The sequence below is a fragment of the Nelumbo lutea genome, chromosome 3, assembly GCF_056320005.1.
Source record: "Nelumbo lutea isolate HS-2025 chromosome 3, American lotus-T2T, whole genome shotgun sequence".
Lineage (NCBI taxonomy): Eukaryota > Viridiplantae > Streptophyta > Magnoliopsida > Proteales > Nelumbonaceae > Nelumbo > Nelumbo lutea.
Window position 1 is genome coordinate 28303915 of NC_142686.1, and position 60948 is coordinate 28364862.

The 60948-nt window shown below is 37.1% G+C and overlaps 3 protein-coding genes and 1 pseudogene across 3 annotated transcripts; 3 read left to right on the top strand and 1 right to left on the bottom strand.

The window, feature by feature from the left end:
• Nucleotides 1-2731: 2731 nt before the first annotated feature.
• LOC148863875 (uncharacterized protein At4g22758-like) lies at nt 2732-4420 on the top strand. Its single transcript, XM_088975393.1, has 2 exons — nt 2732-3881; nt 3983-4420. Exons 1-2 carry the CDS (start codon nt 3641-3643, stop codon nt 4153-4155), a joined length of 414 nt encoding a protein of 137 aa, XP_088831519.1. The 5' UTR covers nt 2732-3640; the 3' UTR covers nt 4156-4420.
• A 14834-nt stretch (nt 4421-19254) lies between these two features.
• LOC148863876 (uncharacterized protein At4g22758-like) lies at nt 19255-20378 on the top strand. Its single transcript, XM_088974559.1, has 2 exons — nt 19255-19619; nt 19950-20378. The coding sequence occupies exons 1-2, from the start codon at nt 19382-19384 to the stop codon at nt 20138-20140; spliced, it is 429 nt and encodes a 142-aa protein (XP_088830685.1). The 5' UTR covers nt 19255-19381; the 3' UTR covers nt 20141-20378.
• A 4382-nt stretch (nt 20379-24760) lies between these two features.
• LOC148863877 (uncharacterized) lies at nt 24761-25722 on the top strand (annotated as a pseudogene).
• Nucleotides 25723-44684: 18962 nt separating this feature from the next.
• On the bottom strand, nt 44685-47405 carry LOC148863878 (DELLA protein GAI1-like). The gene has a single exon (XM_088979281.1). The coding sequence runs from the start codon at nt 46941-46943 to the stop codon at nt 45090-45092; it is 1854 nt and encodes a 617-aa protein (XP_088835407.1). The 5' UTR covers nt 46944-47405; the 3' UTR covers nt 44685-45089.
• Between the last annotated feature and the right edge of the window lie 13543 nt (nt 47406-60948).

The following is a 60948-nucleotide window of genomic DNA, read 5'->3' on the forward strand; positions in this document are numbered from 1 at the left end:
AGCACTTTTATAAAAGTATTTCACAAAAGTACTTTCTTAAAAGTGCTTTTAAAGGATATATTTTAAAAATTTGAAAGAAAACGAAGGACACAATACTTACAAATTCTTATTTAACTGCTTATTAAAGAAAAAAAATACCAAACATCCAATATCTTGTTTTAAAAAATAAGCGCTTGGAAAAATTGGGTGCCAAATGCAAATAAGTGCCTATTCAAACAAGCATTTGTTTTTAAGTACTTATTTTTAACTTAAGCACTCCTGACCAAACATAGCCTTAATTATGTCATTTCTGGTTCTATGGTTTTGTCCTGATCAATAATTGGGCCAGGACAAATTCTTGCTGTTTTCAACCAATTCAGACTTGTACTGGTTATATAACTAATAATCTATAAGTGCCTCCTGGTTTTCTTATAATTTTTGTTTTATTTCATGTACAAAGGAATGAATTTTATATATTGCATATAAGATAGTTTTGGTTAAAAACACTTCTTTTATCAACATATGGTCTAATTAGGTCAGACCCATTTATTTCGATTGATGGACGGTTCTAGGTCTTGTTATATGGAACCCATTAAATGACCAATTTGGGACAAATATTGCTCATCTTGAACCACATTTGACCCATTGACTGCTCTAACCAAATTGTCTTTGCCTTGAAGTAGATGGCAATTTGACCAGTTCCTGTGGGGCTCTGTCTCAATTGGTGTGGGTTTCGGGGAAATTCAAAACTTTGGGGAGGGGGGACGGGGCAGGGATGGTATTTGTCCACCTCGACTCATTCCTGTCTCTATCCTAGAACTCGTCCTGTCCCTAGTTGTGTATATAACTTTTAATATATATATTATATTATATTATATAGTTCTAGGTAGATTTAAAAAAAATATATATAAAAAGAAAATTTCAAGTAGGAATGATTGGGGTGGGTAGGGAAAATTCGGGGATCTCCGGCCATTCCCCATGGGACCAGGGTTGGGGTTGGGATTTCTAGCCCCACTAAGGTATGGACCAAGGACAGGGCGAGGTATATGGGACGCACAAAAACCCAACCCCATCACCGCCCCGTTCCCATTCTTACAATTATATATATATTTTTTTTCTTTTTTAACGAAACCATCTTGAAGTGCATATATCACATTCTTTGCATCAGAATGAACTTCTATAGACCTCCATCCATTAGCTAATTTCAAAATGGTTCCCAATTCTAGCTAGTTGATGGGTTTAAAAGTTAGGGTAAGTCGGTTAAATTTGATAGAATTAATTGAAAAGACTTTTTTGCCCTTCAAAAATGTTTAAAAAGAACTAGAGAGAAAATACTTAATTGGATGGTTTAGGATGTCATGCTAGTTGATTGTGAGAGCCTATATATGATTCTTTCTTCAAATAAAATAGGATTTTTTCTTTTTTCTTTTTAAATTTAAATGGGTCACGTGAGATCACATGTTAACAGTTATTAACATGTTAGTGACGTATGAATGTATGATATATTTAAGTCCACCGAATGTTTAAGTCAAACTAGATTTTTTTTTTTCTTTTCTTTGTGACGACTGACGAAGAAGCGTTTTTGAGGGAATAACCTTTTCTTGCCCTTTTCTAAGTGGAGGTAGTGCTACTGCTGGGTTGTGAATTTGTGATATGAGAAGTGACAGCTGACTCGTAATGTTAATTTGGTCAGGATTTCGGTTCACTACTTTATATGACACAAAACAATAACACATTTGATAGTGGAGTCAAGAATAAAAGTACAATTGCCAAACTTAAATCCTGCATGGGAGATATTCCCAACGTGCGACTAAGATTCAACGGATTGTGTGCAGCTTTTGCTTTCAGTAATCCGGTTCAAAGTCCAAACAACATTGCTGAATTCTAATATCAGGGACCTAACGGAATTTGGTCCTTGGAAAATCTAGGTGGGTGTTTTGAATTAATGCTCTTTTTAGAGGTATTTTACTATTTTTTGAAAATAGTACTGCATTGACATGCTGTTTTCTCAAAAATTGTTTTTTTTATTTGGTACTATTGTTGTTGCATTTATATATAGAATTGGGATCTGTATAACAACCTTACAGGCACATTGGGAATATCTCCCTTAAATAAAAACATTTAAGTATAGGAAATGTTCCCAATGCAGGGTGGGATGTACCAATGAGATGGTGTGAGGCACCATGTGTGAGGACTGAGGAGAAGATCAAGTCTCTCTTATATAGGCGTTTTTCAATGCCATGTCAAGATATTGTTAATAACAAAAAGACAAATAAACACCAAGAATGATGCTTTTTCATACCACACCTTTCTCAACTTCCAAGGCATGATCTAAGAAAATGTTTTTCCCATAAACACAAAACCCAACATCAAGTATTGTCTGAAATTGGTTCCAAATACCGGCTAAGTTAAAACTTCCAAATTTTATGTATGTGTCATTGTTTTTTGAGAAGAAGCTAAGGTGTTAAAACCACTTGGTTGGAAACTTCCATTCTTTTTTTGTTGATCAGCAATCCAAAAATGTGTTGATATAATTAAATTGAATTCAGATTATTCGAATACAACGTACATAGTACCTGCCCTTACACAATTACACTTATTTATATATTTTGAAGCCACATCCCTTGCTCCGGTTAGATGTAATTAGATCAAATTCCAATACGAGCTGATTAGATTTGATCCATAACGTTAATACACACGTGTGAGATGATCTAAATGTCCTTTATTTCTCTTTAATAAAATTATATTATAGATCATTTTTTTTTTAATTTTATAAAGGTATAATTTGATTTAATTGATCAAATTATATTCGAATGTAAATATATTTGAATATTGAGTCAATTCGAATTTGAAATTTGAATATGAGCTGATTTGCTTTGATTTTACTCCGTCTATACCCCATTATGATTTTTGTGATGTAACGGATTGGTTGAACCGAGCCGATTTAGAATGATCCGAGTCACTGGATCAGTGATCCAAGTGGTTGGACCAATGAAAGATTGAAAACACTGGTCCAAGTATAACAAAAGCTCATCGTCAATTCTGATCTGACATCCCTTTCCCACAAATTCTAGTTGCCTCCGTATTCCGTACGGGTGATTAGCTAGTTGAAATCCTAACCAACAACGGAAACAAATTTATATGAAGGCGCAGGCTGAAGAGAGCGGCACCAGCCTTCTTCCTTCCTCCTCCTCCTCTTATTTTTCTTCTTATTCTTTCTTCTGCCTTCTTCTTCTTCTCTCTTGAGCTCGTAACTTTGTAAATCGATCTGCTCCGAAACAACTCAGTCCCTGGCGATTGTGAATGGTAGAAACAATAAGTAATTTAATGCTTTTCTCTTCCTCTGCGAGGGCAACCGCGCGAACCCAATCCGCGCAGTTATCCTCCTCGAGCGACTCCATCCTCTGCTTCCTTCACCTTCACCACCTCCTCTCTTTCTCCTTTGGCTCCTGCAAGGAAGGCTGGTACTACCGCTGCCTCGGCGTGGATCCCTGAACCAATAACTTTCCTCCTTTTTCCTTCCTCACCGCCTTCTCTCATCCTACCCATCTCTTTCTTTTTTATTCTTTCGATTGAAATCAATTTCTTCGCTTTGATCCTCCTGTTCTCTTGGTTGGTTTTCATCTTTCGACGAGAGGAATCATTGAAAGGCAATTAAAAAATGCAGATGTTGCTCCATAAGCAGAAGAAGAATCCTCACAGCAGCAAAGGCAACCGCCTCCTGATTACCGTCAATGTCTTGGGCAGCGCCGGACCGCTCCGGTTCCTCGTCAATGAGGATGAGCTTGTCGCGGCGGTTATCGACACCACTCTTAAGTCCTACGCTCGCGAGGGTCGTCTCCCCGTTCTTGGCTCCGATCTCAACAACTTCCGCCTCTACTCCGCTAATGCCGGAACCGATGGTAATAGACCATTCCCAATCAAAATCCCATTTTTTTTCCCAATTGAATTACATTTGGGTTTTCTTTTTTCTTTGTTTTGAATGTGGATTTCTGTGTTGCAGCTTTAAGTCATTGGGAAACCATTGGATCTCGCGGCGGAAGGAATTTCGTGCTTTTCAAGAAGCCGCAGCGGCAGCTGGAGGCGACGAAAGGAAACATAATTGCAAGGAAGGGGAGTAGCAGATGGAAGGCATGGCTTCACAGGTCCTTGAACCTGAAAATATCGTCTCATTGAAATTTGAATTGAATTGAACTAAATTGGTCCCTAGGAATAACCATGGAGAATGAGCAACAATTCATTGTTTAGAGAGGTCTTAGTCTCTCTGTTCCTGGATTTCCATTGAGTTATGGTTGACTGCTAGATTGAGTTGTAAATACCCTTTTAATTGCTTTACCTGGTTTGGTTTCTTTGGTCCAAGAGAATGACAATCTCCTCCATGTAATAAAGATGTATCCTTATTGGAATTGGAGATCAATTGGTTCTGCAAATCTTTTATCAACTCTCCCTTTCTGTCATTTGATCTCTTCTTTTGAATTGGTTGAGAAGTTCATGCCAAGGAATATGACTTTATGGGAAGGCAAGATTGTGGATGAAGAAATATGATCTAGTCAAATTAAGGACTTTATTTTATTTGGTTTGATTGATGGGTTTGCTTATGTAAGGAGATGCCATGAGCCCATGATCACAAAGGTCAAATAAATTAACATTCTGAGAATTTAACAACTCCATACTGAGTCAACTCATGGAGGGAATTAACTATTCACCTTACTGTTGCAGCTTTAAGTATTCATGGCTGCTAGATGTGCAAGCTGGACCAGGGAATTCCAATATCCAACCCAACAGTAGGTGGGGTTGTGCTAGACTGCTAGGTTGAGGCCTTCCAACCAGATAGAATTGAAGCCCAAACGATTGTGGTGGATGACTATTCTTTTAACAATTTATTTCGTAAAGCATTGGTTTCTACAGGTGTTGTTAGATTCTTGTTTTCTTGTGTTAGTTTGATTCATGGCCAAATAACTCTACCTTAGTCTGTCTGACCCAAGATGAGGCATCAGTTGACCTGTGCAGATCAGGTTAAATTGGATTAGATTGCATCTATTGCCCAGTAAGAAACCCACTTTAATTGTAACCCTACTTAGCTTGATTTATTTGTCTCTGTTTTCTGAACCTTACTTAGCCTGAAGAGATTAGAAAAAAGAAAGAAAGAAAAGTAAAGAAGTCACTAATTTTAATCTTTCTGGCGGTAAGAAGCTAAGACAGGTCCCAGGCAAGGTAAAATGTATCCATGTGGGTCTGGCCCAATTGTGAACGTTGATACTCTCTTCAGAACAAGCTTTGAAATCTTCATTTTCCTTCATTTTTTTTTTCTGTTGTTTTAACCTTAGCTTGCATTGGGAGACTAGAAAAACAAGGAAATAAAAGAAGTCCGCTAATTTAATCCCCCTGGTGGTCTAACAACAGAATTATCAACCCAAAGGATACAATGGATTGGGTTTAGCCACAAATTGGTATATTAGCTCTCTGAATTACGCCCTTTTATTATTAAAGAATGAAAAAAAGAAAAGAAAATATGTAGACTGTAGACAAGAATACCAACCTACAATGTCAAACAAAATGTTGGTTTCTAATTGGTATATGACATTCTCCATGCTGAACCTCTTTACCTTGGATATTGCCCTCCTCCTACTTGCTACTTGATTTATTTCTCTGAAAGGCAAAAAATTTATTACGCTGAAATATTTGAGCTATATTAATCTCTATTACTAGAAGTAATAGAAAGTTAGAAACTTTGTTCTTGGCCATTCACATCCAAAAAGGCTAAAAGAGAATAGAAGGGGTAGGAAAAAAAGTTTTCACTGTGACAGGAGTAGAAATGATGACAAATATTTCAGCTTGAAACATTTTACAGAAAAAAATAAATGTAGCCAATCATTATTATTATTATTCCTACTGTTCATGAAATAGCTTATATTCTTAACCTATTTTCTAGACCACCACGGTCCATTGGGACCAACCTATTTCTTTAATCCAGACTAGTTTGTAGCTGCTAATCCGTATCCTCTTTTCCAGAAGTCCTGTCCTGATGGTTACTGGCCAACATTTGGATTAAAGGATTGTAGTTCAATGTGCATTGCTTCCCACATCCACACTAATTAAAGCATCGGATCCTATGCTATATTCTTCTTTATAAAAAGATCGAAACAAATGTTCCCACTTCCCACTAATTGCACTCAAAAGAAAGGAAATTGATAAAGGCCTTGTGAAGCTAAAAATTTGCAAGCCTACATTCTTGGCCAAGCCAAATCTGCCTCTTTTGTTTTTTAAACGATCTGGGTACTGTTGGATTTTAATCTCATAAGAGATTAAATCCAATGGGTTTGATTGGTCAATTACATGAGAAATTGCACTTACACACTTGGTTGAAAAATCAGTTTTTCTTTTACAAAAAAAAAAAAAAAAAAACCAGTTTTGAATTTGTCCCACATTGGATAATTACAAGGTTTGTTTAAAGTATTTCAATAGGAGCTGATTTGCATTCCTTAGAATTAGTAGAGGAGAGTATGGAGATTCGATACCACGCAACGCGCGTGTGTGGCGCAATGAGGCGCTTTAGAGGCGCACTTTGCTCGCACCCGCGTGGCTCGTGATGGGCGGCTTTGGTTTTGGTGTATTGATGACCGTTGATGACCGTTGATGAGATCAACGGTCACGATTCGATTGGGTGTGATCAAGAGGCCTTCTCTAAACCAGCACCTACGTTTTCCTCATACCTCTTCATAAATTATTTAAGGAGCATGAATCAGACTCCAAAACACACAATTTCGAAATTTACTATCTCTATCTCTCTCATTTTGGTCTGCTACAGTCTCAACTTTGTTGGTTGCAGATTCTCGCCCAAGGCTCCATTGTATCCTGGGAACGAATTTGCCTGTAACCCAACAGCAAACTCAGTAAAACTGAGTGGGGACAAATAACGTTTTAAACACAGTGTCTTCAGACGCGCCTCAGAGCTTCTCCTCCTAAGTTATAATGACTCCATCTTCCCCAACAGGTACTCCATGGTTAATTTTTCTTTAGCTCTGTTAATTCACCCTCTCCCTTTAATTTTGGAGGCCAATAACCATGGTTAGGCATCAGAGTTTCCCCACTTCTCCAATCATGTCACGTGTTTTATTCTAGAGGATTGAAAGTTTGAGCCCCACCGACTACCACATCGCATGTCAGATAAAATTGGGAGTAAATAAAATAATGAAAAAATAGAGACAGGCATAATGTAGATTTCTGAATTTTACTTTGAATTATAAACATTTTAAATGTCAAACCCCCCCCCCCTTTATACATCAATTCTCGCCGATAAATTTGCATCAATTCCGATCTAACACCGTGCTAGGTTAGGCCGGGAGAGGAGATGGTATCTGATACTACTGGCGTTTTAAATTTCAATGTTTGTATTTGATTTTAGCATTGGAAATCGGAAAAGTAAAATACTTTGGAACATAGCATAATACACCCTTTTTTTATTGTGATTTCAAAGACTCTAGGCGCCACTAAGTGACACGAATACCACGTGAGACAACCTAAAATTAAAATACCGTTTTGGCATTTCGTCAAACACCCTATGCATATTGTCGGATGTAAGAGGTAGTACGAACATTTGTACTTGAATCTATTCAATCAAACTTTATTGGATGAGAAAGTCAAAATGCCTGCATGGCATTTACATGGAGGCTCAAGGCTAAATGGAAAAAACAACACCGCAGAACCATGCATGCATAGTCTAATTTTTCTTTGGGTAACTTAGTGACTGCCACCCTGTACTTAGGGTTGGTTACATTTGTGCCCTCTGCTCAACTTTGTTTTGCAACAAATCCCCTTTGAACATCACTTTTCCCTACTTTCTTAACAAAATAAAAGTGAGTTACAAAATATTCCGTAGACTTAAATTAAAAGGGTAAATTTCTTAAATTATTCTTACTATTTATCTAATTGACAAATGTATTTTTATTGTCGAACTATCGTATTAAAGTACCCTCAAGTTTTCTCATAATTGACCAAGTACTCTCCTACAATTAAGATTCCATCACAATCTGTCACAAATTGGTCACATGCCACATTACATGACTATTATATTTTGGGGAAATGGCAATAATACCCTTTTGTATGGAGAACGGAGAAACAACTATCTCAGACAAACAAGAACAAACTCTTTCCAACATACCAGGCTCCTTGCTGAGGAAGATCTCCGATGTTTCCAACCTATCGCAACCTGACTTCTTGATGAGGGAGATCTCCATTGTTTCCAACCTACCACAACTTGATTCCACTGCAACCTTCAAACAAATTTATGAAGGTCTTTTGTACCTTGTCTATAGGTCATTCTTCTTGTTGTTGTCGATTTCGGCTGAGACTGCCTGGTGACAGGGACATGTGCTTGGAGCGGGGACCATTGGTATCTTTTCTTGGTGTCGGTGTAGTATTCATGGGGACCATTTGAATCATCGTTAGAGCTAGGACTAGAAGAACGATTCAGATCAGCAAGTGTATAGATGCCACCGGCGTGACTATTGGAGGGCTTCGATCATTTCTTGTCCCGGGAAGACATGGGTAACCTAAATTAAAAATCGGTGGCAACCAATGGCAAGGGAGAAGGGGATCTTTGAAAAATCAACAATAATCGATGTGAACCAACAACAATTATGAAATGCTTATGAAAAAGGGTTCAGCAACTCCATTGTCCACCGACTTCAGTTTGATAGTGGAGTTGCAGTGATTAATGGGGTAGTTGATGTTATCGAAGCTGTTGATAGGGGAGGATTCGAACCGAGCTGAGTTGAATAGTACGAGGCTCGAGCTTGGTTCGAGCCAGAACCTTGAGCTCGAGCTTGGTTTGAGTAAAAAATTCACAAGCTTGAGCTCGAGTGAAAAATTCATAAGCTTGAGCTTGGCTCGGCTTAAGCTTGATTTTGGGAAAAATGTTTTATAAAAATAAAAAAATTATATATAAAAATATTTTTACTTGATATTTAAAAAATTAAGAATTATAATATTTTATTATATATATTATTTTCTATATATATATATATATATGAGCCGATTCGCGAGCCTCACGAGCCGAGCTCCAATAGGCTCAAGCTTGGCTCGTTTCATAATCGAGCCAGTGAATTGGGCTCGAGCTCAGCTAGAAGCTCGGTAGAAACTGAGCTGGCCCGAGCTTTTCACGAGCTGAGCTCAAGCAGCTTGTGAAAATCTCGGCTCGTTGCCACCCCTAGCTGTTGCTGTTGTTGTTGGTGGTGGTCTCTAAGTAAGTAGAGACTATCTATCTTAGGCATCTCGAAATGGTTGATTGCCATGACGGACAAGAAACAAGAAAGGGGGAGTACAATTCGAGAGAGAGGTTTTCTCATAACATAGGTTTTCTACCGCAATTATTCCATCTCCAAATCACTTCAACTGTTTGTCATTTTGTTACTGTTCACAACCACCAGTTCTTCTCTCCCTACATTTCTCTAAAAATTTCTTCCTCTTCTTCACGACCACTGGTTTTGTTACTACTCCATATCTATGAATTCCAATTGTGGCTTTCTAGGAAGAAGAGAGCCTCATCCCTCAAACTCGATGTGGTCCCAATAAACATTTGCCCCAATTGTTTTCTCTCTCTCTCTATGTGGAAGATCTCCAATGAGAAACCTTCCATATTCTTCTCAGTTCCAACTCCTACTGGATCTACAACTTAATCACTGTTTCACTTGCTTCACCCATGGATAATTGGCCTATAAAAACCTAAGAATGAACTAGAGGAAGATCCCCTGTTTTGCTAAAACTTCCATGTCTCCTTTGTCTCGAAAATCGGTCGGTCATCAGTTGGGTTTTATTTAGAAAATTCGAGAAATAATTGAGGGTAAATTTGATATTTTTCTTTTTTCATCAATATTTAACGGTGATGACAATTGTCAAAAAACTTGAGAGGGTACTTTAAGACAATAGTTAAATAGTAGAGCTATAGTTTGGCAATTAGCTAAACAGTAGGGGTAGTTTAAGAAATTTGCCCAATTAAAAACTATCAAAATGATGAAAATGGGCATATTACCATTGATATTTCTTTTGGATATGGTTACTGTCAAGGATAAAAGTATCGATATTTAGTATTGTATCAGACATCTTAGATACAAATAAGAATATTGATACATTTTAGAAATGCGTGGATACAAATGAAGGATATGAAAATATTTTTTGTTTCCACTTGGATACATTAGGGAAATGCATACAAATTACATAAATACATTAACAAAACTAAACCTAAAGCTAAATTATCTATGGATAAGGTATAGATGCATGAGAAATGCACACTTTAATAGTTTTTATTTGAAGAAAAACATTACAATCAACAATGCTAGGACTCTAGAATATGTATATATCATACAATAATTACCACTCTATTTCAACTTTTATTAAAAATTTTGAAAAAATTTTATTTAGTATTTTTATAAAAACAATAACTTTATTTTTTCAAGTAATAAATATACTCTCATTTTTAATATATTATTGTAAAATAAAACATATAAATCATTTAAGGTAGATCAAATAGATGATTTTATAGTTTTTATTTTTATTAAATTTAGGGGGAAATTAAATATTGAATTATTAATTTCAGTTTTTATAATTATAATTTTCTATTTTCTATTAATTTTGTTGGAAAAAATTATTTATTTAGTAACTTTATTTTTTAAATAATGAATATATTTTCATTTTTTAAAATATATGTATGTGTAAAATAAAACATATAAGTCATTTAAGGTAGATTAATTTTTAATTTTCATTACATTATTGAAAAAATTAAATCTTAAAATCATGTATTTCAGTTTTTATAATTTTTATTAAAGTTAAAAAAACAATTTAGAATCAGACAATATACAGTTTCATCAAACTATCAACAACTTAGATTCTGAGGACCGGCTACTCTGATTGGCCTCGAACAGTGGAGACTTTACAGTAAAGTCAGCCTACACGGTTTTCCTATAAGGACCCAACCGAAGTCAAATGGATGAAGATTTGGTCAAACAAAGCTCCTTTTCTTTATCAATTATTTATGTGGAAATTTCTACATAATGCCATAAAACCTAAATCGAAGACCTGGAACTCTATCAAGAGCAATGAAATCCAATGTTCCTTCTGTGGAGACGGGGTTGAAACTCAAACCCACAAGAGCAGTCTGGTTACAAGCCCAAATTGGTTTCAACCCAGAAGCCTTTCTAGAATCGAGCTCCAATGATATACTAAACTGGGAAGGAAGTAGGGTAAGAACACCAAAAAGTGTTTTTGGCCCATATCATGGCCATATTTCGAGCAATCTGAGATACCAGAAATGCCATAATCTTTAAAAATGAGAATCCAGTCCCATCAGCTGTTCTTAGATGAGCCAATACATATTACAAACTACAGATATTGAGTCCACATAACCGGCAAGTCCCAGTTCAAGAGTCTCTTGGATCTCTTTATGCTGGACAATATGCAAGATGTCATAATATGAGTGGATGGATCATGGGATCCGTGCACCAAGTATGCCTCAGCAGGATTTTTCTTTGAATCTCACACTCTAAATCACTCTTTTGGCCACTTCCCCATTGTTAGAGGATTCAAATGCCTGCAGAAATTAGGTCTTACAAAAGCAACTCTCCTTTCACATGCAAAAGCTGCTCTTTTGACTTTAAAATAACTCGAAGGAAACATTAGTGGGGATATTCAAGTTACTCAAACACAAGCTTTTAATGCTCCCTTTTTCTTCATGTAAAAAGGGGAGAATCATGTACCCTTAATGTTTTTTGTGGTTCGTTCAAAAAAAAAAAAAAAAAAAAAAACACTATCAACAGATCAATTTGAAAAAGGTATATCCACCTTGAAAATTGCACAATGATGTGACTCGAGACTGGCAACGGAGCAAGTGATATGAAAACGATCTGTTCATCATCCCTCAAAGCTGAAAGGCAATATGTCTTTCAAAAAAAAAAGGCAATATGCTTTTTATTATTTATTATTTCACAGTCACTGCTCTCTCTTTTGTGGGTCATACACATACATTAATACATACTCAATTACTCATACGTCGTACCTACCCCCACCCCACCTCCCAATTTTCCTTCCTTGGGCCATAAACTAATATTAAATGATTGTACCATCAAAACAAAAGCTTCTTTCTATAGTTTCGTCAGCATGGGGTATGATATGACACGTGTTTCAAGTATGCCAGAGTCTGGAGCACAATTCACAAAGTAATGGTTTTGTGCTGACATATGGGCTCTCTTGCTGGGTTGGCCTCGTGTAAACCTTTCAAAATTGGCCCATAATAAAACACATACATTACAGAATTGATGTGTTTTGTCGTCTGATATACCAATTTTTATTTATTTGATTTAAGCACATCAATGTGTGTGGTTGAGCCAGTGCATACATACCCTTTGTGCTGAGATTGAGACTCGGGTTACCCAAATTCCCAAAATATGAACCACTTCCATGCTTGTGATTTGTCAATGAATTTGTAATCAGTTTTTGTTGGTTCAGATTTTCTTTTCTTTCTTTTTATTTTTATTCTTTTACAAAAAATGTTTAAAGTTCTTGTCTAAACCCCGCACGAAAGGAGAAGAGAAATAGAGGGGGTGTGATTGTAGTCTCTTAATTTCCAATCCAAAGAAGTATGGGGCAGATGTCTCTTCTTTCTCTTTATTTTTTAGGCTTTCGAACAAAAAATAATCATGTTCAATGAATCAAGAGATTTTGACACTACAATATATAAAGCGTCATTGCTTGTATGAGAATTGTGACCAAAGAAGACTACAATGAAACTGGATCAGCTGAATAAATTCAGTGCTTTGTCTTTTAATCAATAAGTCAGCAAAGTAGGTTGTGACTGTGAGTTCCATAATGGCTATGATGCTGTTCGAGTCGAGGTATACGAGTAGTAGATAAATTTTGTGTAAGTTGGACGAGTTGTACTGGATGCGATGACCCCTACACAAATTAACAGTCAGAGATTCTGAGGTGGTTCCCTAGGGAGGAGCACTTTAATACGATATACAGCAAAAAAATTCAGAAAGCTAAAGAGCAAGAATGCTAGAATAACATGCTATTCAATATAGCCACTTAGCTATCATCAAATGGGCCCTTAGTTTAGTTAAAGCCCAATGACGCGACTAAAGTATCACAAAATACGATACTCTTTCGTTTAATATGTATTTGATTTTTGAACAAAGTGATTCTATACATATACTAAATACGTTTATTGGTTTTAAGTAATAGTAGGTGTGCAGTAACGGTGAACAAGATGAATTTGGATGAAAATTAAAACTGATTTTAATGCTAAGACCCGGGTTAAATAGGAATGACAACAGGATGAAATCGGAGCGGGGACCATATTTCCCACCTCCGACCTTGGCTTTGAAACAATCAAACAAATCCCCATTCCCCATCCCAATCTCAAAATAAAGAATTTCATATCTCAAATTTCTATATTACAAGTCAGCGTAGATCCCAATTAACTGTCCAACCTGTTATACAGTGTTGGACCGGCCGGGGCCCAAACTCATCGTATGGCACTGGGCCCGAAGCCTGAACGTAGAATCTGCGTTTACGCCTGTATAGACTTATGGGCCATACACTAAGGGTCGTGTCGTGTTTAGTGTTCCAAAATTCTCTTAGAGCCTTTCAATAAATCTTCCTTCAATTCTCATAGTTGTCTGAGATTCCGGATGCCTCAAGCTGGGTCAATCAGTGGAAGAAACCTAGAGAATTGGGGTAGGGGGCATCTGTTGCTGACTTGCTGCGCTTATAATATGATTTTCAGGGGGGATTGAGTATTTGAGTTGGAATTTTCTACCAACAAAATACGTTTCAATACCCTATCAACATGATCTCGTACCGCATATCTTACCATGAGATTGAGGCCCATTATAAAAGTGGGATCCAGTACCATATATGAGATGTGTGATGTCAAATAATGTTGACAGATGTTGGAACGTACTTTATTGGCAGGAGATCCGAACTCGTTTGAGTTGGATCTAAAGTATTTTGGTTGCAATATTAAGATTTGAATCTCAGTGATTTTTTATAAAATTTAGCTTGTATTTGTATGTCTGATTTGTGGGGACGTGCTACCCTCTCGTCTTGTATAGCCCTTTTTTCTTTTTATAAAAAAGTAGATTTGAATCTCGGGCCTAGATAGCCTAACCCTCGGACTAAGACATTGAGCCATGGCCCATCCCAATAGGTCAAAGCCTGAGTTGGCTAGAACAAAGTGAACCCAACAACTCAAGTTGGGTCGAAGACCTATGTGGGATTGGGTAAGCTTAGGAGGTTTTTTTTTTTTTTTTTTGTTTTTTGGTATTGCTAGGAGGGGTATTTAGGTCATAAGATTTTCGTGCTTACATTTGCATTTTCATCTTTCTTTTGAGTTTTAAGGACCAAATTAAAAGTAAAATAAGAGAAACTACTTATATGTCATTAATTTTGCAGAAATAATACATGTCTACATAACATTCATAATACATATATATCAGTATATGATTGATCATATACATAATCGTAAATATACTCTTTTTTTTAGTAGAAAAATTGAAAATATATATCAGTATAAATATATGATTTGCACATATTTAAATTGCATAAATACACAATGTATTCAGGATAGATATATTTTAGAACTAGAAGTTGTATGAGAGCTTAAATAATCTCGTGTTTGAAAATTATATTTCTTTTTTAATTAAAAAAACCCACAAAAATCTAAAAAATGTTGGAAAGCAAAGGAAAAAAGAGAATAAGCTGACGGGGACAAATGCGTTTTAATTATATAGATGGATGTTCTGTGAACTTAAGTTTAACTAATTAGGATCAGATTGGATTTGGTTGGACCCGGTCCAAAGAATGGGCTTCTTATGGATTTTAACCAAAGAAAAATGCACTCATTGGCTGCTGGTTCCCATGAATCGACTTTGTTCATTTTGCAAAGAAAATGAAGACCCGGCCACATAATCTATTTTTCATCAGGGGTTTCAATCGATCCACAATGCTGGTCCAAGCAACAATACACAACACCATTGAGGCCTGGATTAACGCTCTTAAACAATCACCTAACAAACAGGACCTGATCAAACTCTTAGGTAAAGGATGCATTAATTATCCTTTTATCTTATGTGTGGGAGGGAAAGCTATACAACCAACACACAGACAGAGCACCAAGTAACTAACTGTTAACATTAACCGATCGAGGTGATCATGTACAAATTCAAAATTGATGGTTCATATGTATGATCCAATTACAGGTAGAGCAGGATGATCATTCATCCTCCAATGTTCCAACAGCAGCACTCTCAGTTATGATCGATGCAGAAACACTAGCACTGATCTCAGGATTGGAGGCAGTTCATTTACGTAAAGCTATAGTATTCACTATTCAGTGACTCTCTACAGCTTATATACCATATGAATAGTGCAGCTCCATGGGAAGCCTTGAGGTAGCTGTTCATACTCTTGCTAACGTAGCATGTAAAGGCAATATAGCCATATCCTATGATATGTACAAAGCACCTCATGTAGACATAGGGGTGAGTGTGGTGCCAATTTGGTCCAATCCGATCCAGTCCAATGTGAATCCATTACAGTTAAATGGATCAGGTCCAATCCAATCCAATGAATATTTTATACTATTTTGGATGGATCCAATTCAATGTTTGGACTGTCCAATCTATTCAAAGTTGTTTTAATTTAGAATTTATTCTAATCCAAACTTGGCCCATTGACATCTATATTCATATCTTCTATCAATGGATTAGATATTGGCTCAATCAAACTCAAGCTAATATAAATTCATTATGGATATGATGGGCCAAGTCCAATCCAATCTAATTAATACTTTGGACCATTAAATCTGGACTGGTCCAATTTAATATGTTTTATTGGTTGGTCCAATTTGTTCAAATTAAATTTGGTTTGGACAGGGTCCAATCTACAACCGGTCCATTGACACACAAGCTTAGACAGTATCTATATCCTTCTTTTGGGCCTCCAGATAAAAAAAATTTGATGTCGGGTCTGAATTGCAGCGGCTTCTGATTTTCCGAGTAGGCCTTACATGGATAGCCTATTCTTTGGTGAAAAATCTGAAGAGATCGAATCGGCTTTGAGTCAGTCATTTGAGGGGTTGTATTCATCTTCTTAGAATAATTTATCCTCTTTAAAGCAGCTGATTGAACCTACTTAGATGAATCTTCGGCTTAACTCTCCCAAAAACATTACTTTAACCACACTATATAGAGTTATTTAGATCCGAAGGTATATTCTCAGGGCGGTATGGTTCTGAGTTCCAGCGCATCACCACCTAAGCTTATTTCGGGCCGGTATGGTTCTGTGAACTATAAAAACCCCTAAAACAAAAGATAATGACTATGGAAGGTATGGTTTGTCTGCATCTCTCATTTCTTTTATTCTTTAACTTTCTCTTGTTAAAAAAAAAGCAACATCGACGCTTTTGAGTTTACGTTAATTTCATGATGTCTCTGTGTAGTAGCTATAGTTGAAAATGAGTCAGCAGGTTCCTTATACATGGGGATTGAGGAGTTGAGACATCAGGCAATAAGTCATATATGAGGCTTGTCTTGTGAAATGGAATGCTTTTATATATGTTTCGGATGCAAATCGAATACCTGATTTCGGGGTTTACACAATGGGGTAATCATCCCCATTCCCTTAAACCCCTCAACCCTGGTGGCAGTGGGATTTCATCTCAGGTCTCTGCTACAAGTCAGAGATCTTATCAAAGAAACCATCATCAATAGGGTGATTTGAACAATTGACTGACTTTTTTTTTTTTTTTTTTATGTTAGAAAAGGCGGAATTTACGCCCTGGTGATATAGGGTTTCTAGAGAGACATACATTCAACCATGGTGTGATCGCCAACTGATTGTGGCTTAATTGGTAAGGTCTTTTGGCTACTTATAGTGAAGACTTGGGGGTCAAATGCTAGTGCCACCAAAGTTGGGATAAGAATATTTTTAAATTAATAGAGGAATGTTGTAAGTGCATCTAGGCAAAGAAAGAGATTGTTGGTGGGTGTTATCCATTTGGATTGGGTGCATCCCTTTATCATTTAGGTTGTGTTTGGTACTATTGCCATTTTTACATGAAACATTTTGGGTTGATTGATACAAATCGATGAATAATATCAGATAATGGCTAGTTACCTGAAACATTTTTACTTGAAATCAACGTTTTAAAAAACAATCTGGAAAAGGAACCGTTCTGGTCACCGGTTTCTGGGTCGACGATCCGACTGTCCAGTTCAAATGGATGACCCAATTTTGACAAAAAAATTAAAAACGACCATAAACCGTTGAGTGGGTCGACGGTTTAATCGCCTAGGTCAACATGTTGTTGACTTTTATAATGGTTTTTTGCTAAAGACCGGGTCTGGGGTAAAATGGAAACGGTTGCGTGGATGGTTCCCGAGTTGAACGGTCCAACCATCTGGGTCAACGGTGGTTCGAAAATCATCCCTGAAACATTACCTCCTTCATGTACATGCATTTTTAATTAAAACATTTCAGATAGCAACAACAATGTATAGTGATGATGGGTGTTTTGGCAGTTCCTGGTTGGCTAGTGACTCAGATGCCTGGCTAAATAATCCCTACCTTGAAAGTGGCTTAGACGCCTAGCTGATTGGTGACGAGTAGGAGAGGTTGCTTTGATGCCTAGCTTAATGGTGACTAGCAGGAGAGGTGGCTCTGATGCTATGCCTAGCTGAATGGTGATGAGCTGGGGAGGTGGTTCTAATGCCTAACTGAGTGGTGACGAGCTGGAGAGGTGGCTCTGATGCTTAGCTGAATGATGACGAGCTAGAAAGGTGGCTTTGATGCGACTTTCAAGGAAACAGTGAGAGAGCTGGAGAACTGCGAGAACTAAAAATTGTGCATATACCTAGGTCTCAGGGGCTGATCTCCTTGTATAGTTGGACTGCCGTGGGTCTCGCGAAATGCTCCCGAAATCTTCGGCCCTCGATATAGGGGTTCGTTTTGCTTTGGAAGGAGGATAACGTGCCAGTTAATAAGGCTTATCGTTTACCTCCGATTCAGACGGGATGAGGATAAAGCCTACAGTTACATGGCATGATCCTGAAAAGTTTGGAGATAATTGGTAAGCTTCTAGAGAGGTGGGTTGCTAGGTCGGTGACAGAGGCAGGTCACCAGGTTGGCGGCAGAGGTAGGTCGCCAGGTTGGCGATAGAAGTAGGTCACCAGGTCGACGGTAGAGGCAGGTCTCCAGGTCGGCGATAGAAGTAGATCTCCAGGTCGGCGGTAGAAATAGGTCACCAGATCGGCGGTAGAAATAGGTCACCAGATCGGTAGAAGAGGTAGGTCGTCAGGTTGGTAATAGATGTAAATCCCCAGGTCGCCAGCTGGGACCCGTTTTGACTAAGGCAAGTTGTCACCTAGGTGATACTGGGATGTAGTCCAGCTGTTCTAATATGCCATATGTCATGATGTCGGTAGAGGGCCAAATCTGCCCTCATCATATAGTACTAAATACAACCTTAAAAATCTACCCACATTAGATCAAAACAATGTCTACATCAAGATGGGTTTGTCACTAGAAGTTGGTTCATCCACTCACCTCACTCTCAGTACACAACTCTCAGTGTTCCTTTCTTTTTAGGGTGATGATTAAACAGTCAAACTGTGGTGAAAACCCCATGTGTTCATCATTCGATGGCCCGAAACTAAATGCATCAAATTTTGGTCCATTGACTGACTGACACTGCGAGTCTCACACAGTTTAATTTGTCCATCGTGATCGCACCCGCCCTGATCTCTCATCTCACTCTCTCTTTTATACAAACAGGAAAAGCCCAAGCTATAATAGTGGATGTGTGGGCCTTGAGAAAGCAGAATGGCCAGCCAAATAGGGTTCATGTGATTGTGGTTCATCCCATATAGTTGGGGTGAGGATTTTTTTTCTTCAATTTTAAATTGAGATTGCACTGTGACAATGTCAATCACATTTAATTTTGAATATGGCTAAGAAAGCTAGCAATGAAAATTCATCTGGAATGCATGCACTTGTCCACTCAAGTTAGTAAACAATTGAGCTAACAAACAAGTGCTCTTGCACTAGGAACCCTCATCCCCAACCATACAGAACTTAAGTGCAACACTAATGAACAATGAAGTTTTTTTAGTCTCATTATGCTCACAGTACTTTAATTGTAACTGTGACAAATACCTAACAGAACCCTAGAATAAAATACTACAAAACCAGTAGTATATAAGTTAGAGATGAGTTGAGCTCCTCACATTCTGTTTTTGGAGTTATTTGGTTGGTCCATGGTCTGAACCAACCCATCACCACCTCTTCTTTTCCCTTTGTGTTCCTCAACAATACTGCTAAGAAGGGATAAATTTAAGGCACAGAAAAAACAATGTTGATGCAGAAGCTGAAGAAGAATCATCGGAATGACAAGTCTAACCGTCTCTTGATCACAGTCAATGTCCTCGGTGAAACTGGACCGCTCCGGTTCGTCGTCAAAGAGGAAGAGCTTGTCTCTGCAGTCATTGCCATTGTCCTTAAGGCCTATGCTCGCGAGGGTCGTCTCCCAATTCTTGGCACTGATCTTAATAATGTCCTTCTCTTCTGTGTCAATAATGCAGGAACTGATGGTAAGAGAGATATAAAAAGATGTTATTAATGACAGAATTGAATTAAACCTGCTATTTATTTTGGGGGTAATATTAATGTAATGCAAATTTAGGAGGAAAAATCAATCATAATACTATTAATTAAATAGGATGTTAACAAAAATGTTAAACAAACTTATTTAATTAGAGGAAAAATTATTCAAATAGAAAAACTAATATGATAATCAAGACGAAGCTATATATTAGTCTCATTGCACCGTTCATTTGAGGAGCATAGAATGCATAGTTTCCTTTATTTCTGTCCAATTGAGTTGGAGTTGAACTGAGGTTGTTTGGTGTTATTTACTGCAGCTTTAAGTCCATGTGAAACCATTGGATCTTGTGGTGGAAGGAATTTTGTGCTATGTAAGAAAGAGCAGTTACAGCTAGAGACAACAAAAGCGGACTGCGGATTGGCAAAGACAAAGATGATTCCTCTGAAGTCATGTGGAAGTTGGAAGGAATGGCTTAAAAAGCTTCTGACCTTCAAGATATCTGCTTGAACCAGTGGTAGTAATCTGTCGTTAGTTGGTTGCAACACTGTCGAACGGATTAGGCCTTCCACAATTAACCAGCAAATAGAACTTTAAGTCTAATGTTCTCTCTCTCTCTCTCTCTCTCTCTCTTAAGTCTATTATTCTATTCTCATGTGTAGCACATGTGTATATATAATATGCAGGATTGTCTATGGTTAGGATTTGAATACTGTTCAGTGAATAAAGCATTAGTTTCTGGCTGCAATTCTTTGTCTTGATAAAATTAACCTCGCACTGGAGTGACGCACCAGCACAAATATTTAAAGGTTCATCCAAAAAAAAAAAAAAGAATAGCATGGGGGAGAGAAAGCCTACAAAAATTTTTAGTAGGTTTAGTTTTATTAATCATTTGTAGTAATTCTAATAATAATTATTATTTTCATTATTTTTAAATGAAATTTTGGTTGACTTTAAATAAATAAAAAAAATAAAAGCTAATATTTTTATTAGTTTCACTAATAATTAATAATTATATAGGAATGGCAATGGGGTGGGGCTCCCCATTCCTATCCCCACCCTATAGTTAAGACACTCTACCCCATCCCTTCCCCGCCCCTAGTGTTAGGCAGGTTCAAGGCAAGGCACCCACTCCTCGTTAGGAGAAGGAAACCCTCGAATTTCCCCACCTCATCCTCGATGTCAAGCAAGTTCAGGGCAAGACACCCATTCCTCACCAAGGATGGGGAATCCTTGAATTTTCCCCACCCTGTCCCTAGTGTCAGGCGAGTTCAAGGCTAGACACCCACTCCTAATTAACCCAATATTCAATTTGATGACAAAAATTGTCAAAAAGATATCTTAGTATCAACCACATAGTACATTTCTAAAAGTACACCAAATTATCTTTAATTTAAAAAAAATGTAGTGAAAATTTTGGCAAATTTATTACATTTGTGTAATTATGAAAAATTATTTTTTGTAAATATTTACTTATAGAATTACACTAATTTATCTTGTATTTTCTAATATAAATTAATCAATAATTTCTTTTTTCTAATATTATACTAATTTATCTTATATTTTCTAATATAAACTAATCAGTAATTTCCTTTTTCCAATATTATACTAATTTATGTTAATAATTTGTGTAATTATTGGTTCAAATTATAGTTTTCCCTTTGCCATACTCATTTATCTTTAATAATTTTCAATAGTTTACAATGAAAATTAAGTCACATAATTTTTCAATAGTTTTGCAAAATCTATCAAATTTCCAAAACATTCCAATAATTCTCAATAATTATTTAATACTTTTTAAATAAACTTTCAAAAATTTTATATCTTTTAATTTCCAAAATGTTATTTTACGAAAATGTAGTTTTATGAAATTTTTTGAAAAAAATTATTACATTTGTGTAATTATGGAGATTTGTTGAATTTATTTTAAATTTATTTAAAATTTATTATTAGGTAGTTTACTAACAAAATTACACTAATTTATCTTTTATTTTTTAATATAAATTATTTAATAATTTCATTTCCAACATTATGATATTTTATTCCTCTATCTGCATTCTGTTATTAACTATAATAGCCACAATAACTAAAGTTTTATACTTTTTGATAATTGCTAAATATAATTATCAATTTTATAGAAATTAGTTAAAGAGTTTTTGATTTCTATAAAATATTGTTAATTAACATGAATATAACAATATTTACCTAAAATAATTTAAAAAATCGTGATGAATTCATTAATTACAATTTTTATTAATTTTTGGTAATTTACTAACCATATTCATTAACTTTTGGTAGTAACATAACACTATTTAATACTTGTTGAATATGGATTGGATTAAATATATATATAGATAGATAGATAGATAGATAGATAGATAGATGGATATGAGAGGAAGCATATGAAAATCTACTAGTGCTATGAGCGACTCCCTTAAGTAAATCTTTATTCGATATTAATCAATCAAGGATTTCTAGAATGGATTGTTAACTACACTTCATTGAGAAGATCATTATTCCAACATTAATGTGGACACTAGAGTTTTCTTAAGGAAATGAAACTCGACAATCTTTTAAAAACCACACCTTAAGGCTATGTTTGGTCTGAAGGAAAATGTAGGGAAAGGAAGGAAAACATGGGAAAACCTTTACAACCCTTGTATTGGTTTTCCTGTCTTTCCCTTCCTTTTCCTATCTTTTCCTTCAAACCAAATATAGCCTAATGGAAAATTCAAACATCCCCACCTAGTGAATGGTCCTGTGCTGTTTTAAGTCTCAAATTTTGTATCAGAATTATGGTATTGAAAGTTGGGAAAGCAAGTTGTATTGGCACAAATAGGAATTCACATATGTGCACATGCTTCTGAACGTGCATTGGTAACGTCTCTCATACTGGTCACTAGGAGCCAATGCAAGGTTTGGATGTGCTGTGGGGCACCTGTTGGGCGTGCTCTGTGGGGTGCCAATGTGATCTCCACAAATACTGCTAAGAATTGTTTACTGCAGTATAAAACACATACCCCACCATTAGGTGACTCCCGATCTCCTACCCACCATAATTCTGCCCACACCTATCCACAAAACACTACCCCTTGCATTGGGAACATCTCTCCATGCATAACACCATGTAAGAGTGTAAAATGTTCTTCATATATGACTGCGATGTCATGTGGGTAAAAATGGGTGGAGTTGTAAAACGATCCATGGTTATAGTACTAATGCCTCTATTGACATAGATCCCACTATCATAAACATTGTACTGTGGAAGTAACAGATATAATAATAAAAGGTGCATTTCCAAATTTGTCCAATTTATTGTCTCAAAATTGAAACATTTATACCTCAATGGTGGTCCCTACCTGTCTCACTTAGAGATCTTTATTGTTTTTAATCTAGAAGCTTATGTATGTCTCAAAGTAGAGATCTATATGTTTCAATTAGAAGCGTAGAATTGTTTGCTCATTAGATCATGGGTCAAACGTTCAACCATCCCAATTTACCATTCAACTTGTTCAAATAAAAAAGAATTGCGAAAGCATAATCTATAAAGTGGAAATGATTATAAATTATCTTCTAAAGGTATTTTATACCAAAATAAACATAATTTTGGCCATCAATGCGAAAACATAACTTAATTTGGAGTCGAGTAGTCAACAATTGGGCAACCCAAAAACCATTTTGGCCATCAATTTTTGGTTTTGATGGTCCTAACGTTTAGTTCAGTTTTAGTCTAATAACACTTATTTTATATATATTCTTCTCTTGGTTGAATTAAAATAATTTTAGATAAGATGCATGTCTGGAACTGTCACTATAGGGGATATACAAGATATATATTTTGAGAAGAGGGAACAATAGAATTAGTGTGGCTTAAGGCCTATTAATTAAAATCTAGTCTTATTGGATTACACCCAATAAACCTGATTAATAATATAGTTGATTTTGGGTCTGTTACTTACAAATTTAGGTTTATGTTAGAAAACAGGTCTAGGTGATTTCTTTTATATATATATATATATATTTGGTACCAGGTATTTTATTTGATGTACATATGAACAAATTATTCTTAACTTTTGTTGGTGAAAATGATGTTCATCCACCAAGGAGCATTACCACTGTAATTGCAGGAGTTTATTATCAAGATTTCAGTCACACTTGGTTTTTGCCTATATAATTGCTAATAAAGCTACTGCTCTTGCATTAGTTAGGTTTGCTAGTAATTTGTTTAACCAGACTACTTTGCGATTTTATCATATTCAATTTTTTTTAGGGAAAACTCCTGATAGGTACCTTATACTTTAGGCTGAGTGTCAATTTAGTACCCGAACTTTAAAACACGACAATCTAGTACCTAAACTTTCAAAATGCAATAATTTAGTACCAACCATTAACCAGTCGTTAAGTGTCATGGGAAAAGACACAAATGTCCTTCAAGTGTCATCAAATTTTCTTTATCAACCATCAATAACGTCCATAAGGAACATCCATCACAAGAAAAGGCCGCAACAATCTATTACCCATCCATGCATTTAATTAAAAAATAATCACAAAAAAACACTTCCGCTAAACGTCAACGATAGAAATTTTAAGCTTTTGTCAAATTTCTTTGAAACGCGACATCAACAGTCCATTAAGCTTCTCTCCCTTTTATTTATTTAACCAGATTTCATCTTGTATTTCTTGATTCAAAAGTATAAGTTATTTTTTATTTCTTTTGCCGCGTTCGCCATAAAAATGGTTTTCCATCTTCCATTTGATTCTCCTCTTGACGAACAAACCAAAGATAAAGAGAAAGAGGATGGAGCTGCTCACAGAGGGAGCAAACTAGAAGAATCGGTTATGGATGTTAAAATCGCCAACCCTTCTCGTCCTTTTCTTCTTTTTTGTCCTTATTACCATTTGCAGAAGAAGATAAGGAGCTCACCGTTTGGTCTGCTCTTTTGCTTCCCTACCTGCCTATTGTCTCTCATCCTATTTGTGCCTCTGGCCTACAACGGTGCCAGCATTTTCTCTTTACACGTCCCTTTTCCGGCCAAAATCTCGCCAGAATCTACTAGCTTTACACTTGAATATGCAGTAGGACAAACAACATGAAAATTGACTTTTTCGTCTTCCTTATCCTCCTTGTTCATGTATGCTGTCAAGGAGGAAACCCCACCTTCTAAACTAAAGGGACATTTTCCCCCTTTGCAAGAACAAGAGTCTTCAGTTCTTCCATGGAACTCTTCTTCATCTCAGAGATCAAGGTGGCACAGAAAGAATGGGCTGATGTTTAAGATTCTACAGCATACCGCCCCATCAAGGCAATTTTCTGTTAGAGTACATGAGTTCTTTCATGGGTCACATTTGAATTCTTCCTGCAAGTTTTGGCTTTTCATGACTTGGATTTCTACTTTGGAGTCATTCGGTTATAGGGAATTGTTTTCAATAGAGAGTCTTTTTAAAACAGGGATTCTGAGTCACAACAATTTCCCCTGATTTCAACTATATCTTCAAGAATACGTCTACAAAGATTTGGTTCAATCGCTTAAAGAAGGGGAGTGTAGATCCTGGGGAAGTTTCTCTTGGTTAGAACCTCTCGAATTTACTTAGGCTCCTGTACAAATTTGGTGGAATTTATGTAGACAATGATGCTATAGTCTTGAAGAGCCTCTCCAATTTGAGAAATGTCATAGGAGCATAGACTATCGATCTAAAAACTAGAAATTGGAGTCGCTTGAACAATGTTGTCATGGTCTTTGACAATCCTCAACATGTTCATCGAGGAATTTGCACTCACCTTCAATGGGAACAAATGGGGTCACAATGGACCTTACTTGGTTTCAAGGGTTGTTTCAAGAGTGAGTGGAAGACCTAGCTTTAATTTTACTGTGTTGCCACCGCCAACATTTTATCCAGTTGATTGGAATAGGGTTCAAAGCCTCTTTCATTGACCTCAGGATGCTTTCCATTTGAAATGGTTGTCTTCAATGCTCAAGCACATTCACAAGGGAAGTTTTGTTGTTCACCTATGGAATAAGCAGAGTAGGAAGATGAAGGTTGAAGATGATGAACATTGTTTTCATTTTCTTGAGAAAGAAGATGATGAATAATATGTTTCATTTTCAAGGATAATTTTGACATTTTCAAAAGTCTTAAATCACACATGAGGTCACGTAATATACATAACTGACGGTCCACTAACGGTAGGTACTATATTGTTGCATTTTGAAAGTTCAGGTACTAGATTGTCACGTTTTAAAGTTCGGGTACTAAATTGGCACTCAGCCTAAAGTACAGGGTACCTATCGGGAATTTTTCCTTATTTTTATACAACAGGAAATGCATTCTAAGTAATTTTAAGTCTAGGAATTAAGTTCTTTTTTTTCTTAAAAAAAATCTTTTAAGAGGGCAACTTCTAGTCAAAGGATTAGCAATTATATCCTATATACATGGTAGCTAGTGGACATTAGATGATTCCATGCATATGTTTTCTTCTATAACAAAAATACTTTAGTCCAAGTACCTTAATTTGCTTGAATCTATGGCTCAGTCTGGAAGGTAGAGTGCAAAACCTTGTACTTCATACTGTTTTATATGTAATTGCACTGTACATACTTATATTCGTACTCCTACTAAACTGAGCCTATAGTGCAAAAAAGAAAAAAAAAAGAAACTGCATCATGAAACAAAAATGTGAATCAATGACAAAGTGAGACGTAAACCAATGATAGACATTTGACATCTTTAATGTGATTAGTTAATATCAAGATTTAGTATGTCACAAATATTCTTCTTATTCATGCCCTTCTAATAGTAGGTATAGCTTAAATCTTATGGAATATATTTGTATAGCTTAAATCACGCTGGCCTTCGATGTAAGCAATACACTGAAGGCTGTGATTCACAGTTTTGACCAAATCGTGGAATATTAATCAAGAAATTTCTAGGAGGATTTGATCCCAAAACTCCAAACAATCCAACCATAATAAAGGTGGAATTCAATCCTAGTTCCAGATCATCAATAGGAAACTACTAGCGAGCCAGTTGACAATGAGCTCAATAAAACAAATCTTTTGTGTTTTCTTAATAGAGTCGTGGTTGGTTGTCAATTAAAGTCCTACCAAAATACTTGTAACTCGTATAACCAAAGAATATAGAAATAAAAAGAATCACACTACATACACTACTGTAGATAGATAGTTTTTATGATTTTGGCTAAGATATTCTAGTCTAATTACCTGACTTAAACAGATAAAGCCAAATTAAAAGTCATAAGCTTCATCAGCAAAACATAGTGCTGAAAGAAGCCAGTAATTGGATAAAGGAGCGAGGCATCTCTGAGGACATTTTAGTTAAGATGTTGATGATGCCTCTTGTTTAACTTGGCCAATCATGAACGGCTATGTTTGGTTTGATGGAAAAGGTAAGAAACCTATACAAGGTTTGTAAAGGTTTTCTTACCTTTCCCTTCCTTTCCCTATCTTTTCCTTTAAACCAAACACAGTGGAAGTTTCAACATGGTGTTTTGATGTTGAAGCTTTAATAGAAAATCCATACTCCTTAACAGCATGAGACAAACCAATTCTCTAACCTGAGGTTAGAATTTGCTTAACACCATACCAGTATACCTTGTGCTGGCAAAAAGTCCCAACAGAAACAAATCCATCAGCTAAATTGCACTTGGTCAAATAGTAAGAAACCTTAGACTATGTTTGGTTTGAAGGAAAAGGTAGGGAAAGGAAGGGAAACATAGGAAAACCTATACAAGGTTTGTAAAGGTTTTCTTACATTTCCCTTCCTTTCCCTATTTGTTCCTTCAAACCACAAACACAGCCTTATTGAATTGCGCTTGGATACAACATTCATTCTTTCTAGAGTTTATTAATTAAGAAAACCTAAAACTACTTACTAAATTCCTAATAAATAGTTGGGTAATTTAAAAAGACTCCTCCTGTACTATGGGGTCTGTGACAAAGACTCGCTGTACTTTGTTTTGCAACAAAGGCCCCCTATACTATGACCGTGAAACAAAAAACCCCTTTGACCGTTAAGTTAGATGACAGAATGCATTAAATTACCAAAATATCCCACTAAGCTTTTTTTTTCTTTTTTCCTTTCTTCTCTTCTTTTCCCCTCTCTCACCGTCCTCTCTCATTCTCTCTCTCTCCCAACTCTCACCCAACGCCATGAGAAGGGATTCTCTACTCATCCCCTCCGAACCCAAGCCGCTCTAACCTCAGAGAGTGAGAAGTAGCATCATCATAGCCTACAAGAAACGGTTAGTTAATGGGGAACCCAAATCAGAAACTACAAGTTCAGTGAAGATTGTAGAGACACAACTTATACGGCTCCTATTTTCTCAGAAGTTCGAAAACTGTCCAAGGCATGATACATAGAATACCTAAATAGGGAAGGTGGATGCGGGCGTTTGCCAAATGCTGAACGAAACCAATGACATTCTAAAGGGTGATAATTAATAAGTTGCAATTACAACTTTACTAAGGTCATAGCACGACAAATGAAATATGTCAGTGCATAATTACCTAAAATGGGCATAAAGAAATGTCGAAATGAAAACGACGACGACGGCAGTATTCACGAGGAACCAAAACCAGAGGATTATGTACATATGAAGTTACCAAGCAAACAAAAGCTGAACTTTTAGAACTACGTGGCCCGGAGTAGCACACGCTTTGACCGATAATTCTTCAAAGAAGCTGCAGAGACGCCTCTTCTCCAAGCAAAGCCAGCTCTCTCCTTGCGCTCATTTCGGCAGGTGGCAGTGACTGTTGCTCACATAGAGTTCTTACCATTTCTTCTACAGAGATAGGAAGAGGAACCTCAATAGAACGATCCGCCATCCGAAGAAAGCTGGTTTCAGAACCACGAGTGTACCAAAAACGTAAGGATCATAGAAGATATGGAAAAAAAAGGGTTCCCAAACAAGAAGAAAGGAAAAAACAAGACTGTGACAAAGAGAGATATGCAGTTCTGAGCTCCGAGGCCAGAGCATGTGAGTAGTGAGCTCTCGACTTCCTCAACGTTCAAAATGAATTGCAGCGGCGTCCCTCTTTTGAAGATTCTCTCATCCACTTCCACCGTTGCCTCCGCCTTCAAACCCGTCACCGATTTCCACGGCGGCGAATTCGTTTCTTTTTCTGTTTCAGCTCCTTCCCATAGTTGCCGCAACCTCTGTCACCGCCGAACCAGTTGTTGCCCCTTTTTGTACTTCCGCCGAACTAGTTGCTACCCTGCTCTCGACGGGTTGGTGTTCAGTAGAGCGAACTCTCTCACCTCTTCCGCCCTCTGGTTCGGTTGTTTGAAGTAGTTAATTGTTTCCTGGTGCTATTAACGACTTGAGAGAAAAACAGGGGGAGAAATGAGAGAAATGTGGGCGGTTGTTTCCGAGTCCTGCTGCTGGTACTGAGGAATTAGACCCGTAGAGGGAATGGAATTACAAAAAACAAAAACACAAAATGGAGATAGGGCGTTGCAGCTGTTGGATTTTAATGTGATAAGAGATTAAATCCAATGGGTTTGATTGGTCAATTACTACACTTGTTTAAAAAAACAAAAAAAGTTTTTCTCTTACAAAAACCCAGATTTGAACTTGTCACACATTAGAAAATTATAAGTTTTGTTTTTAATATTTCAATAGGAGCTGATTTACACTCCTTAGAATTAGTAGAGGAGAGTATGGGGATTTGATATCGCACAACGCGCGTGCACGCATGTGCGCGCGTGTGTGTGGCGCTTTAAAGGCGCACTTTGCTTGCACCCGCGTGGCTTGCGATGGGCGGCTTTTGTTTTGGTACGTTGATGACCGCTGATCACCATTGATGAGATCAATGGTGGCGCACTTTGCTTGCACCCGCGTGGCTTGCGATGGGCGGCTTTGGTTTTGGTACGTTGATGACCGCTGATCACCATTGATGAGATCAACGGTCACGATTCGATCGGGTGTGATTAAGAGGCACAATTCAAAGTTAACAGTCACCAACTGTTAACAACCTTTTAAACAGTCATAATGGTTGAAATTGTGACAGCTCAAGGTGCCTTCTCTAAACCAGCGCCTACCTTTTCCTCATACCTCTTCACAAGTTATTTAAGGAGCATGAATCAGACTCCAAAAACACAATTTCAAAATTCACTATCTCTCTCTCTCTCAGTCCGGCCTGCTACAGTCTCACAGAAGGTTTCTTTGGAGACTCTTCAACTTTGCTGGTTGCAGATTCTCGCCCAAGGCTCTGTTGTATCCTGGGAACGAATTTGCCTGTAACCCAACAACAAACTCAGTAAAACTGAGTGGGGCAAATAACGTTCTAAAGACAGTGTCTTCAGACGCGCCTCAGAGCTTCTCCTCCTAAGTTACAGTGACCCCATCTTCCCCAACAATTTTAGAACGTTATCCTGCAATGGAGGCGGAAGCAAGCATGACTTCGATCAAAATGATGAACCAAGATCTTGTTCGACTAGACCAGTTCGATGGAGCAAATTTCAGCCGATGGCAAGACAAGATGATCTTCTTTCTGACCACACTAAAGCTATACTATCTGTTGGACCCAAATCTGCAATCACTTCTTGAACCCATTGACAAAGACTCTAAGAAACTAAAGAAGGAAAGAGCAATACGGGAAGATGACTCACTTTTGCGCCGATGACACATACTGAATGCCTTATCAGACTGTCTCTACAACTTCTACAAGGAACTTGCATCTCCAAAAGAAATCTAGAAGGCCCTGGAATTCAAATACAAGGTGCAAGAAGCAGGTACGAATAAGTATCTTATTGCAGAATACTTAGACTTCACCATGAACGACCATAAACCTATACTGGAGCAAGTTCATGACCTATAGGTGATAGTCAATCAAATTCGATCCCTTAAAATCATCATTCCTGAATCTTTCCAAGTGGGAGCAATCATTGTCAAACTTCCACCCTCTTGGAAGGATTACAGGAAGAAGCTTCTGCATAAGGCTGAATAACTTACATTGGAGCAAATTCAGCAACACCTTCGTATTGAAGAAGAGTCTCGAATTAGAGACAGTAGGGATAAGACCCTGACCAGTATGCTGAATTCTAAGGTAAATTTTGTGAAAAATGGATCGAAGAAGACTAACCCTGCATTACAAGTAAAGAAGAAGGATGGGAACTTCAAAAAGAGCAACAATAAGAAAGGATCCTACTATGTTTGTGGAAAGAATGGGCATTATGCTCGAGTCTGCCGATATCGGAAAGGCGGAACCAAATCTGCAAACATGGTAGAAGACAATCTCGTGGCCATGATTACTGAAGTCAACATGGCAGAATCGTCTTCTGGATGGTGGTTTGATTCAGGTGCCACAATCCATGTTTGTAAGGACAAGTCCTTATTCAAGACATATGAAGAAGTGATTGATGGCCAGGAGGTACAGATGGGAAACCAAACATGTGTCAAAGTTGCTGGAAGATGCAACGTAGAGTTGAACTTCACCTTCAGAAAGACACTGACTCTCCTGAATGTTCTCCATGTTCCTGACATTAGAAAGAACTTGGTCTCAGTAAATCTTGTTTGTAAGAGGGGATTCAAAGTTGTCTTTGAATCCGACAAACTAATCATATCCAAGAATGGGATGTTTGTTGGAAAGGGATATGGTTGTAATGGTATGTTCAAATTAAGTATTAATGAAGGAAAAGTTTCTGCTTATATTGTTGATTCTTTCTCTTTATGGCATGATAGATTAGCACACTTGAATTTTAAATCCATAAAGAACATGAGCAAACTAGGTATAATTGCTTACAGTATTGAATCAACTAGAAAATGTGAAATATGTGTAAAATCTAAAATGGCTAAGAAACATTTCCCTAGTGTTGAGAGAAATTCTCAACTTTTAGAACTAATCCATTATGACATCTGTGAAATCAATGGTGTATTAACTAGAGGAGGCAAGAGATACTTCATAACATTTATAGATGACTTTTCTAGGTACACCTATGTCTACCTTATGAGAACTAAGGATGAAGCCTTTAACATGTTCAAACTATATAAGACTGAAGTTGAAAATCAACTAGAAAAGAAAATTAAAATCCTTAGACGTGATAGGGGTGCTGAATACTTAAAAAATGGGTTTAATTCTTTTTATGAAGAATTTGGAATAATACATCAGTGTTCTGCTCCCTATGCCCCTCAGTAGAATGGTCTGACTGAAAGGAAAAATAGAACACTTACAGAAATGATAAATCACATGTTGTTAAAAGCTAATGCACCCTTAAACCTGTGGGGGAAGCACTCCTAACAGCCTGCCATTTATATAACAGAATTGTTTCTAGATTTAATAACAAATGCCCATATGAATTATGGACATGAAGAAAACCTAATTTAGCATATCTAAAAGTGTGAGGGTGCTTAGCATATTATAGAGTTCTAAATCCTAAAAGAACCAAATTAGGACTCAGAGCTAAGAAAAGTATGTTTGTTGGATATGCAGAACATAGCAAGGCTTATAGGCTTCTAGACTTAGAGTCCAACATAATAATTGAAACTAGAGATGTTGAATTCTTTGAAAATAAACCGTATTCTAAACCTGTAGAAAATGAATCCATAGAAAATGACAGAGAAACTTATATCTCAATACCTGTTGATAATAATGATACTGAAAGAAGAAATAACACAACTATAACACCTACAATAGGACTTAGAAGAAGTCAAAGACAAAGAACAGAGAAACACTTAGGTTCAGATTTTATCTCTACTCAGTCAATTGTATTTTTGGTTGAGGCTGATAGAGAGAATATTTTAAATAAAATGCCCATTGTCCTAAACATTGAAAATGATCAAAAAACCTATAGTGAGGCCATGACCTCTAGAGATGTTGCTTTTTGGAAGGAAGCTATAAATGATGAAATTGATTCAATAATGTCAAATAACACATGGGTACTAGTACATCTACCTCTAGGATCAAAACTAATAAAATGTAAATGGGTGTTTAGAAGAAAATACAACATTGATGGAACTGTGCAAACTTTTAAGGCTAGATTGGTAGCCAAAGGATTTAGTCAAAAGGAAGAGATCGATTACTTTGACACCTATGCACCAGTGGCTAGAACAACTTCTATTAGAACACTTATAACATTAGCATCCATTTATCACTTATCTGTTCACCAAATGGATGTAAAAATTATTTTCTTAAATGGTGATTTAAATGAAGAGGTTTACATGGAACAACCAGAAGGATTTGTTCTTCTTGGAAACGAGAAGAAAGTCTGTAAACTGGTTAAATCACTATATGGATTAAAACAAGCACCTAAACAGTGGCATGAGAAATTTGATTCTTGCATTCTAGCTTTTGGTTTTAAACATAATAGTGTTGATAGATGCATCTACTAAAAATTCACTGAAAATTATGGAGTAATTGTGTGTCTTTATGTGGATGATATGCTTATTGTGGGTACAAATATGATTGGCATAAATGAAACAAAAAACTACTTATCCTCTGTTTTCAAGATGAAAGATTTAGGAGAAGTAGATACCATCTTGGGAATAAAAGTTAAAAAGCATAGTAGGGGTTATGCACTAAGCCAATCACATTATATTGAGAAAGTACTTGAGAATTTAAGCATTTAGGTTTTAAAGAATATAGCACCCCATATGATTCTAGTATAAAACTAGTAGAAAATACTGGTAGAGCAATTGCACAACTTGAGTATGCTAGTGTAATAGGAAGATTGATGTATGCTATGCTTTGTACCAGACCTGATATTGCATTTGCAGTAAGTAAACTCAGCCGGTTTACAAGTAATCCTGGTGCAGAGCACTGGAAGGCAATTGGAAGAGTTCTTGGGTATCTCAAGAGAATCTCAGAACTTGGCTTATTTTATTGTGATTATCCAGCTGTACTAGAAGGGTACACTGATGCAAGTTGGATTAACAGTAATGGAGATAACAAGTCCACATCTGGATGGATTTTTGTCCTTGGTGGGGGTACGATCTCTTGGGCATCCAAGAGACAAACTTGTATATCTCACTCGACAATGGAATCCGAATTCATAGCCTTAGCGGCTGCTGGAAAAGAGGCTGAATGGATTAGGAATTTATTATTGGATTTAAAACTTTGGCCTAGTCCTATGCCTCCAATTTCCATTTACTGTGATAGTGAGGCAACTCTGTCAAGGGCCTACAGTGGTACCTACAATGGTAAGTCCAGACATATAAATCTGAGACATGAATTTGTTAGGCAACTGATTCAAGATGGAGTCATCACTATAACCTATGTAAGGTCAAGTAAAATCTTGGCTGATCCTCTTACCAAGGGTTTAGCCAGAGAATTGGTAAGAATGACAACTAAAGAGATGAGATTAAAACCCTTTACTTAGTCACCTGTAATGGTAACCCAACCTGAACTGAAAAGCCAACAGTATTGGGTTTAATGGGTAACAACGAATTACAACAATGTGACTGTTAGCACTGACATTGAGAAATTTCCCATCACAACATAAACAGTGCTGTCCGTTATGATGAGAGGTTGAGATAAACTCTTAATGAAGTTCTGAAATGTGTCAAATAACAAAGCACATAGTAGAACTTCACCTATGTGAACATAAAAGTGGTGCCGCTTCTCATGAGGGTTTGGGTTTGCTCTCGGCATTGTTCATGAAACCAGGAAAGAAGCACATGGCCATAACAGTGCTGAGCAAAATTTGAAACTCTTGCAGAGACTGAACATTTTTATGTGTATAGGTGTCTCTGGTCTGTCTTGAGAGTAGTGGTTTAAGGTCTTACCACCAATAACTTTGACAAGGCTCTGAGATAACTATACTAACAAGAGGTTTAATTTGATAAACACATTTTGTATGCACAACTGTGTCACAGTAGTTTGGATTGAGAGAGAACTATGTAATTGATCAATCAATGTGGGGGATTGTTGGATTTTAATCTCATAAGAGATTAAATCCAATGGGTTTGATTGGTCAATTACATGAGAAATTGCACCTGTACACTTGTTTAAAAAAAAAAGTTTTCTCTTACAAAAACCCAGTTTTGAACTTGTCCCACATTGGAAAATTATAAGTTTTGTTTTCAATATTTTAATAGGAGCTGATTTACACTCCTTAGAATTAGTAGAGGAGAGTATGGGGATTCGATACTGCGCAACGCGCGCGCACGCATGTGCGCGCATGTGTCTGGCGCTTTAGAGGTGCACTTTGCTCGCACCCGCGTGGCTTGCGATGGGCGGCTCTGGTTTTGGTACGTTGATGACCGTTGATCACCATTGACAAGATCAACGGTCACGATTCGATCGGGTGTGATCAAGAGGCACAATTCAAAATTAACAGCCACCAACTATTAACAACCTTTTAAACAGTCACAATGGTTGAAATTGTGACAGTTCAAGGTGCCTTCTCTAAACCAGCACCTACCTTTTCCTCATACCTCTTCACAAGTTATTTAAGGAGCATGAATCAGACTCCAAAAACACAATTTCGAAATTCACTATCTCTCTCTCTCTCAGTCCGGCCTGCTATGGTCTCACAGAAGGTTTGAATCGTTTGAACGCTTTTGACTTTTTTTATTATTTTTTTATTATTTATTATTTTTTTGTTAGAACAGGCCAAGCATTCGGTTCGAATGATTGGACCATTCGATTCAATAACCGAACCCCTGACCAGTTTAGTCACCAGGGTGGTTTTAAAAACCATGGATTTTTTTTTTCTATTTGATTTCATGTATAAAAAAAATACGAAAAAGCATTGGGATGCAGAAAAATGTCATGCAATATCTAAGGTACAAACTTGATCGTGGTTTACTTTACTGAAATCTCCACTGCTACCTCTTTTATGGAGAGTGAATTTGGAGAGATCTCTCTCTTGCATCTTATGAACTATTTTTAGTAGGGAAATAAAAAGAGGCCATACTCCACACTGCTAACCTCAAGGTGGTTTGGGCTGGCTTCTTGCCCAAAAAATGATTGCTAATCTCAAGGTGGTTTAGTTTACCAATTACTCCTTTTGCCAATTTTTTAATGCTGTATTTTTTAATGCAGTCCAGATTTTCAGTCCATAGGACTATCCACAAGATGAGACCACATTATATATGCGATGTGCAGCCAATCCTGTCTTTTATATAGACAATAAGTACATCGGAATGGGAATATGGAGTCAGTGCTATCATATAAAACCCTTCAATTAATGCAATTTCAATGAAGAATTTCAGTCACGCACAGTTGAATTAAAAATTCAGTTCAGGTGATGTTTTGAATTTTGTTCTATGTCTGCTAGTATTCTTAAGGTTATTTGGCAAGTCTTTTTGGAAAGATCTTCTAGTAGTTCTGATAGTCAAAAGACATATTGAACTTTTGCATTAAGATTTGAACAACCTGAAGTCTATTTGATTAAGGCATATCTTTCTATACGAAGACAAATAGAGAAAAACATGCAAAAATTCTATTTGAAACTTGCTGAAAATTGCCTGTTTTATGCTTCTTGCATTTTTTTTTGACACATCGACTTTTAGCGACTAGATGTACTACAAACCAAACAGAAAAAAGACCAATTACAGATTCACAATCTACCAGGCTTGTAAATAACCAACAAATCGCATAAGAAAACAAGCCAAACAAGGCCCTCATGTTTCAATTGAGGATTTCATGCCATGAATTTTAGTCGCAACAAACAGTAGATGTCAAGTAGCAATTGAATTCTCTTCGAGTTTGTAAACGAATGTACAGTACTGACTTAACGAGTAGATGTCAAGTAGAAATTGAATTCTATTCAAATTTCTTCTCATATATATATATATATATATAGGAGTCATTTTTATGTTATTTAATTAGTAAAAAACGAATTTTCAAAAATACATAAAAATAGATATATTATCAAACAAAAGATACAATACGATACATTAATTCAATGCATGACATATTATATTAAAAATTTAAAATAGTATTAGAAAATATTTACCTATTCAGGTACCTCACCTAAGCTTTGAGGTTGGAGGTTGAGGAATCAATCTCATGCTCATTTTTGGTTTACTTCACATCAATCGCGTTTGGTCATGTATTCTTGTAACTTTTGCTTTTCCGGCCGTACGTTACGTACAGACTTTTTAATGGCCGATACCCCATTCCATCTCTATTCTGCGGTGCAGGTTTAATTAACTTACTTATGTGGCCAAATTAAGTGCTATAACTGTGACTAGTTGAACAATGAATATAAATTCAAGAAAAAAAAAAGAAAGAGAGAAAACATTTGAGTGGACCACCGACTATAATGTAAAGAGTAGATTATTAACGCTTGAACTCATGGTTTTCAAAACCGGATCGGAAAAATTGAAAATCGGTCATTTGACTAGTTCCGTTTTTCCCTAAAACCGTTGATTTTGGTCAATAAATTGTTGAACCAGTTGATTAATTGTTTAAACGGTTTAGACTATTTTTTAATTTTTTTTTTATTTTTTTATCAAAATGGTCGAACCATTCGAACTAATAACTGAACCCCTAATCGGTTCGGTTTTAAAAACCATGCTTAAATTACGTACGTGCTTTTGTTTTTTAAATCCTCCATGATTGCATGATTGTAATATATACATGGCCGCCAAGATAAACACCTACGAGCTATTATGAAGAAGGAATCTCATTGATATTTTAATCCTTAACATTCACAGGACAACACTTTGATTGGACTCTCTCTCTCTCTCACTTTCCATTACTTGATTTCTGTACTAAATCTTATTTCAATTTCATGTAAAATATAATAAAAGGGTTACAGATCCAAGGGTGTATGTATAACTGCAGACAACACCTTCAAAATGCGCGCAATTATGAAGAGGAACCGACCCTGCAAAGCTGGTGGTCCTAATTGTTCCTTGGGAGGTTGGCCTAGCACGGCCAAGATGAAACAAACATGTGTCGGAAAGAAAATTAAGAAGGAATTAAAATTCATGGCCCTAGAAAATTAAAGACCCATCAATTTGGTTGGACAGGACCATAGCTGTCCAGTTTTATTTTATATGGTCGGTGTTTTCATTCATCAATCACGTGATGGGTGAGGCCTCCTCTTTTCTGTCATTTCCCTTTTGGTGTGTAAGGCTAGGGCTTAGATGGAAGGCCTCAAGGCCACCCACTCACCAGTCAACAGACCTTCAAGGAAGAAGGAAAAGGATTACAGCCAGAGATATTTACATCAATCATCATCTCTGTGTTTGAATTATGAAACACCTATTGAAGCCTACATTAAGCATTATATGTCTCCCACGTTCTGAGTCAGCTTTGGCCACCTTGTTTATGCATGTTACAGGCTGTCAACTTCTAGATGGAAAGAAGCCCAAAAAGTGTCTTGGGGTGTGCGTGTGCCTGATTTTTTCAGATTCAAGCCCTCTGAGAATCTGAGATGGAGTAGGGCTTCCAGTTCCAGCTTCAATTCGATCTAGTCTGCCGGATCCATCATAATGGGCTATTATTCCCTTTCCCCAGTTTCTCTTAAATGGGATTGGATGGGAACCAAAACAAAAAATATCGTTGAATTTGGTGGGCTTACAAGGCTTTTTAGGTTATTAGCATAGGCCTAAATATTAGACCTGGCCCATCAACAATAGAAGTATCAAAAAAGAAAGGTGCTCAGAAAAATTTAGGATAAAAATACAAAGACCTACCTTGAACTTTGTGTGGGTGGGTGGTGGGGGGTGAGACTAAAGGCCCAAGAACTTTCATTTGTGATAAAGAGTTACCTGGTGCTTTCAGATTCTAACAGTCTGTGTTTGGAGATGCAACAAAGGAGAGGGTAAAATGGTCTGATAAAAGTTCAAAACTGATGAAATGCTAAGCAGGTTGCTCTCTGGCACAAATGAAACTCTTTACTCTTTAGGGACCTATGTCTATGTGTCACTACCCTCAAAGTAGAGAGTAATTAATTCTCTGTATTTTTACCCTAACTTTTGTGTAGAAAAGGTTGGCACAAAGAATCTTCCTTCACATGTAATTAGCCAAGCCACGAAACCATGTTTTGGTTATATATCATTTGTCTTTTGCATTAATGCTCTTGAATCCGGCCACCTTGACAATGTACATGATTTGATTTCTCAAGGTCCCCCTCCCTCTCGCCCTCAACCTTACGCGGGGATTGTCAGGTTCAAAGAAATCCTCAGACAATCTGCAAACACTGTTTATGGTCCAACTTCAACAGCGAAAGGTGCAACTTGCAGCAAAACGATGTAGTATAACAGGTTTATTCAATGCACACCTGCTGACTGTGGGTCACCACCACATGAAGAAGTTTTGGACAATAGGGTTAGAATGTCGATGGACAGAATAAGGCATGCCCATAACGGAGACCCCCCCTCTCTCTCTCTGATATATAAATGTAGGATAAAATAGGAAAACTACTGCTGTTATTTTACTGGAAATTAAATTTGTCATAAAACCCTAACTTCTAGGAATTGTATCAAATAGAAAGACATGCATAGAGAGTTTTGACCAAACTTGAGATGCATTACATTAATTAATTCTAATTTAAATGGCATGATTTTAAATCATCCTATTAAAATTACATCAATCAACCCAATTGTATTTGCAGGTGGCGGAAAAGGATAAGACATATAGAAGACTCATAACTAATTATTCTCAACCACTTAACCGGTGCGCCTGTCAATATTTTTCTTTTGGACTTGAATTTCATTGAGAGGCCAATAGGTCATGCACATGCACTCTATTTAATGAGTAACTCGTCTTTAGACGACATGGTTTTAAGGTTTAAATCATGCGTCCTATTAAAATCTCAAATCAAACAAAGTGTATATGCACCAGGGTTTCTCAATTAGTGAAACAGCCTACGCCGGACAGAAGACTCACATCTCTAACCATTCTCAACCACTTAACCGGTGGACCTAACAATATCCTTCTTCTGGCCTCAACTTTTAGTGTTTCAACTTAAATCACTACACTAGCTATAAATAGAAGTTCAAGAGGCCAATAAACCATGCAGCCTATTTAACAATTAAATTGTTACAAAATATATGTTTTGAAGAACTTAAGTCATTTTGACCCAATGACACCACATAATCCCTGGACTCCTTATCTATACTGAGGGTCCATTTGGCTTTGAGTTGGAATGGGAATCAGAATTAGAATCGAAATTAGAATGGTCCATTCCCATAATCTGTTTGGTTCAGACAAGAATAATAATGGGAATTAAAATAAACAGGAATGGGATTTAATTCTCAAGGGAGGGACAGAGAATGATCATTCCCTCAAATGCAGGAATGCCATTCCAGCAAAAATAATCCAGGATTGGGATTCTGATTCCGCCCAACCAAATAGTTAGAATCGGAATAACCCATTCCAATTCCAATTCCGCCCCGAGTGTTTTTGTTACCATGAGCAATAATAATCATGCAGTTAAGCATACAAGTTATAGTAAAACGGTAACATTAAAACAATGTATTTAATACCCAAATAATTTGTCATATACTCATTTATATAAATTAAGGTACTTCTCTCCAATCCCCAACATCTTTTAACTAATTAGATTCATTAGTTTACAGTTGATTGATTATACTCATTCTCATGTATGTTAATACTCTTCAAATGACAACCACACCCATAAACAACAAAATTTGAAAGCCATGAAAGAATTGGGCACCCCTTTCTATTTCCACAATTATCAAAATAGAGACCATGCAGTACCACACTTATTGTAGTATGTCCATGATCATTTGATCTTTGTATATGTATTTATTACCAGAAACATTTGGTCTGAGGCTGATATTAAAGATTTTTTAGAACCAAAAATCAATCTCTTAGGTAATAACCTAGCCACCTATAGATTAGACTGTTTTGACCAGTTAAAGATATAGTTTGGGTTTACTCTTCGTAGAATTTAAATTGGAAAAGTCATCTATTAATTGCTTCGAAGTTCAAATTTCAAACAAACCAACTTTACAATAATTAATAATTATGGTAGTACCAAGGCAGTTACTTTTTCTTTAACAACTACTTAAAATGATCAAATTGAAGGAGAACTTATGAATTTGGTCAGGCATAAATTTAGTAAAAGAATGGCTACTGAATGTACTCAATAAAGTTCTTTTTGTTGGATAATTTCAAATATGTAACTAGTAACATTTATCGAGTTTGGTGTCTTTCAATACGCGAGTAGTAATGGAACCATTATTAGATGTTTAAGTAATTATACATTAGGGAAAACAATGTGCTCAATGCTAAAAAGAGAGGAGTGTCAATGGACCAGGTTTTGATTGGACCCAGTCCAAGTCAAAATCAATTTGAACGGATTGAACGATCCAATAAGATATTGAATTGGACCAGTCCAGACTTAATGGTCCAAAGCATTTATTGGATTGGACCTGATCCATTTGTAATTGACTCATATTGGGCCAAGTTGGGTTGGGTTAATAATATTTGGTCCATTGACAGCCTTAGCTAATGGAGCCACCATTATAATAGTGGATGATTAATAAATTGGGATTGAATCCCACTTTTGTTGGGGCTGGGATGTTTTAGGGTTTAGGCGATGGGCTAGACCCCCATTTTTTAGTCCATGTGATTAGCATAATAATAAACAGCATCGCCATGACCCAATGTTGGTCACAGCTATCTAGGGGTATTAATAGGAGTAAACTGGATATGAACCTACCCTTTGGTATTTTTTTTGACAAAAATTTCGCTACTCTCATACTTGAACATATTCTTATAATTGCCAATTTAAGTGATGTTTGGTATCATTGCCGTTTTTTTAGATAAGGATACACCTGAAAAAATAACTCTAGGTTATACACATATTTTATATTAAAATTTATGTCAGCAAATAAGCACCAGATAGACAAAAAGGTGCAAATATTGTTTTCATTGCAAGAAACATCAAAATGATGTTTTTTTTTTCTTCCCAGATGTTGCTCTCACAAAATTCAAGACATTTAGTGTTGATTGAATGTTGAGACTGTTTGAAAACACTCAACCATGAGAGAGAAAAAACACCTACGTGTCACAAACATGCATGGTGGAAACGCCTTAGAGAAATGACTGCAGTGCCAAACACTGCCATGAACAATGTATTAAGTGATTCAAAATAAGGAAACGGCAATGCAAAGGTAAATGGATTTAAAATGTTTTATTCAATCCCTCCTTGTTTTGTACTAATCAGAACTTATATAATGCACGCTCTTTGTTAGCAAAGAAGGATCACATTAATTCCAAACATGTATTTTTGCATATTTATCTGTTTTTATATTTTTATGATTTATTATGTCACAAGCCTTAACGGTCAAACTGTTGATCCGCCATGAGCCAAGATGGTTGATTTGCTAACGTAATACAGCCCATTCTTTATATGCAATGTAGATTAATGCTAATTATTTGTTTGAATTAATTGTTTTAATGTAACATTAGAATTTGAAAAAAAAAAACTGGACTGACTTCAATAGTTTACTTTTTTATGGATATATCAACGAATCCTTTCATAGAGTGTCAAATTAATAGGAAATTAAATTTGGAGATAATTATTAATAATAATATAAAATATCTTGGCCAGGAATGAGCCAGCCAAATTAATTGATTTAATATTATTAGACGTATAATCTTATGTTAATAATTGTATTTAGTCATTTATATCAAATAGTTTTTTCAATATAATAAATATAACATTGAATTAATACTAAATTAAGTGAAGAAATAACTAATAAAATTTTAGCTAATAACAATTGAATTCCTAAAGGCAATTGAGTTACTAATGTTTTTTTATTAGTTTTACAGTTTTACCTCTCAAAAATTCAAAAAAAAAAATACAAAAATTTAGAGGGGTCTAGCCTCTAGGAATGTGGAGAGGGGCTGTTGAGATAAACACAAATGCATTTTTGTACCCATTTTACAAAATCATATATTTGGTCCCAGATCTAAAGAATATCGAAGTTGTAATACTCTTAGAATGAAATTGTTTGGATTGAATTAAAATCCAGGTCCAAACCCTAAGAGGAGGTTGTTTAGCCAAAGGAGATTGTAGCTACTATACTCTATTAAACTCTCTCACCATGGTATATATTCTCTACAAGTTGTAGCTCAACATGGAACTTTGGGCAAGTGCTACCAAATGTATAATACATGTCATGAATTATATGGATATTAACAATGCATCTTTCATTCACCTTAATATACATAAAAAGAAAATATGGTTTATTCATCAATAAGCTATCATGTTTTAAAGATAACATATTAGTCATTCATGTATTCATTTTAACCAATCCGGCCTTTTACCAATCAACAAGGTGAGTTCGTTCTAGAAACTGAATTGCACACACACACACAGAAAAAACTATGATTCCTATGAATTAATTGAATAAAATGGAGATATAAGATATTCCTTGTCTCTCATTGCCCTATAAGTATGGGCAAAACCCAAGGAATTTGAACTCTTGTAATTGTCAACTAAGAAAGCAATTAGAGGTTCGTAGAGGCGTAGAAGAAGTGGAATGGTAATAGAAACAAAGGTAAATCACACAAGATTCTGGTCTCTGTTTCCAAATGGATACAAAGAACCATCCATCTAATCTCAAATTCTCAATAATAAAAAGAAGGTAGAAGTTTATGTTTAGAGAGTTGACCAAGTGACAACCCGGACCCATCGTAAATGGGTCAATTTCAATGATACGCAAATCTTTTTTTTTCTTTTTTTTAAAAAAAAAAAAACAAGAAGTGAAAAGGATTGGTGGGATTTGACCCAATGCATTTGCAAGAAGAAAAAGAAATTGAGATGAGTAGCTTGTAAAACCAGCTAAAATGGTACAAGTTGACATGGAAGAAGGCGTATACAAAGGAAGCCAATTAAGGATTAATATTGACATCGCTCCAAGTTTGCTCTTCTAGAAACTCAACTGGTTTTATCTTGATAGGATGGATTGGAATGAAAAGAGTTTTGTTCATGAGCTATTGCTCTGTGTCCCCTCCGCCCCCGCCCCCACTCTGGCCCTTTCTCTACATTGGAAAACGTATGGCAACTGTGGGAAGGCAGGAATTGAAGTTGGGTGTTGACGTGTTACGAAGAGGAATGTCAAGCAGCTCTCTCCTCAAATGGAGACCTTTGTCTTCTCTTCTGTTTGAAAAAATAAATAAATAAGAGAATATGGTGGCCTGGTGTGGGGCTTGTTGTTACGTTGTAGGTGGATGGCCCCATTAAAATCAAAGACCCAATCACCCAACTCGTTTTCAATCAAGACTACATGAACTGTTTCAAGCCCATGAAGATGAAGAGAAATCGACCCTCCAACGTCCAACCAATCAATCACCAGCCGCTTACTTGTCCTGAGTAACGAAGAATGCAACGCTTCTCATCCAGTAACCGCAGCAGGCAGCACTAGCACCACTAATCTCATCATATTCAGTGCAAACCAGAGCTTCACTTCATTTGAAAACCTTTTCTCACCAAATTTCATCTGCCTTTGGTTTCTCAATGTCAGTGTTATCAACATTAATTTAACACTCCCTACCATCTGTCTCCACTCTCAATCAATCCCTCCCCTCTCCTCCCCCTCCCTCTCCCACCACATGGTACTCAGTTTTAGGGTTTTCTCCATTCCCTACCATCTGTCTCCACTCTCAATCAATGTCTGCATCTTCTGGTGGGATTCGGATGATTGCCACGTGTATGTTAGGTTGTGCTGGGATATCTAGTTATTATCATTCAAAGAGGGTCAAAGAAGTTCGGTTAAATTAAACCACACAGGTTGACATCTAAACCCATGAGACCATAACCCCTATATCTATATATTATATATACTTTAGCTACAAGGTTTAGAGGAATTCTGATGTACTCGTTGACTTTTTTAAAAATTGAAAGTTTAATTACAGCAAAAAAAAATAAATAAATAAAATATTGAGTTAAGTCTGCTTTCAAAAAAAAAAAAAAAAAGGATTTAAGTCCAATCAAAAGGGACTAATTTACTCTTTTGCTTCATCAGTCGTTCATCTGCTGTAAATAAAAAAAAGTCAATAGAAAATACAAATTTAATTATAATAAGTATAAAAAAAATCCAAATAAACTATTCATAAACAAAGCATAATTAAGTTAAAAAATTAGGGTAAAAGTGAAGTGAATATATAAGAAAAATTCAAAACTCTCTCCTTTTATTACAAGAAGATATGTATAAATACATATTTGACATTTGATCCACCACTGAGATTACAAAAGGGGAAAAGGGCAAGAAAAAAATAAAAAGGAGAGGAAAAAAGAGATGGGGAACAAAAGGTGAAAAGAAGTTGGAGACACACTTCTCACAGTGGTGGGTCTCACACTCACGCAGAGCCAACTTAGCACTGCACTCAATGGGTTTGGGTTTGGGTTTGGCTTGACTCGCTCAATCTCGGTCCCGTATGGATAATATTGGATTGGACTGGACATACAGAATTACAGATACAGGAGTCGAGTCGTCGTGGTGCAGTAAACAGTAGTAAGCTGTACCGAGTTTGGTAAATGGATCTGAATTGAGTTGACTCATTTCGGATCAGAGGCAAGCTGCCAGGCGGAGGTGGCGATAAGGGGCATCAGAGGCAAGCTGCCAGGCGGAGGTGGCGATAAGGGGCCTAGTATGCCAACCAAGCATAAGACACCCGTCGTTCTCTTCCACCCTATAACCATCCCCACCTGCAAACAAAGCTAACAACATGCTAGCTTGCTTGAACGCGTTAAAGCCTAGGTGGACCGGAGAGAACCCAGACGATCCCAACCGATTCCGCCACTGCGTGAGGGCCTCGTGCCTCTCCACTCGGTCCACCCCTTCGCAAGCCACCACGTTGCAGATCTGTCGCCCCAAATACAACTCCGACATCACCTGGTCCTGACTGTTGGGCGGAGACATCGCACACCCTTCCAGCGAGTCGAACAGGGTGGAGTAGTAATGCAGCGCTTCCGTAAACCGGTCCAAGAAGACCGGCCCGTTGTGGTTCGCCTCTTGTTCGACGATGGTCACGATCTTCGGCTTCATCTCCTCGATCGACGACAGCACTTTTTCGATGGTACCCGGTCGGGCCAGCAACCGGTGCAATTCGAACACCGAATTGACCGCTACGGCCTCGTCTTCGCTCGGCCGGAGGTCCAGCATCGATGCGTCCAGGTCGGCCAAGCTGTTTGCAACGAATCCTCTGTACTCGAATTTTACGTGTATGCTCTTCGCCAACTGGGCTAGCTTCCACCCCACCTGCTGTAAGGCGTCGGTGTTGTCCGGTTGAGGAGGGCCGATACCGGTTAATCGGAAGGTAGGTGGGCCCCCGGGACGAAGAGCGAGAGCCTGCATCAAAGCCGGCCACTGCATCCCCTGTTTCATGCTGAAATCTATAACGTGCACCCGGCTTTTTCCGGCGAAGGCCTCGAGAATGGCTTGATTAGCTGTGAAATGGGCAAATTTCAAGTACGGGCAGGTTTCGTAGAAGTGCATCTGAAGCATGTCGGAGAACGACGAATCGAGGGAATCTTGAGGGTATAACTGATAAATTCGACGAGCTAGGGCTTCGGCGAAGTATGTAGCCACCTTTCTCATAGCTCCTGCTTGAGACACGGCGAGCAACCCAATCTGTTTGACGAGTGCTTCAGCCATTTTCAGGTTGTTCTGTTGTACGGCCTCGGCGCAGGCCATCAGGGTGTGGACGAGTCGGACCCCGGTCTCTTGCGAGTCGACTAGTACGACCGGCCGTGCCAACTCGGTCGAGACCCCGCTAGTAACTCCTACAGCAGCAGTAGCGGCAGATGGCGACGACGATGAAGATGCGGACGTCGACGTCGATGTGGGTTTCATCCGTTTGCTCGCCGGTTCCACTTGGCCGCAAATGGCACCCCCGGGGATTGCTCTGAGATCGTAATCCGTAGGCTCATCGTAGATTCGAGGCTGCTGGGGATGAATTTGTTGTTTCGGCTGCGGCTGCTGCTGCTGCTGCTGCTGCCTGGAATTGGGGAAATCAATGGTGACCATGGAGGAAGATTCAGCAGGAGCGAGCCGCGGATCGTCGAGGACACGAGGCAGAGAGGGCTGAGACGGAGTAGGATCTAAAATGGGGGGAGCGTTAAGCTCAGAAAGCATGCTCTCAAGCCACGTAGCAAGATCAGATGGATTGTAATGAACGGTCTCTGAAGCCAGATGGGTAAGCCCATCCTCCTGAGCACTACCCATCACCATATCCAGCTGCTCCAGCTTCTGTGCCACCTCCGCCATGTCCGACGACCTGACCTTGTAACCCAACACAGCCAACAGCTCATCCACTCCGGCATCCTGCTGCTCCGCTTCGTCCCATATCTTACACTTCCCCGCCTCCGCTATTGAATAACCCCCACCACCACTAGTACTCTCTTGGAGCTCTCTTTTCATCTTCCGTCTTTCTCAAAAGCTCTCTTTTCAAAACCCACACAGCGAGAGGGATTACGCAGAGGCTCTTGCTCCGTTTCACTAGGTGAAGAAATGGAGATTCTGATCGTATTATGGTGAATAGCTTGGTTGTTCCGCTTCTATTACCAGAAGGCCAGAAGCTAATAAGAGACTCTCGTGACGGGCGCGGGCTCCAACGAACCCACAGTGAGCGAGTCCTAAGAGATAAGAAAGCCCCGGCACCAGCCCTCGCTCTCTCAAAACCCAAAATTAATTAAAAATAAAAAACAAATTTCTCTCTCTATCTCCTCTCTCTCTCCCCACTCATTTCTATATGCTTCTCTGATCGAACCAACCAACAACCCCCCCCCTTTCTCTCTCTATAAAGCATGAAGGAGCCGTAGAGATACCGCAACTCTTACAGATCCACTGGGCTTGCCACCTGTCACTGACACGCACTACAGTTAACCCAGATTAAGCACTGTGGTACACCAGTAGAAAAAAGAGATGCCTTACACTGTGCAATTAATGTGCATCATCCGTAATAGATGTTCAACTCCCAACCCTACACGTGTCCCAATTCCCAGGTGGGTGGACCACCACTGCACTCTAATAGGATCAATGATGAGTATAATAAGGGTATTGGTTCAAAGACTTCAGGTGCAATGTATGTAACACTGTTGGTTTTGTGGATAGAGATGAAAAAGGCAAAATAAAAGAGGGAAAACAGAAGAAAGAAAGGGGAGAGAGAGAGTATGTATGTAATAATATTGATTAAAATAATAATACTGTTGGGTTGCCCTACAAGAGGGTGGCCTGGCCGTATGGCCCCGCCGTCAACGTCTGTTTTGCAGGTGGGCCCACCGGAACCTATGGAAATAGAAGATGCACTGTTAAAGTTAACGGAGTTTGTAACGGCTTGGCCATCCGCCGTTCCCATCAGATGTGACGTGATGCCTCCTTTCGAACAGGAGGAGGCGACGCCCCAGCAGCAACTATCCAATATCTACCACCTCACAGAAGCAGTGTTGACACGTGTTTAGATTCTTGACCTGATGTGGTCCCCACTAGTTCCTTCTTTCGCCGGATTCCGGAAAGCAAGTTAAGTGAAGTGAAGTGCTTGGGTTTCGGCGCTCTTTGCCTGGCGAGTGGCGGCTTCTCTTTCTCTGCTTTCACTTTTTCCTCCTAAATTTTATAAAATAAAACATTTTATTTCTATTTTTAAAAATTAATTATAACAGTTTTCTAAAGACAGACACGAATGCGTGTTGACCGGGTAGTGATCCGATGCACGCGCTTCCACCGGTACCTCCCACGTTTTCATCAATGATTGGTTGTGAAAAAGGAAAAAGGTTCTCAGGTGAGATTTGAGAGCACGCTCATTGCCTTTGTGCTTCTTTAACGTTGTTTAACCGTTTCCTTTCCTCTCTAAAGAAGCAACTCATGATCATCAACCCCATCACCCCAACTGTAGCCCACTATCAATAATACTATCAGCATTTAGCACTAAAGGGGCGTTGGAAAAAATCGGTGAATGAGATTTTAGTTTTCATTGATTAATAATTTTATATTTTTTTAGATTTATGAAGAGATTAAAGAAAATTTTATTTTTTTAGATATCAGTTACTCCGGTAAGTAATACCTATTTTTTAGGTGGATAAAAATAATTTTTAATTTTTTCAAGTAAGAGAAAAGTTATCAGTACTTAAATGAGACAAAAATATTTTTTTAATAATAAATTTTTATAACTAAAACGGCATTGCCTTGTTTATATAAAAAATAAAAAAATACAAATAAATACACTTGCTCGAATAAATATTTCCTAAAAAAATTTATCCAATAATTGCACTTAAGTGGATAAACAAATTACCGAAAAGCGAACCGGGCCCTCAAATAAAAAAAGGACAATTGAAGGATCACATATGGTTAATGTGAGCCCTATGAGTTAAACGAAAGGATTTTGATTTGACAAAAAGAGGCCATTTGTCTGGGTCCCAGCGCAGGGAAAATAGTAATATAGTAGGTTTGAATTCTTAGCACCTAACACCTTATTAATTATTAATTAATATTATAACTGTCAATCAATTAAGCAATTAAATTAAGGTGAACAAAGTACGCATTGGAATCTCCCCATATTGTACTAATATAGATTAATTAAGGTTTTTTAAAGAATTAATTAAATCTCCAATTTGTGCGGAGCAATTTCGCATGTGGGATGGGTATCCATTATCCTCGTGGAGGTCACTCTAGAGGGTGCCCGGCCCTCACATGAGGAGTGGGGGGCTTGGATTAATCCAGTTTTTGGGATGATTGGAATTGGATTCTGCGAGTAGAGCTGTAGAGGATTGGTTAAGGCTTGCGATGCAGGGAGTGGTATTTTGGTAATTAGGTTGGAATGTCGGGAGAATTTTAAATAGACATGAAAGGAGGTACGGTTGCTTTATGGTTTTTCTCTTTTCCGTTTATGGCAAGCGAAGGGAGATTGATCATCCTTCCCACCCTCGTAAGTAATGTTAAGGGTCAGACCAGAGAGATCGAGAGAGAGGGGAGAGGAGAGAGAAAGAGTGGTGAGACTCGTACGGGAAGAGAGAGAGAGAGAGAAAGAGAGGGGAAGAAGAAGGGATGACTCGTGATCATCTTGGGAAAGGTAGTGCTTTTATTTTATTTTTTTTATTATTTAGGGTTCTTAGGAAAGATTCTTTACTTTTGCCCTTATTTTCATCAATAAATTCTCAGCCTGTAATTTTCTAACCCCACAAGGCAAGCTTTTCCTCATTTTCCAGCTATTTCTCACACAACATTTAAATTAAAGAAAATGCGAAAAAGGAGGGAGAAAAGGAAACTCACTCACTCGACTCTTGTACTTGGCCTTGGGGGAATATTGTGTTCGGAGGGTGTTTTAGTCATTTTAATGAAAGCCTACGGTGTACAGGGGTACGAGAAGCTGATGAGAATGGATGGGTGAAGAAGTGATGGTAATGGTGTCAAATCGGCTGTCAAAAGGGGGAGGAGATGAACTAGAGTAATGTACAATTATAATTGGGGAGTTGAAAGGGGTAGGACTCCCATGGTCCCATCTCTACCACCATCTTCTCTCGGCCGTACGATAGGACATCCATCATGATATCAAGCATGTGAGGTGGGGGCCGTGGTGAATTGGAGGGTGGGGCTGCACACTCATGCTTGAATAGTTGTCCACGGTACAATGTAGAGGGAAAAAGGGAGCAAAGCCTATAGTGTTGTGATAATGACCACCCATTGGGCCTATTGCAAATGTTGGTCCACATGGGCTCATGGTAGGACCCACTGTTTGAATTGGAGTCTGGAGAGAACAAGGAACCCATTGAACAGACCCTTTCAAAATCATGAACATCCATCCTATCTCATGGGGGTTTAGGATCAGAAAGCCATTACCCCAGGCCACACAGAGTTTGGTGTTGAGTTAATGGTAAACTCATTTAATTTGCTCTTTCAATGGCTATGGATATTGTGGCTATTCAAGCGTGAGAAACGCAGAAAGCTACTTTAATTTACAATTAATGCTGTGTTTGGAGAATTAGTTTTGATGAATTTTATCGTAATCATTTTTAGGTTTGGATTTATGAAAATTGTTGAATTAATTTTATCATAATCTTTGAAGCAGCTAAGACAAGTTCATTTTGAAAAAGGATTATTTTTGGCTCAAAATTCGTTCTTCAAATAGTGATTATTTGGATCAAAACTTCAATCAAATTGGGATTATATCAACTACGTTTTTTTTTTTTTTTTTTTTTTTTGTTTATGTGGATGACTAATGTGAATATGACTGACACAGGAGAAAACGGCAACAACAACAATTTGGGATAGGATCAAACTGAGAAGGATGGGTAGGGCCCCAGTGAGTTGGCTTGTTTGAATTGGGCTGAAACTAATCAATCCAAATCAACTCACCCCCCTTTCTGTCCATCTTTCCCAAGTCATGATGAATTGATTCTATTAGGTTAGTCGGGTTATTTGACCAATGCTCATAATCATGGTATATATATATATCTTCTAGACCTATTGGATTTTTATAAAATAGAAGAACAAAGAAAGAATGAAATAAATCAAATTTGGGCTTGTAACGTCGGCTGTTTGTTTCAAGAATCACCACCTTTGGTCATCCACTATTAAGCAGCTCAAGTTGAGGGGGTAGAGATGGCAATAGCCAAGACCACCATCAAACCATTGGAGGAGCTTTGGCATATATGTTAGTGATTAGATTATCATTATATTCAACCCAAATAAAATGAATTCCCAATAGGAATTAATCATAATAGACTAGATCTGCACCACTCTGAGATTATTAGGTCTGGGATAAGGTTAGGTTCAATCAAATTGGGTTTAGGCTGGCCCCAATCCATAATAAACCTGAACTATTACAATCCTTGGGACCATGAACTATAAGACTACATACACTTGTATGATTCCACCTTTTCTGTTGGGACTTATTGATGTATAATACAGAAAAGAGAGAAGGAGAAACACTACCAGTTGATGAAGGACTTCATTTTCTGATCGAGCATGGTTGGATGATTATGAGAGTACTGTAGCAGGATTGTTGATCGATAATAACCCCACATCATGTCGATTTAATTTGATAAAGACAACACAAATGCAATCCATATACCACAAAGACAAGGTCCCTATCTTGCAATTCTAGACAATCACCATCCATCCAACAAAGTTTATCGCAGACATCTATGGTCCATACTCACTGGTAAGGCCCTTGGACCTGCCGACAATATTCTTTTCAGATTAACAAAAGGATAGATCAAATGGTTGTGGACAATCAATCTAGTCAAGTTCTAGCACTAGATCTATCTTAGGCAAGACCTACAATGGTGGAACCCATCACTCAACATATATGTGAACCATGATTAATCAAGTATTGGAAAATTTGTCTCTCAAACTACAATGTATAGGAACTCTGGTAATATATCCTTACTTTTGCTTTATTTGACATCTTCTGACAGACACACATCCTCCATCAGGTCCCACCAAGGTGGTCCTTAATAAAAAATGTGATTATTATCATCAGACCCATATGCAACTAGTTGGGTGGACTCGAATAACTTGTTTTACCAATTTATTCTACATGGGTCCTCATGTATTTTTGTTCTAAGTCTATCTTTCATATCTTTTACACTTTGTCCATTAATATTTTTTGAATATTCACCTCATCATGTTAGACCTTTCAATTTATGGTTGATTATATCTTTAGGTCATTATCCATCTAGGCCCTGTATGTTTGAGCCTACTCTTTCATATATCTTTTTTTTTTAATGCATAAATAACTTATATACTTGATACACATCTACTTGAAAAAATAAATCATACCCTAACTGGAGAAATTTTAGATATCGAGACTATCTAGTTTTTGAAGCCTTCCTAGAAAATAATAAAATAAAAACTTTTATTAATTAATTTTGTGAACACTAAATCCTTGTATATTATTGAGTAGGAACTTACTTATAATGTACATAATTTTTTTAGCATAATTAATTTATGCAATTTTGTGCTTATCCTCGTTAAGAATCTAAATAACAATAAATACAAGGATAAACCAGCAATATCTCTATTCTTTCTTTATTAGGTAAAATCCCAGTATCTCTATCTTTATATGACCATAGCACTGAATGGGAGTCAAAGTGGGAGCAAGATTGTGACTTTAGGTAGCAAAGTTGAGAATATATAAATATGTATATACATAGTTTTTAAGCTATAGTAATTTTAGCAGTAAGAGTAACTTATAGATTAAAATATTTATTTATAATTTCAGTTAATTACAAAAATCCAAATAGCATTATTACAAAGAAAGATTTTGTTGGAATTTTACTCATGAGAGAGAGAGAGAGAGAGAGAGAGAGAGAGAGAGAGAGAGAGAGAGAGAGAAGTATTTTCCTCTTTCCTAACAAGCTGTGCATTAAAAAAAAAGGGAGAAGAAGGCAGTTATATTCATAGTGATAATGCCCATTTTGTCAAATTCAAGAAGAGAAAGATGGGGTTTCACATAGGGTATTTTTTTTACCTTAAAGTATTTTTTAATAAAAATTTATTTATATTCATGAATTCACCCACTTGAGGTTAGAGCAAAAATCATATCTGCAATTGTAGAATTGAGATCCATTTATAGTGGTTGTGATGTTAATTTGTTCCATAAGAAGTTTAGGATAATTCCTTCTATTTACTTATTGAACTATGTTCCTTGTATTTTGTCCTAGTTCAACCATTTTTGAAACCTTTAGATGGTAAAGCATCATCCATGGTTCTATTTACACTGATCCAAAAGTGTTCAGTTTATAATCTATAATTCTATACATTGAAGAATTTTAATTTACACCAAAAATCAATCCAACTGATGGAATTAACCAACTACAAGAATGATTCATTTTGAACCACTGTTTTTAAAACCAGACCAAATCGGATAGTTGGACCGGAGAAATCGGGAATTAATTAGTCACTTGACCGGTTCCGTTTTCCTCCAAAACTGTTTTTCCCCCAAAATCGTTGATTTTGGTCAGCAAACCGCTGAACCGGCCGATTAACTGTTTTCCATTTTTTTTTGTCAGAATGGATTGACCGTTCGAACCGGTAACCAGACCCCTGACCGGTTTGGTCACTGGTTCATTTTTAAAAACCATGTTTTGAACCCTTTAAAAAAAAAAAACAGATTGTACTCTTTGCATAATAATCCATTTATATGATGGTTGGAGGCATCTAAACAAGCTGTTTTTGGTCGTAACTCCAAATAAACCAAGTACCACCATATACACAGTAGTATTAGGACTATTGAGTGGTGCTTGGTTAATCTGTTTTGTAGATGGAAAGCCAAACTTCCTTCCATTTCTTACTTTACTACTGATATTATATCCCTCTAAGATTTTGTTTTAGCTTTAATAAAAGAACCAAGTTGAGTGTCAAATAAGGTTTGGTTCTGGTTTCATGGATACTTAAACGGGCCGGATGGCCTTAATTAGCCAATCTCTGCTCATCAGGATAATTGAAAGAGAACAGTACTGTTGCTAAGTTGGCAGAACAGTGTTGCCACGAGACAACAACTGTTTTTGACAGAGTGGTGTGTCACTTGGGGCCAGTTGTTAAACGTCCAAAAACCTGCACCCAATGGGTGTGGCAGTGCAGCAATCTTTAGGCACAAATTTGTACTGATCAGATGCCGGGGACCGGACCCAATTGATGCATCTGCCTTCAGGGCCGGACTACAGCATCTCTCCATTTTTTTTCTTTTTTAACGAGATTAATGACTCAGAGGTGCGAACGTTTTAGAAACCAAAGAGGCCTGCCAGCCAGTCTGTCCCTCAACGATACAATTATAAGACCCCTTGCCTCCCTTACCAAATCAGACAAGAGATCATCCAACTTTCTCCTCTCCAAAAAAAGAAATGCAATATTGCTACAGGACAGTCACAACTGGTTTTGGCAGGAGTACGTTTTCACCTCCTTTTGTTGTGGGGAGTTTTTTTCATTTTTTTACTCCCTGTTTGGTTTGGTTTCTAGGGGTTTGTGATTTTGTGTGGTGGTAATAAGTAATAACTAAAAGGCATTAAGGACCTGCATTTCAATACCCAGTTTCACCAAACAGAAGCTTACATCCCAATCCCCATTAGAAACATCTCTTTGAAATCACTCTAATGAGGAACGACCCTTCAACAATAATTGATTAATGGTTCAGAGAAAAGATTCTAGAGAGATTAAATGGTTGTGATCATTTGACAGTAGATGTCCTCCTAGATGGGGCCCCCACTGATTCCTGGTCCTTTCCATGTGTTCCTGATGTCCTATGTGTGGACATCAACTACTGTTTGACCCTTTCTCTTAAGTTGCTTCCACAATTCTGGGGTCCCAGGACATGTATGGTGTCCCTAATGTCTTTAAGGCAGTTGTTCCCTTGGGGAAAGGGGAATGGCCGAAAGGGGCATATACATATGGGTGGTGGGCTCTTTTTTGGTGCACTTATTGCTTATCCCTCAACAACATCCACATGTCTAGGCATGTGGCGGAGGGTCCAAAACCTAAAAATTGAAGCCCAGAAACATGACAATCCTTAAGGGATGATGCTTACCCATTTGAAAAGCATGCTCCCTGATATACCAAATCAAGAGGACAAGATCCCTCCATTAATCTGGTTTGCTTTGTAGATAGACTTCCTACTGTGGGCCCACCAAATGATGGTCTCAATAACACACCCCTGAGAATTCCCCTCATCCCCAATTGAAAATGGTAGAAGAAAGGAAGGTAGACAATATCAATAATACCATCTTTAAGACCCTTAACAATTTCTCCTGACTAGGGCATTCCAAAACTCTGAATACATTTAGTTCAGCAGCTTGTTCAGTAACTGATATTTGGGCACTTGTTCTTTTTCTTTATTAACCTCTGGTTTTTCTGAAAGAGTAACTTAGAGATCTGATCTTTTTCAGTTTAACTATCTGTTGATAAACATAAAGAGTAAAATGAAATGACAGAACAGGATATAGTTGGCCTATCTCATATAATTGCAACAAGCTTTGTTGAGTTGAGTTGGGTAATAGTACCCTTTAGGCCATGGCTCTGAACCATTCATGGTTGAGACTGTTTCAAAGGTCGCGTGATCCTATACCCATGATACTCCCTCTTCCTTTATAGAAGGTTTGTAATGTACCTTTGAGAGGCCAGAACCTATTTATGGGATCACTGCACTGATACATGTTGCAGAGTTTCAGAGGAGGCAGCTAAAAAGTTGTTGCAAACTCAGCTCTCCTGTTTATTACCAAGCAAAGCATCACATAGTTGTCTTCCTTGTAAAGGGCAATCTACGCCAACTCCAAGTCAAATTTGTTCTTGATTAGCAAAAGAGAAGAGGCATGACTTTGAAATAGCTATGCACATGGACCAAATCACATGCCATGGCACACTCTGCGAGGACTGTGGAGCCCTAGTAATTAAAATTCTAGGTTAAATGCAATTTTATGCTTTGTACCAAAGCTGGGGAAACAAAAATAAACCATGCAATTCTATAATACAAGATTATGCTTTATGATATCGCGAGTACCATGAAATGAACCGGGCTGTAACTTTTTCACTCACAAGTCACAACCTTGTAATGTTCCACCCCTGTGTTTACAACCGATAATGCGGTATTATTTGTAAGTTGAGTGCAACATTTACAGCCCAAGGTGCAATTCACAGTATTAGTATTGCAAAACATATTTTTATAACATAGAATTTTTTATGAGTAAAATGGTAAATTGGGTAAGATAAATTTAACTAGGTTATAGTTCAAGGTATCCTATTCTTTCATTACCCAGGCCCTGTACTGCATATCTAGTTGTTTATCTCCATATGCTACATGACGTTTGGATTTACTAATTGATGATAAGGGACTTTTTGGGCTGGTCATTCATGTGTATATTATCTTTGTCCATCTCAGCCCCATCCTACAATGTACTAATTGCATTGTTAGGAATGCCAAATGGCATTTGATAATGACTGAAGTGGCTGAATTGAATGGTAAGTCGCTTTTGTTTTTTAATATATGGTAATCAACCCAATTTCATTTTCAGTCATTAAGGAGATTATGAGATCCTTCTTAACATATTTCTTCAAATCTAAGGCTGTGTTTGGAAACGATGCAAATGTAATGTAAATCTCAGTTCAGGATAAATTTGCACTCTGGTTCACTTTTACTTGTGTTTGACAACATTACATTTATTCATTGGTAAATGACAGACCAATGCATATTTACATCAATAATAAGATGTAAAAGTACAACAATAATAAAGAAGTAAATTTGCATTCAAGTGGGCTTTTGATTAAAAAAAAGCATATGTTTTATTGGAATTCATGTTTGCATCCATTACAGTTAAAATTCTGTTTAATTGGTAAGAAAAGAAATTTTGTCAGTGCAAAACTAATCCAATTTGTAATTGATATGAACCGTTTTACACTCTACATATTTGCATTCACACTTATTTGTATCGTTTTCAAACGCAGCCTAAAGCAGTCAGCCATTAAATTCAGCCACTTCTGCTGTCATCAATCAGATCCCAAGTCTTCTTGCCACCAGATAAAATAGCTACCATCTAAAACTTACCACATGAAAAGGTGGCATGAGAAAACACAAGCTAACCATTTTTAGGGTTGCAACTTTTGTTTTTCAAAACAAAAAATTATTGTCATATCAGAAAAACATTTTTTTTCTTTATTACTCAGTTTGTTTTCGGTGTAGATTTCACTTAATTGACACTAGTTTAAATGCAGGAGAATTGCAAATGGGTTGAGATCAAATTCTGGTTTACTTTTACACTTGACTGAAGAAACAAAGACTTTGTTTTGTTTGTTTGTGAGAAGTAAAATGATGCGGTCCTTACTTTATCTGCAAGAGAAAAAAAAGCAAGATAAAGGTTATTTGTTTGGGAGGAGTATAGTAGGTGGCATAATGATATGGTCCCCACTTTATATAAGAGATAATCAAGGCAGGACAAAGGTGGTGTAAATTTTGTATTAGTTCTTTAGATGCAAAATTTGCACTATTAACTAGTGCAAATGAACAAAAGGTATGAATTTTGCAACAAGTAGAAATACGAATCATAGTCACAAACAAATGGATGCAAAGTTTTAATCAGGTGCAAGATTCATATCTGTTTCATATTAGCAAAACCCCCTTACTCACATGAATGCAATATAATGAGACCATGTGTAACAAAACTTTAAACCTATTTCATCCGAACAATAAATAGCCTCTTAGACTTTTACGTTATGTTTGGTTTGAAGGAAAAGGTAGGGAAAGGAAGAGAAAGATATCGAAACTTTTGCAATCTTTGTATAGACTTCCTTACCTTTCCCTGTTTTTTCTTTCAAACCAAACACAGCATTAGTAGATAAAAAGAAAGATAAATCTACATTTGCAAAGAAAGCCTACAAATAGCGAATGAAGTTTATGTAAATGCATGAATTATGTTGTGTTGAAAAGATCCAGAACAGAAAAAAAGAAAAAAAAGGATAAGGTTATCAAGGGTTAGTAAATGTAGGGGAGTGCAAATAAGTTGACTGCGAAATCTGGTTTACTTTTGCTTCATATTTGACTTTGCCTGTCTTATTTGTTTGTGAGAAGTACAATAGGACATAAAATGAAGTGGACCCTGCTTTATATGAAAGAGAAAGGAGATAGGAGGATGGTTATTTGTTTGAGTGTGGCAAGAAGCAAGATGACTTGGTCTCCACTTTATATGAGGAGAATTGATTCATTGAGGCAGGATGTAAGTAGTGCACATTTTGCATCAGATACAAAGTTTACACTACCAGTCAATGCAAATGAGACAAGATACAAATTTTGTCTCAAATATAGATGCAAATAATATAAATTTATAGTTATAAACAAATGGATGCAAAGCTGAACTAGATGCAAGTTTGTATTTGATTTAGATTTAAACTGCAAACAGAAAAAGCCAAAGGATTTCAGTATCAAGCCAAACACAGCCTAAGAGTTTACCAACACGCAGGAATAGCATCTCAAAACCCCCTAGGAATGATTTGAGCACATCCCAATTTTGATAAAGCGGGTACATTAGTTCCTAATGAAAAGACAAAGAAACCCCATCTATAACGATAGAAAATACTGCAAGGTTTAGATTATAACAAAGTAGAGGATATGACTGGTACATTCTTTATTCTTTAGTGATAGTGGTTGTATTGTTTTCAATTTGATTGAGACAGGCACGTGTGTTGTATGTGCCTGAAGAGAAGATTCTCTCTAGCTAATTGACTTGTTAATTACTTGTCTCTTCTTGTTCAGGAGCCATAGGTGCTTCTCTCCAACCATCTGTTGCGTGTTGACATGCCCCAAAAGTCTTAAGCTCTCAAATTGCCTTTACATTAATATGTTATATATGCATAAATAGGGAGATTTATTGGAAAAAACTTGTTAGTTGGCTTGGTCCACAGCCAAATTGCATAATAATAATAATAGTATATAAAACCTTGGGACTTATTAAATATAATATTTGTTTAATAGTGTGGATATGCATGTTATTAATCATATTATTATTATTATTATATTATACGAACATACCAGTTCTTTAGGGTTATTTTTCCCTCAAGATACACGGGTTGTCCTTTACTATAGGGAACCCTCTAAATTGGGTCCCTCTTAGTGGTTGATTTAACAATTTGCCTTGAGCAGACCTTCTAGATTTTAAGGCCAAATATATATTATTTTTCGTTTATTATCGGTGATGCGGCTCTAACCCCTCATATGGGCCAGGCGCTACATGCTAAACCTAAGGGTTAGTGATAATGGGTGTACACGGGCCCATTTAGGGGCCAGGTGATACATATTAAACTTAATCAGCAATGGATTAAAGGATTAGTGATGGGGCCCATTGACATAAAATATTATCTGCATATTTTGAGTACTAAGGATGCCTTATGATGAATAACAATGCATAATTGCCATCCCATCCTACCTTTCTTTTTGGGCACATAAAATAAAATCAATAACAACCAAGTGGTTATATGATGCATCTAATTAAATTAATCTCAGGGCCCATTTTATAACGTTGAAGTTGCTGAACTGAATGACTTAGCGGGTATTTGGTGAGCACGTGATTGGTTTTGTTTCTCTAAACAAAAACAGCTGCTGATTGAAAAACAAAATCATTAGTTCACAAATACCATCTTATTGCTTTGTTATAGATACAATGATTAAATAATAAATAATTCAATGTTATAGCAATCTATTCAACTTTTAACTTCAGCCATTAACAAGCCCACAACCTCCTTAATTTTTTTTTTTTTTCACCTAAAGGAAAAAAAAAAATGAACTTTTTAGTTCAATCATTTCTCACTTCAGCTGTAATTAAACGTCCCATTAAAGGTTTTCCAGCTTTTGGATTGTATGCTGATTTATGCATTTTTTTATTCTTTCATAAAATAAGTATATCATGGTGAAAAAGACAAAAAATGCCCCTTATTATAATAACTAAATCTAATAATACTAGGGGTGCAAATTGGGCAAGCTTGTTTTGAGGAGCATTTGTTAAATTTTGGTTCGGCCTCAGTGCTAAGTGTGAACACAAATCAAGTTATTTATTAATAACAAAAATGGCCACTTTGTGCCAAAAAGTATCAAAGATTAGGACCATTGCCAGTCTATCCATCCCTAGACCCAGATAGCTGGGACCAACAGAGGGTAATGGCCATTTTTCAATTAGTGATTTCCGGAATCATTTCGAAATCCCCGATTCCAAACTCTGAATATTCCTCCAATTGAGAAAACAACTTTTGAAATCTTTGAAATCGAGGAAATCAATTCCATTCCGTGGACAGTGGTCCCATAATCCATCACTGTCTTTTATTTACCTTTTATTAATGGATGCAATGTGTGGAAGTAAATGAGAATCGGTTCACATTGATGAAGTTGTTACCGGTTTTTTCTTGAAAATCACTTTTTGAAGCCTAAATTCCTTAGAATCACACCGCAAAATTAAACTAGTCCGTATTAAAGAACACCCTCAAAAAATCACAATCACATGTTGGCCTGATTTTATTTGTGAGTTGGGGCTGGTTTGGGAGGGCTGAGTTGAAGATTCAGTTAAATTGGTTCAGTTGTTTTGAAGCACTCAACATGACATATTGACATGAGCCATTAAAAAGAGGCTGAAGAGAAGAAGACAGCCCTTCAAATGACTGGCTGAGAGCTGATTTGGGTTCCCCGGGGCCCGGGTTTGGATGTCCGTGTGAGAGTGAGACCCACCTCAAAAAGCCATAAACCGCTGCACTTCAGCCCACGTGACACCAAAAGAAGTGACACAAAGAAGATCTTATGAGCATATCCCGTCCAATTGCTTGTCCCTTTGACAATATCTATTTAAGTAATATATCAGCTTGTTCTGATGACCTTAATCATCTTATAAATAGACCTTTGTTGAAAGCTACTTGTCAAATATATCTAGCGGTCTAGAAAAACCGAAAGATACAGCTTGTTTGGTTT

Bases quoted from the DNA above. Each gene is read 5' to 3' on its own strand.
- LOC148863875 (XM_088975393.1), top strand. From the start codon at position 3,641: ATGCAGATGTTGCTCCATAAGCAGAAGAAGAATCCTCACAGCAGCAAA. The intron at 3,882-3,982 runs GTAATAGACCAT...TCTGTGTTGCAG, and splicing joins CGCTAATGCCGGAACCGATG to CTTTAAGTCATTGGGAAACC.
- LOC148863876 (XM_088974559.1), top strand. From the start codon at position 19,382: ATGTTGATGCAGAAGCTGAAGAAGAATCATCGGAATGACAAGTCTAAC. The intron at 19,620-19,949 runs GTAAGAGAGATA...TATTTACTGCAG, and splicing joins CAATAATGCAGGAACTGATG to CTTTAAGTCCATGTGAAACC.
- LOC148863878 (XM_088979281.1), bottom strand. From the start codon at position 46,943: ATGAAAAGAGAGCTCCAAGAGAGTACTAGTGGTGGTGGGGGTTATTCA.